The 72,089-nt window shown below is 41.9% G+C and overlaps 2 protein-coding genes across 3 annotated transcripts; one reads left to right on the top strand and one right to left on the bottom strand.

The window, feature by feature from the left end:
- Nucleotides 1–21,856: 21,856 nt before the first annotated feature.
- Nucleotides 21,857–49,825, bottom strand: PRDM4 (PR/SET domain 4). Of its 2 annotated transcripts, none has more exons than XM_059402166.1 (12): nucleotides 49,712–49,825; nucleotides 49,061–49,327; nucleotides 44,791–44,924; nucleotides 42,801–42,986; nucleotides 40,542–41,336; nucleotides 36,142–36,291; nucleotides 34,871–34,989; nucleotides 33,594–33,679; nucleotides 32,835–32,962; nucleotides 31,863–32,177; nucleotides 30,367–30,535; nucleotides 21,857–23,575 (listed from the first exon to the last, which is right to left on the bottom strand). In XM_059402166.1, exons 2-12 carry the CDS (start codon nucleotides 49,069–49,071, stop codon nucleotides 23,263–23,265), a joined length of 2,406 nt encoding a protein of 801 aa, XP_059258149.1. In that variant the 5' UTR covers nucleotides 49,072–49,327; nucleotides 49,712–49,825; the 3' UTR covers nucleotides 21,857–23,262. The 2 variants fall into 2 exon arrangements, with proteins under 2 accessions (XP_059258149.1, XP_059258148.1); XM_059402165.1 differs by lacking the exon at nucleotides 49,712–49,825 and adding an exon at nucleotides 49,524–49,705.
- Nucleotides 49,826–67,105: 17,280 nt separating this feature from the next.
- ASCL4 (achaete-scute family bHLH transcription factor 4) lies at nucleotides 67,106–70,670 on the top strand. The gene has a single exon (XM_059404621.1). It carries the CDS (start codon nucleotides 67,703–67,705, stop codon nucleotides 68,216–68,218), a length of 516 nt encoding a protein of 171 aa, XP_059260604.1. The 5' UTR covers nucleotides 67,106–67,702; the 3' UTR covers nucleotides 68,219–70,670.
- Nucleotides 70,671–72,089: the final 1,419 nt, after the last annotated feature.

Here is a 72,089-nt window from a genome sequence, read left to right as displayed (position 1 = left end):
GTGGAATAATACATGAAATAGAAACTAAAATGAATCTGAGAGCCTTTTTTTTTTTTTTTTTTAAAGAAAATTGACAAACCTTTAGTTAGACTGAGGACACAGGATGCAAAATCAAACATGAGGAAGAAGTTGTTACAACCAATAGACCACCAGAATACAAAGGATCCTAAGAGACTACTATGAACAGAGTACAACAAATCAGGCAACCTAGAGGGCATGGAAAATTCCTAAAAATATACTACCTACCAAATCTGAATCATGAAGAAATAGGAAATCTGAAGGGGCCAATTACTAGTAAGGAGATTGAATCACTCATTAAAAACATCTCAGCAGGGGCACCTGGGTGGCTCAGTGGGTGACCTGATGGGATGGGATCATGAGGTGACCTGAGCTTCTGCCTTCCGCTCAGGTCATGGCCTCAGGGTCCTGGGATCAAGCCCCGCATCAGGCTCTCTGCTCAGCAGGGAATCTGCTTCCTCCTCTCTCCCTGCCTGCCTCTCTGCCTGCTTGTGATCTCTATCAAATAAATAAATAAAATCTTTTTTAAAAAATCAAATAAAAGTTAAGGACCAAACAGCTTCACTTGTGAATTCTATAAAACATTTAAGTAATAACATCTGAATAATTTCTAACTAATCCTTCTCAAACTCTTAAAAAATTGAAGAGAAAGGAATACTTCATTTCATAAGGCCAGCATTACCCTGGTATTAAACTGGAAAAGGACACCACAAAAGAATTATAGGCCAGTATCCTGATGAACATAACTGCAAAAAGCTCTACCAAATACAAAACAAATTCAACAGTGAAAGGATCATTTATCATAAGTGGGATTTATTCCAAGGATGCAAGGATGGCTCAATACCTGGAAATCAGTCATGATGCATCTCATTAATAGAGGATAAAAATCATAAGGTCACCTTAATATAGATGAAGAAAAAACATCCAACTGAATTGAATATCCATTCTAAAAACAGTGGGTTAGCAGGAATGTACCTCAACATAATAAAGGTCATATACCACAAGTGTACAGCCAACATAGTAAAAAATTGAAAGCTTTTCCTCCTAAGATCAGAAACAAAACAAAGACGCCCACTCTCCTCACTTTTATCCACCTAGTATTAGAAGCCCTAACCACAGCAATTAGGCTTTGGGAAAGGGAAAGTCATCCAAGTCAGACTCGACCAAAATACTATTAAAAATAATAAAATTCAATAAAGTTCCAGGGTACAAAAATCAACATGCAGAAATCTGTTGTATTTCTATACACTAACAATCAACTATCAGAAATTTCTTTTTTTTTTATTAAAGATTTTTATTTATTCACTTGACAGAGAGAGAGATCACAGGTAGGCAGAGAGAGAGGGAAGCAGGCTACCTGCTGAGCAGACAGCCCAATGCGGGGCCCGATCCCAGTACCCTGAGATCACGACCCGAGCCAGAGGCAGAGGCTCTAACCCACCGAGCCACCCAGGCACCCCTATCAGAGAAATTTCTTAATCCTATTTATATTTGCATCAAAAAGAACAAAATAGGAGTTTAACCAAAGGGGAAAAACCTGTACACTGAAAACGATAAGACACTGATGAAAGAAATTGAAGGCAAATAGATGAAAAGATATTCCATGCTCTTGAAATGGAAAAATACTGCTAGGATGTCCACACTACTGCCCAAAACAATCTCCAGATTCAGTATAATCCCTATCTAAATTCCAGTGGCGTTTTTCTTAGAAATAATACCAAATTTTATGTTGGACCACTAAAGAACCCCAAATAGCCAAAGCAATCTTAAGATTTTATTTTCAAGTAATCACACACCACATGGGACTCCAACCCACAATCCAGGGTTTGAGAGCCACAAGCTCCACCAGCTAAGGCAGCCAGGCTCCCCTAGCCAAAGCGGTCTTGAGAAAGAACAACAAAGATGGAAGCATCACGCTTTTTTATTTCAAGCTATGTTACAAAGCTGCGGTAATCAAAATAATCTGGTACTGGCATAAAAACAGACACACAGATCAATGGAACCAAATAGCCCAGAAATAACTCGCATACATGGTCAACCAACAACAAAGAAACCAAGAATATAATGGATAAAGGACAGTCTCTCCATTAAATAGTGTTGCTTAAACTGGATGGCTATATGGAAAAGAATGAAACTGGACCACTGTCTCACACCATATGTAGAAACTAACTCAAAATAGATTGAGGCCTGACCATAAGAGCTAAAGCCATAAAACTCCTAGAACATCAGTGATAATCTTAACATCAGTCTTGACAATAATCTTCTATATCTGACAACAAAAGCAAAGGCAATAGCAACAAAAACTAAGTGTGATAGCATCGAACTAAGCTTCTGCACAGTGAAAGAAACTGACAAAATGAAAATGCAACTTACAGTGGCTCCTGGGTGGCTCAGTTAAATGTCTGCCTTCGGCTGGGGTCATGATCCCGGTGTCCTGGATCAAGCCCTGAATAAGGTTCCCTGCTCCGCGGGAAGCCTGCTTCTCCCACTCCCCCTGGTTATGTTCCCTCTCTCACTGTCTGTCAAAATAAATAATTAAAATCTTAAAATAAAAATGCAACTTTAAGGTGAGAGAAAATATTTGCAAATCATTTGCTTTGGGGTTAACACCCAAAATACATAGAGAACTCTTACAACTCAAAAAAAAAAAAAAAAAAAAATCTGATTAAAAATGAGCAGAACACTTATCCAAAAGAAACAAAAACAGTAACTCAAAAAGATAGCTACACTGCCATATTCATTGCAGCTTTATAACAGCCAAGATAGGGAAACAACCTACGTGTTCATCAATGGATGGAAAAGTGTGTGTGTGTGTATACATACACATATACACACAATGGAATATTATTCAGCCATAAAAAGAAAGGAAATCTTGCTATATGTAAGACATGGATGGACCTTGAGTGCATAAATTATGCTAACTGAAATAAGTCAGACAATACCATATGATCTTGCTTATATGTGTAATTTTTTTTCTAAAGATTTTTATTTATTTATTTGACAGAGAGAGATCACCAGTAGGCAGAGAGGCAGGAAGAGGAGGCAGAGAGGAGGAAGCAGGCTCCCTGCCGAGCAGAGAGCCCGATGCGGGGCTCGATCCCAGGACCCTGGGATCATGACCTGAGCCGAAGGCAGAGGCTTTAACCCACTGAGCCATCCAGGTGCCCCATGTGTAATTTTTTTTTTTTTAATCTGAACTCAGAGAACAGATGGGTGAGTAAAATGAGTGAGGTGATCAAAAGGTACAAACTTCTAGTTATAAGTCATGGGGATGTAATATACAGCGTGGTGACTATAGCTAACAATATTGTATTGTTTATTTGAAAGTTGCTAAGAGTAAATTGTAAAAGTTCGCATTACAAAGAAATTGTATGTGGATGGATATTAACTAGAGTTGTTCTGAGCAAAATCCAATCTTAGTGTCATATAACTGAAACGAATATAATGTTATATGTCAATTATATCTCAATTTTTTAAAAAGTGAATGTGAAACACAAAGTAAAGATTGCACCCTGAGGCAAAAAACAGTGTATCTTATCTTAATTGCTTCTGTCATGGCCAAAGTATATTACTTCTCCCAAATGCTCTACTTATCCCAACACTAACTTTTCTCCCCCCAAAAGGAGTTAAATATAACGAAAAAGAAATAATAATGGTTATATGAAAAGAAATTAAACAGACACGTAAAGTCGGCTTACTGGAATTTGTTTACATTGGGAGGGACTCCAAACAAAACCTGTAAGGAAATCGGGGATGCAGAAATGGGCAGAGGGAAAAGTTGAACCATTATGAAGTTTCAACAGATTTCCCTTTCAGATCTTTAGCTGTCAAGCTGAAATGACCCTCCACAAAGCCTGGAATTAAGTAAGGCACTGTGGTTTGAGACATACCCCACCTCAGCATTTGGTTCAGACTCTGCTAGAAATTAGCAGTCCTCCCAGGCAAGGCAGCTGCCATAAACTGAGAGCCATTTCCAGAGAAAACATCCGCTTCCGGGAGAAGTCAGTTGCCAGCGCCTCTGGAAAGAGCTGCTTCTTCATGGACGGGGTTCTGGGTGGTACACGCCAGCATCCGTACAGAGTTCGCCTCCTAATTCTACAAATGCTGGACTAAGAAATACAGGTCCTAGAAACCCAGAAGTCCTGAGGAATTAAATCACTGAGGAAATAGCCAGGAGAAAACAAACCAGAAAAAGAGCCTGGCATTTGGGACAATTTGTCCCCTAAGAATGAATATGTGTAGATTCCAGAAAGATGGCTAAGGGCCTGAGAAACTGAACATTTGATTTTTTTTTTTTTAAACCATGCAGTGCAAGTGGGAAACAAAACCGGTATCAAGAAGGATCAAGTAGGTGGTGCTTGAATAACTACCCAAGGCTTTGAGTTGGCTTAGAAATAATGACTACCAGAAACTTCCACAGACTGAAGGCCAGTTTTTAAATATCTGAATTATAATTCACTAATGTAATCCAGGGTTGTTGATACCCTAAGCTGTCTACCAAACACACACATCCTCCTTGGAAGAAGATAATGTCATATTGGGCCTCACATTTTTATTATAATTTTTAAAAACTTTTTAAATTTTAATTATTTACTCATTTGACAGAGAGGGTAGAGAGCATAAGCAGGGGGAATTCAGGCAGAGAGGGAGAAGCAGGCTCCCAGCTGAGCAAGGAGCCCAGAGCGGGGCTCAATCCCGGGACCCTGAGATCACCCAGGCACCCCTTTTATTATAATTTTGACATGTAAAAATCAGGGCACACAAATAACCAGGTACACAAGGAAACCAAACATAATTCAAAACTGAAAAATACCATGGAAAGGAACATACAAGATCCAAATAAAGGAGCTATCAGAAACAGATTTTGTAATAACTTATCTTTAACATGGTCAAGGGAATTTAAAAATTGAGAATCTTAGCCAAAAGTAGAAATTGAATTTAAAATGGAAAAGCTGGGGCGCCTGGGTGGCTCAGTCGGTTAATTGCCTGCCTTTGGCTCATCATGATCCCAGGGTCCTCGGATCCAGCCCTGCAATGGGCTCCCTGCAGGGAGCCTGCTTCTCCCGCTCCCGCTCCCGCTCCCGCTCCCCCGTTTGTGCTCTCAGTCTCTCTCCCCCCGCCCCCCGACAAATAAAATCTACAAAATGGAAAAGCTGGAACTGAAAGGCATCATAAGAGATAATTACAAACTTGGTAAGTGGCTTTAACAACAGATTAGCTATAACTGAAAAGAAGCAAAATGGCATATGTAATTCTCTTGAAGGAGAGAAGAAAAAGCCAATTGTATGTGTAAAATTACGGGGTAGAAAGTTTCCAGAACTAATGACATCGAACAACAGATTTGAAAGCACCACTAACCCCGTGCAGAATATGCCAGAGAAAACCACATCGAGGCACATTATGGTAAACTGCTGAAAACTAAAGCAAAGGTAAGGAGTAGCCATGGCAAGACAGGGAGGAACATATTAGCTTTAAAGGAGCCACAGTTCAACTTCCGGATGACCTAACAAAAATAGTGGAAGCTGGAAGAGAACATGTATATATTCCAAGTAAAAAATAGCCATATTAGAATACTGTACTTAGCAAAAGTATCCTTTAAGGAAAAAAGTGAAAGTTATTTTCAAATAAAATTAGAGCACTCCCTATCAGGAGGCCCATACTAGAATGAGTGGAACAGGCAAATATTAAAATATAGGAAAGAAGAAGAATTCTGTGATAAAGAGAAACCTAACCCAAAGGATGAAAATGCCCAGAAGCATACTTGGCCATGAGGTGTATCCTGATTACTATGACGTAAAGCAAGGGATCACAAATTTTCCAAAAAGCAGACATTCCATTTAGTTAGCTAACTGCATCTGTCACAACACTCAACTCTCTTGTGGCACTGAAATAGCCACAGACAATACATAAATGGACACTTGGAAGGGGAGAGAAAGAAGAGGCGTACTGTTCATTCTCAAACACGGAGTGCCTCTCCTGTGCCCCGTGCTATACGGGGCATGGGAGATCCAGTGTGAATAAGGAAAGCCTTTGCTCTCTACCCAGTGGGACAACAATATAATTACAGATTGTGAATTTTAACAATCAGTAAAAATGACCTTCTGAGATCCATTGTAACTTGGTAGAACAAAAAAGCTATCAGTCCATGAACCATTAATATCTCCTGTGTCAGTCATGAATATGACTTCAAACATTTGAGTGTGAATCCTGTGAAGTGTTGTTCCAAGTAAGACACTGGTATAAAGGCACAGTAACTTGGGTTCACCAAAATCTCTTTCTAAAACAGCAGATTAGGGGCACCTGGGTGGCTCAGTGGGTTAAAGCCTCTGCCTTTGGCTCAGGTCATGATCTCAAGGTCCTGGGATCGAGCCCCACATCGGGCTCTCTGCTCAGTGGGGAGCCTGCTTCCTCCTCTCTCTCTGTCTGCCTCTCTGCCTACTTGTGGTCTCTGTCTGTCAAGTAAATAAATAAAATCTTTAAAAAAAATAAATGAAACAGCAGATTGAAGGACAGGGTAACAATTTTGGTTTTTCTTTGTTTTGATCTGGCTTTTAATTAGATATTAAAATAAGCCCCAGACCACTAAAAATGAGTGACAGCTAGAAGGAAATCTCTGGTAGGTTTAAACTCAATGTTAATTTTATCTCAAATTTGGCGTTTTTGAATACAAAGAACAGGAAAAAAAAATGCATTTTGGGGGCGGTGCCTGGCTGGCTCAGCTGATAGAACATCCTTGATCTCAGGGTCGTGATTTCAAGCCCCACTGGCTGTTAGAGCTTACGTACTAAAAAAAAAAAAAAGAAAAGAAAAAGAAAAAAATCCTACACTTCAGTTCTCAGGAAAATAGTTATGTATAAAAAATAATTAATAATTTTCACAGTTTTATGTTGACATATAGCTCTGCCTAAACATACGTCTAACAATAAGAATGTGTATTTAATACAAAACAATTTTAAATAGTAAAATAGAGCTGACACTTCTATTTCCAACTTGGAAGTACAAGGCGTGACAAATGCCGAGCAGGGGGTGTGCTCAGAGCCAAGATCATGTGCCTGGGGAGCTCCTGGAAGGGGAGACCTGGGCCCCCGGGAGCAGAAGAACGCTGGGCCGGGCTTGTAGCCGCTGCTGAAAGCCAGTGCGGGCAGCAGGTGAGACATGTGAGCAGACACGGGGATTCAAATCCAAGTCAGGATAAGAGAGGTCAAAGGAAGCTCAACGGTGCCATACGGACGGAGAGAAGGGTCCCCTGTCACTTCCTGCCATAGGGAGGCACCACTTTTAAGTGTGAAGAGATCTGAGCCCAAAGATTTGCAGCCCCGAGAGAACGCCTGTGGCGGGGAAAGTTGGAGAACAAGATGACTGACTGTTGGTGATCGGCGTTCTCAGCAGACAGCATGTGGGGAGGCTGGGGGGTTGATCCTGTCTGTCAAAGTGAAAAATTAACACTAACTTTTTTTTTTAATTGCACTAGAAATAGGTAGGCTCTACATAATGAGATCCTGGAATTCAATTTCACTGAGACCAATTATTACACAAAGTAGAACAGCAACTTATTCTGAGGGCTGGGGAGTAACGTTATACACGTGTAACGGTAGGGCCTAAGTTGTCTGTGACAACCCCAGCTACGTTACAAAAAAGTTCTCAATAAAGGTGATTATTCAATATACTACACATTTTTTTTCCTGGTCCCAAATAAATTAATAAACAGAAAAAAAAATACCATCAGAGAAAACATCTAGAATTTGGGTTTAAAAATAACTTGTTCTATCCTTCTGTCTCAGCTCTGCCAGGTGAGCTTGTAACACTCTGCCACTAAAAAGAAAAAAGGCTGAACAAACACAAGCTACATCGATTCGAAGTCACTAGAGAGTTTCTAAGGCAACTAACACCCACGGTGCAAAGATTCTGGGAGAAAGGACATGTAGGGAAGTGATCTAGGCTAGCTGTCTTCTCGGGTATTCACGAATTTCCATGTTGTGTCAGGTGAGAAACTAAGGGAAAAAACATGCAGGCGAAGAGCGCAGCAGAGGAGTGCCTAGTGGCTTAGTGGGGTACCTGTCTGCCTTCTGCTCTCCGCCCAGCCAGGAGCCCGCTTCTCCCTCTCCCTCTGCCTGCTGCTCACGGAAGGAAGGAAGGTGGGTACAGCGAAGCATTCATTAGACTCACAACACTGGAAAAACAAAACCACCTAAGGACCTCAGGAGGGAGGCCTCTCAAAACTTCAGGCTCTCACTGTGATCCCTGAAAGGCTGCATCTAGAAACTGAGGTGTGCTAAAGGTAGTCGACTTTATCACATCTGAAGTCCAGCCAGGAAAAATACCAGTCTTGATTGGACTGAGGTGTCCCTGCTCTCGTTATTTGTCAGAGGATATTGTGAATCCTTTCTGGAAAAAGTAATTTCATCCACAGCTTCTACTGTTTTTCATATACAATCCCCAGTTTCTCATCAGAACTTACCAAACATACCAGGAAATAGAACGAAAAGAGAAACAGATCTATGGGTGCTTGGATTGGTCAGTTGGTTAAGCATCTGACTCTTGATTTTGGCTCAGGTCATGATCTCAGGGTTGTGAGACTGAGCCTTGCATCAGGCTCTACACTGAGCAGAGTCTGCTTGTCCCTCTCCCTCTGCTCCCCTTTCTCTCAAATATTTTTTTAAGATCAAATATTACAGAGAAACATACCCACACAGGGAATTCACACAATGGACTGTGACCGGACATGGACTTTGAAATAACCAAGATTGACACAGCCAATAAAATATGAACCAACAGTGAGTATTATCACCATAGAACTGGAATCTATAAAAAATCAAGTGGGAATTCTATAACAGATATATAGAGAACTTTATGTATGGGATAACTACCAACCAGACACAGGTAAAGAAAGATTAGTGAGTGTAGGTCAATAGAAACTATCCAGACTAAAGTATAAAGGAAAGGTACAGGGGGTGCCTGGGTGGCTCAGTCAGTTAAGACTCTGTCTTCAGCTCAGGTCATGATCCCAGGGTTCTGGTATTGAGCTGTGTCGGGGCCTCTGCTCAGCAGGGAGTCTGCATCTCCCTCTCCCTCTGCCTGCAGCTCCCCCTGCTTGTGCTTTCTGTGAAATAAATAAAATCTTAAGAAAAAAGAAAAGTACAAAAAACCCCATAAAACACACCAACAGACATGGTGCAAAAGTCTACATACACGTAACTGCAATCTGAGAACGGATGAGAAAGCAGCATTCAAAGAAACTATGGTTAAGAATTTTTCCAAAACTGATGAAAGGCACCAATAAAAGAAGCCCTTCGAGGGAAATGCTCAACATCAGGGAAATGCAAATTAAAACCATAATAAGTTATCTCTTCACACCCACTAGAAAAACCATAGAAAAGATACATAAAATAAAAGATACATAGAAACAAGTGCTGGGGAGGTTGTGCAGATGCTGGAACCCTAACACTAGTGATTCCTTAACCTTAACACTAAGTGATTCCTTACTAGCAGGAATGTGAAGTGATACGGCCACTGTGGAAAATAGGCACTTTAAAAATGTTTTACTTATTTATTTGACAGAGACAGACACAGGGAGAGAGGGAACGCAAGCAGGGGGAGTGGGAGAGGGAGAAGCAGGTTTCCTGCTGAGCAGGGAGCCCAACGTGGGCTCAATCCCAGGACCCCAGAATCATGACCTGAGCCAAAGGCAGACACTTAATGACTAAGCCACCCAGGCACCCCCAAAATAGGTAGTTTCTTAAGTTAAAAGATAAATTTACCTTGGGGCACCTGGGTGGCTCAGTGGCTTAAAACCTCTGCCTCCAGCTCAGGTCATGATCCCAGGGTCCTGGGATTGAGCCCTACAGCAGGGTCTCTACTTAGTGGGGAGCCTGCTTCTCCCTGCCTCTCTGCCTACTTGTGACCTCTATCTGTCAAATAAATAAAATCTTTAAAAATTAAAAAAAAAATAAATTTACCTTATGAACCCGCAATTCCACTTCTGAGTAAATGCGTAAGAGAAATGAAAACTTGTCCACACAAAGATGTGTATGCAAGTGCTCAGCAGCATTATTCATAATAGCCAAAAAGTAGAAACAATCCAAACGTTATCACCTGACAAGTGAGTAGACAAATTGTGGCATATCCACACAACAGAATTCTGTTGTGATAAAGGAGTGAACTGATACACACTGACTGGACCTTTGAAACATGCTACGTGGAAAAAGCCAGACACAAGAAACCACATATTATAGGAGTTCATATCCATTAAATTTTCAGAAAAGGCAAATCTGTAGAGACAGTGGACTACTGATTTCCTGGCACGAGCCGTGAGAATGGGAAGTGAGGGCAAAAAGGCACAAGGGATCTTTTTGGGGTGATAGAAATATTTTAAAATAGGATTGTGGTGATGCTTGTACATCTTTGAATATACTAGAAACCACTGAAATGTACAGTTTAAATGGGTGAATTTTATGATTAAGTAAACATCCTCAATAAAGCTGTTTTTTTAAAAAGATGAAACAAAGATGTTTTAAGATGCAATTGTCTTAAAACTAAGAAGATTAATTATCTTTAAACCTACAGTAAACTTATACAGAATCATAGGGCACCTGGGTTGCTCCGTCAGTCAGTTGAGCATCCAACTCTTGACCTCAGCTCAGATCTTGATCTCGGGGTTGTGACTTCAAGTCCCATGTAGTGCTCTACTGTGGTTGTGGAACCTATTTTTTTTTTTTTAATTAAACTTAGGCTGAATGAAAATGATCCCAGATGGAAACATGGAAATGAGAAAAGGGATAATGATCAATGTGGGTAAATTTAAGTAAATATTACTATATAAAACAACAACACCAATTTTGCATAGGATTTAAAATGTCTGTAAAATTAAAATGCCTGACAATAATATCAAAGGCTGGAAAGAGACAAAGAGAGTATATTATTTTGTGATACCAATGTTATTTTGGAAGGGATAAAAGTAATGGATATGGGGCATCTGGTGGCTCAGTCAATTAAGCAACCGACTCTTGATCTCAGCTCAAGTCATGATCTCAGGGTCATGAGATCAAGACCTGTGTCGGTCCCCACACTGCCCATGAAACCTGCTTAGGGTTTTCTCTCTCTTCCTCTGCCCCTCACCTCCTCCCTCTCCCTTTCAAAAAAGAAAAAAAAAAAAAAGCAATGAATACTACACTCTAATAAATCAAGGATGCATGTTGTGATTCATAGGTTAACTACTAAAAGAATAGTGAAAAAATCACAATAAGCCAAAAGGGAGGAGGAGTATAGATAATAAATATTTGATTAATCCAAAAGAAGTAAGGAGAGAAAAAGGAATACAGAATGAGTGAAATAAATATACAACAAGCAGTAAGATAGAAGAGTTAAACCCAAATATAGTCAAAAGTATATTATATGTAAATGATCTAAGTAATTAAAAAGCAGGTTATTCAAATCTGTAAAAACCAAATAAAGCAAGTATATGCTGCTTGCAGGAGCCACAATCTATAAGTATACTTAAAGATTGAAAGTAAAAGAGTGGGGGAGGCCGGCAGAGTAGGAGGACCCTAAGATTGCCTCATCTGATACAACTAGACAATACTCACATCAGCATAAATAACCCAAAAAACAACCCAAGACAAGCAGAACAAGCTAAAGGGAGAGAAGAGGTCACATTGAAGAAGGTAGGAATGATGAAGATGTAGTTTGGGAACAAAAGGGACCATGGCCATCATCCATGCTGGAGAGGAAACCGGGGTTGTGAAGGACAGGATACTAACTCTCTCATTGCGAAGCTCACACAGGGAAGACAAATCCCTGTAACATTTGGCTCTGAAAGCAACATTGGCTGAATCCTGTGAGTTCTTACAATCAGTGGGATTTAAAGCCTGGAATTTTTAAATTGGGGGGTTCAGCTTGGAGGATGTTAGGAATCTGAGTCCCCACCCTTAAACAGCCAGCAAAGAGATACAGTGTAGAAGCAGCAATTTGAAAAATGCCAGGGGCAGATGGGAGAGTTGTTTACTCATCTCAGAGCATATCCTGCAGAGACGGAGTGCAGGGAGGCCCCAACCCCAGGAACAAAGGAACTGGCATGTACCACTTTCCTCTCCCACCCTCCAGGATAAACATATGGCCACCTGCACCAACCTGCTCTGACACTGCCTAACTTGCTTACACCAAGCCCCACCCCCCATGTGCCCCTCCTAGTCATGTTTGCCTCAGTCCTGGTGCTGTGGGCCACTTCCCCCAGAACGCAGGCACAAACCCCATTAATATCTCATCTTTCGCAGGCCTTGGTTCCAGCAGCAGTGGTGGCAGCATGTCACATTTCGAAAGCAGATCAACATACACGTTGTTAAAACATCATGCCCCAACCATTGAGGGACCAAACACTGCCCACAATAGGAAAAGAAAGCTACTGCAGATAACTGGACTGAAAGAAAAAAAGGCCGGGACTCAACAGCAAGGGACATACAACACACACAGGAGACACTCCATGGAGTACCAGACCCTGGGGAACAAAAGACACTGTATGACAGGGCACTACAGGACCTCTTCATAAGCCTGTTACTTTCAAAAGCAAAAGACATCGCTAACTTTCCTAACACACAGAAGCAGAGTCAGACAAAATGAGGAGACAAAGGAATATGTCCCAAATGAAAGGACCACACCACAGCACGAGACCTAAGCAAAACAGATATAAGTAATATGTCTGACAGAGAATTTAAACTAATGATCCTAAAGATACTCACTGGACTTGAGAAAAGAGGGGCAAACATCAGTGAAACCCTTAACAAAGAGATAAAACAAGCACCAACCAGAGATGAAGACAATAAATGAAATTAAAAATACACTTGATGGGGGCACCTGGGTGACTCAGTCAGTTATGCTTCTGCCTTTGGTTCAGGTCATGATCCCAAGGTCCTGGGATCAAGCCCTGCATCAGGCTCCCTGCTCACCAGGGACTCTGCTTCTCCCTCTCCTGCTCTCACACACTCTCTCTCTCTCTCATTCTCTCTCAAATAAATAAATAAAATCTTAAAAAATATATACTTGATGGAATAAATAACAGGCTAGAGGAAGCAGAGGAATTAATTAATGTCCTGGAAGACAGAGTAATGGAAAGTAACCAAGCTGAACAAATAAAAGAGAGAAAAAAAATTATGGAAATTGAGAACAGTTTTAGGGTAATCAGTGACTGCATAAAGTATAATAACCATCACATTATAGGGATCCCAGAAGAAAAAGAGAGAGAAAGGAGGACAGAAAATTTATTTGAAGAAATAATAGCTGAAATATTTCTTATCCTGGGGAAGGAAACAAATATTCAGATCCATGAGGCACAGAGATTACCCCCAAAAAAATCAAACTAAGGAAGTTCATAACAAGACACAAAATGGCAATAAGCAGTGCTAAAGAAAACTTTTTTTTTTTTTAAAGATTTTATTTATTTATTTGACAGAGAGAGATCACAAGTAGGCAGAGAGGCAGACAGAGAGAGGGGGGGAAAGCAGGCTCCCTGCCAAGCAGAGAGCCCGATGCGGGGCTCGATCCCAGGACCCTGGGACCATGACCTGAGCTGAAGGCAGAGGCTTTAACCCACTGAGCCACCCAGGTGCCCCTAAAGAAAACTTTTTAAAAAAAGATTTTATTTATTTATTTGACCGAGAGAGAGTGAGAAGGGAACACAGCAGGGGAAGTGGGAGAGGGAGAAGCAGGTTTCCCACTGAGCAGGGAGCCTGATGTGGGGATCGATCCCAGGACCCTGCGACCCTCACCTGAGCGAAGGCAGATGCTTAATGACTGAGCCACCCAGGTGCCCTTAAAAAACTTTTTAAAGCCTCAGAAGAGGGGCGCCTGGGTGGTTTAGTCAACTAAGTATCGGCTATTGGCTCAGTCAGATCATGATCTCAGGGTCCTGGGATTGAGCCCCATAGCAGGCTTCTTGCTCAGTAGGGCTCCTACTTGTCCCTTACTCTCTGCTTGCTGCTCCCCCTGCTTGTGCTTGCTGTCAGATAAATAAATAAAATATTTTTAAAAATAATAATAGGGGTGCCTCGGTGTCTCAGTGGGATAAAGCCTCTGCCTTCGGCTCGGGTCATGATCCTGGGGTCCTGGGATCAAGCCCCGCATTGGGCTCTCTGCTCAGCAGGGAGCCTGCTTCCCTTCCTCTCTCTCTACCTGCCTCTCTACCTACTTGTGATCTGTCTGTCAAATAAATAAATAGAACCTTAAAAGAAAAAAAAAGGAGAATACTTCTTAAAAAAATAATAATAATAAAGCAGAAGACAGTTACACACAAGGGAAACTGCATAAGGCTATACGTGGATTTTTCAACAAAAACTTTACAGGACAGAAAGGAATGGCAGGATATATTCAAAGTGTTGAAAGGGGGGAAAAAAAGTGCTGAAAGAGAAAAGATTCATAGAATAAAAGGATATAAAATATGACACCAACTACCTAAAAAACACGGAAGGTGGGGGAAAAGAATAAAGAACGGGTAAACAGGGGCACCTGGAAGACTCAAGAAGTTAAGCACCTGACTCTTCAGCCGAGGTTTTGATCTCAGGGTTATGAGTTCAAACCTTGGGTTGGGCTCCGTATTGGATGTGGAGCCTACAAAAAGGGAAAAAAAAAAAAAAAAGAATGGGCTCAGAGGCACCTGGGTGGCTCAGTGGGTTAAGCCTCTGCCTCAGGGTCCTGGGATGGGGGCCCACATCAGACTCTCTGCTCAGCAGGGAGTCTGCTTCCCCTTCTGTCTCTGCCTTCCTCTCTACTTGTGATCTCGCTCTCTGTCAAATAAATGAACAAAATCTTAAAAAAAAAGAAAAAGAAAAAGAAAAAGGAATGGGCTCAAACAACCATCAACTTTGTATAGACTACGACCTGCAGAAGATATAATATACAAACCTAACCACAAATCAAAAAGCAGTAATAGGTATGTAAAGAATAAAGAGAAAGAAATCCAAATAGATCACTAAAGAAAGCCAACAAACCATGAAAGAGAGCAAGAGAAAGATCAGGAAAAAAAAAAAAACAAACAAACACTACAAAACCACCCAAACAAGTAACAAAATGGCAATAAATACATATCAAAAATTACTTTGAGGGTGCCTGGGTGGCTCAATGGGTTAAGCCTTTGCCTTTGGCTCAGGTCATGATCTCAGGGTCCTGGGATCGAGTCCCACATCAGGCTCTCTGCTTGGCAGGGAGCCTGCTTCCTCCTCTCTCTTTGCCTGCCTTTCTGCCTACTTGTGATCTCTGTCAAGTAAATAAATAAAATCTTTTAAAAAAATTACTTTGAGGGTCACCCAGTTGGCTAAGTAAGTAAAACAGGTGATTCTTAATCTTGGGGTCATGAGTTCATGCCTCATGTTGGGCATAGAGCTTACTTAAAAAAAATAGTTAAGAAATAATTACTTTGAAGGTATATGTACTAAACACTCCAATCAAAGGACACGGGGTGCCATATTGGATAAAAAGACAAGATCCAACCACATATTGCCTACAAAAGACTCATTTCAGACATAAAAACACCTGCAGATTTAAAGTGAGGAGATGAAGAAACATTTATCATGCAAATAGATGTCAAAAGAAAGCCAGGTTAGCAATACTTGTATCAGACAAAATAGACTTTAAGTTCCATTATTTAAGTAGCCACACTAAGAAAAAGAAGAGTGATTTAAAGCCAAAATGTACACAGAACGATTGAAGGTAGAATTTAATGTCATGGGAAACAAACATACAATAGAGAATGATCAAAGCAAAAAAAAAAATTGATTCTTTAGGATGCTAAAAAATTAATAAACCTATGAGCAATACTAATCACAAAAAAACACACATATTTATCAACACCAGGAACAAAAAAGGGAACACTACAGATGTTATAGACATTGATTAAATACAGAACTTTAAGTGACTAAATTTGAACATGTTTTTTCAAAATGAACAAATTCCTAGAAAAGCACAACTTACCAGAACTGTTACAAGAAAAAAAATGGAAAATCTTAACAGTGAGGCACACTTCACATTCCTATCCAACTGCCTAATAGACATATAAGCTAGTTCCGAGAACCAGGGATTATCCATGACTGTTCTGAATAATATCTTCCCTCTTGTAGCTCTTACTGATTTACAACACAGGTTGGATTCACAATTTCAACAGATTTCTTAAATGAGAATTATTATGGGGGCGGTGGTGGTGGTGGAGTAAAAACCTGAAAGGTAAAATGGTGATACTTGAGAAGATTCTAGTAACTTCAAGCACCCAAAACCCCAAAGATTTCCTTGTCAACAGTAGCAGCTCCTCCTCCCCTATCTAATGTGTTTGGCTGACTTTCTTGAATACCCTCTAATGACCACAACAAAACAGAAATTCCAGTTCTCATTTACCACTCCTACACCTCGTACTGCCTCTGACCCCTGCCTAAGCCAAACCTTCAAATTCTCTGTAATTCCAAAGTCAAACCCTGGAAAAGAAGGCTTACATATTAACAGAGTTACAAGGATTTCATAACTCTTGAGGAATATATGTTAAAAACAAAAACAAAATCCTCTGAGAATGCTAACCCAAGGGGAGACAAATGTAATTTAGATCAAGCTGAATTTATTGATAAGGGTACATTTCAATGCAATAATCAAAGGTGAAGCTCTAAACCAGGTTCCAGTATAATTCTGTGTCCCATTCTGCCCTGAAACCCAGACAGGTCATATAACTAAACTAAGATCACGTTTCCTTGAGGATTTGTTTCCTGCAATATTTCTGATATCAATTACTTGATCAGCATTTATATTCAGACGACAGAATCTCCTTGCTCTAGTTGAAGCAAAAGGAATTTATGAAGCAGCATCGTAAACTCATGGTATCACTGAAAAAGGCCTGAAATGGATTGTAGGCTGAATTCCAGGAATGACTTCCAAACCCATAATCACAGAAGTGAAATTGCAAGGCACAGCTGCTGTTTTTATGATCGAGAAGTTCCTGCCACATCAGAAAACCTCCATCCATCACAGCCATTAGCTCCAAAATCACCCTTGGTAAGAGCCAAGCCTGCATAATAATATAATAGATGCCTCAGGCCTTACTGTTCCCCCAACATAACTCAGTTCTGCATCAAAATCTCATATAAGTGCATCTGATCAGAGAACTTTGGGGGTTTTTTTGGAATCTTAGCTCTAAAGGAGTCTGGGAAGCAGGTTTTAGCTTTCCAGACTCTATAGCTCAGGAAAGTATAAAAGGGAATTGATAATCTATGGTATCTTCTTTGTATAATTCTGATTACCGTATTATGTAGATATAGGTAATGGGTCAGACAACATGCTTTTTCACTTTGTATGTTTTGGAGATAATTTCACGTTAACATACGGATTACCTCATCCTGATTGATGACAGCACTGTATTGTTCTTATGGATGTGCCATGATTTATTCAACACTGCCCTTCCGGAGGACACTTAGACTTCTTCCATCTACACTGTTAAAAACACCGATATAGTCCTCCGTCCTAACCACACAGCTATAAGAAAGGACTAGGATGCTGTACATATCTTTTTCATTATACCCTTTTCATTCTTTTTTCCTTTTTAGAAGCTTGAAGTTGGATCTCTGGGTCACAAGCCACTGCTTTTCTTTACATGTGCACGTCTCTCCCTACCACCCCTGAAGTCTAACATGTTCCTTTCCCAAAGAGAGTATATACCGAAACGCTCTTTGGGTTTTTGGAATTTCAGATGTAAAATAGCCTGGCTCGCATTCATTTCACTGAAACATATCTGGGTCAGGCATCTTGAAAAATTCCGTAATTGAGTATGATGTCATCTTCCACGCTTCTGAATAATTCATCTTTCAAAGCTGAGAGCCAGTTCTCTAAGCCAATTAAGCACAATAACCCACAAAGGTGTTCTCTGTTTATAAAAATGCATTTCTCACCCCAGGGCAAACACACAACTACTACAGGCGGCAGCGTGATGCGCCCTGAAATGAGGTGTCACATCGTCAGAGGAACATGAAAGAGAACCCAGTGCGGGGCTTGAACTCACAGCCCTGAGATGATGACCTGTGCTCAGATCAAGAGACGGATGCTGAACTGAGCCACCCAGGCACCCTGAAATATGTACAGTTCAGCAAGTCCTACCAGGCAGATCACTGATAGGAAATGTAGAAAGTCTTAATTTTCTTTCTTTTTTTTTTTTTTTTTTAAAGATTTTATTTATTTATTCGACAGAGATTGATCACAGGTAGATAGAGAGGCAGGCAGAGAGAGAGAGGAAAGCAGGCTCCCTGCTGAGCAGAGAGCCCGATGCGGGGCTCGATCCCAGGACCCTGAGATCATGAACTGAGCCGAAGGCAATGGCCCAACCCACTGAGCCACCCAGGCGCCCCGAAAGTCTTAATTTTCTGAACTTTGTTTTCACCATCTATAAAATGAGATAAAACCTACTTTCATAATGCTCTAGGACTAAACAGACATTAAACTAAAATATACTACTATTATTCTAGGATGTCTGTGCAAGTAAATGTGTCAAAAATGCAGGAGACCATGTTCTTGGCTAAGAAGGGCCAGAAGTGGTCCATTGACCAACTTTCCTACCATCACTACCTTCCTCCTTGAGTGATTTTCTCTTATTGTGGCTGTAAATGTACCTTGACGTTCATCTCCAAACAAAGCCCGTCTCCCAGCCTGGGCCTCAACAAGTCCGAAGCAGTACAGAAGGGCCAGGGATGTGCTGCCACAGAGCAGAGAACACAAAAACTAGAGCATACTCATCACGAGCTCCCTAATTCATGTCTATAAATAAGCGTTATCTAATGGAATAGCTTAGATTTTGTGATTTCCTTTGAAGATGTGTAATGGATATATGCCATGGTGAGATTCCAAATTTAATTGGGCCACTTGAAGAATCAATAAAGCCTGGCTAGCGAGGCACAGACTGCACCTCAACTAGTCAGGGAACCATCTGCCTCTTAACTCTCTGTACCTCAGCCTCTTATGATATCAAGTAAGGATAATCACAGGTCACAGGTCAACTATGCAGCTTAAATGTTATTTATAAAGCATTTAGAAGAACAACGCCTGCCACAAGTAAACTGTATCCCTGTAATTAAAAACAATCAAAAAGCAGCTATTTATTTGGTAAACCAGGTATTCTAAAATTTTTAGTCCTCTATCTTGAACACATTGCCCCATCTTTATTACGACTTAGATCCAGGCGGGTCTACCCCACTTTTCTTTACTAGTCTTCTCTTAGGACTTTTCCACTCTTGCTCCTGGATTTTAATAATACTTACACCTGCAACACTCACCATGGTCTGGCTTGCATCAGGGATAGACGTCTGCACCCCTGTCTTCCAAGGCTCCCAACAGAAGACTCGTGGACAGCTCCAGGATCAGCTGGGCCTAGGGATTCCAGCAGACTTGTCAGTAGGCCTGGGGCCGATGTGGACACCTGACATCTCTTAGCTCCTTAGGTGATCCCACTGCACAATCAGGTCTCTGCAAGATTTCGTTTCCGGAGGGTAGGGTTAGAGTCCCGGCTCCTTTTCTCTGTTCACCTATAATGCCTTAAACTGCGCCGGTACTCAGACTGTTTTTGAGAGCTTTGTCCTTGTCTGAGGACTACATGGGTCTGGGGCACTTCATGACTCTCAAGGTGTGTATACGCAAGTAAAATGAAGGAACAAAACATTGCTGAAAGGTGATTCTATCCCTTCCAGAAGCACAGGGTCTGGGACCGGACACACCACGGTGAACTGCTCCTGCCATTTACGTTGCTCACGGGGATTTGCAAAGCTGAGGTTACAGTTATCACCATGCTTCTGGAAGCTCCTCCTCATTGAGCAATCATCATAAAGATGCCACCTTCAGTTGGCCACTGTTGAGCTTGCCAGGACTGTCATAAAAAAGTACCACAGACTGGCTGACTTAACCAACAGAAATTTGTTCTCTCACAGTTCTGGAGACCAGAGGTCAGAGGTCAAGGTATCAGCAGAGTTGTTTCCTCTGAGGCCTCTTTCCTTGTTTTACAGATGAGTGATCTTCACCCGTGTCCGTTTCCTTTACCAGACCAGTGACACGGATGAAGGAACTCATTTTTAACTCAATCACTTCTTCGAAGACGTCATCTCCAAATATGCTCATACTTCTGAGGTACCAGCGGTCAGAACTTCCATATATGAACCTTGGGGTAACACAATTCAACCCCTAACACAGTAGTCACTTGTATACATGCAGATAGGCGATTTTGGAGTGTCTGGCCCTACGATGCAGCTTTGGCGATCAGATACTACAAGTTCACATACCTGATGACGGGCTGAGAGCTTCTGGTACGCTCATGTTCCTCAGGACACAGCTGAAGGTGTTTATCTCCAAGCGTGTACACAGGCCAACGTGCTGAAAAGGAGACTCTTAACTCCTGTCACCTTTGCCCTTTGATGTGCTGAGGAACTCAGCTCAGCACACACGAGAGGTTATGAACAACTCACTTTTTAAGGAAGGAAACACCGAGCCTCGTGTATTAAACTACAAGAAAACTGCAAACTAGCTTCTAGGTTTGGCCTTGAAAACTCAAATCATGAGTCTTTTACTTGTATTAAAACCTGGAGCTTCTTGGGTCACCTACAGACTAGAAATCTATGCTGGGCTAATTTAAAACTGGACGATTAGCTAATACTGTTTACCGTATGTGGGGCACCATGGTAGCCCTTTACATGTATTAACATCAAACAGCATTACAAATGGGAACACTTACTATTCTCTTTTACAGTTAACAGAGGAATAAAGAGTTCACAAAACTTGGCTAAGGATACAAACCATCATGCAGCAAAGCCCAGAGTGCAGACATTCGGCAGGGCTCCAGAGCCCACAACTCACGTCCTGCCTCTCAGTGTGACCATTACCCAACAATAGACTGACTCCAACAGCAGCAGCAGACAAGGCCACCGGCAACAGTAACAGATGGCTGAGTAAACCCTTGGCAAAAGTGCAGTTACCAATTGGTTTATTTCCTGGGAATGACTTAGAATGTGCCATAGAAGTCTAAGAGGGAAAACATGGAAAGGATAGTTGTAAATAAGCAACAGCTACATTCTTTTTTTTTTTTTTTTAAAGATTTTATTTATTTATTTGACAGAGAGAGATCACAAGTAGGCAGAGAGGCAGGCAGAGAGAGAGGAAGGGAAGCAGGCTCCCTGCTGAGCAGAGAGCCCGATGCCGGACTCGATCCCAGGACCCTGAGATCATGACCTGAGCCGAAGGCAGCGGCTTAATACACTGAGCCACCCAGGCGCCCCCAACAGCTACATTCTCAAACCACTTCCCAGGTTTCTTGTTTTCCTATCAGGTTAACAATCGTGGACAGCATCTCAACCAGTGCTGGGAAATGAAGGCAATTAACCCAGCATGAGCTAGTGAGACGGATGGAGAGCCGGAGCTGGTAGTTCAGCACCAAGTTTCCTGGAAACAGAGGTGGCCTGCCCTCAGGATGCCTTTGGCAAAAGGCTGTCTGGAGCTGCCCCAGTCCCACCAGCGCTATCGACAGAGGCTTCATGACCCAGTATCAAGTAGCCAGCTCTAACCACCACCACCTCGCCCAGTTCCTCAACTGTACACCCACCCAAGTTCTCCAAGAAGGCAGTAAAGGCACTCCCTTAGGGAGGATGAGGGCCAGACATGAGAATGGGAAACAGAGAAAGCATAGTTCATTTAGCCACCGCTATGCAGAAATACAATATTATCCCAAAGTTATGCTACTTAGAAAATACTTTCTCCACTTCTAACCATAGAAAACAAAACCAAGCTATACCTAATTTTTCCCTAAATGACTTTCTTCTTCCACAAAATGAGATTACAAGAGAAACCTGTATTTTAAAAAAGGTTTTTATTTTAATCCTTCCTAGAGGAATACAGATTTGAATGAAATACATTCATTCCATAAATACATTAGCAGCAAAACCCTCCCACCAGAGTCCGCTCTACTCCAGCCCAGAGGCTGCCCTTTAGAGCAGAAGCAGTTCCATCCACCAGCCTCTCAACGTCATCTCAACGATGTGTTTGCTTCTTGCTGAAAGCAGGTTATATGTGTGAGATCAAGTGAAAGATCAGATGGATGGATTAACTACACTGGGACCCTGAAAACACACCCATGTGGTGACCATCGAGCCTTCCATACCTTCGAAATCCGTTAACACCGGCCATGCTTAACTGATGAGACCCTTCACCACAGACAACTGAGGCCTAACCTTGCAAACGCACTAATATCTGAAATCCTTCGTCATTCTGAGTTGGCAACATTTTAATGGTGTCTTTCTTGTTCTTTCTCAAAGGATAAGGCAGATATAAAGGATCATTTCCTCCTCCTTTCCACAGTCCAAGGTACCACTTAGCCAGCTGAGTCCACACGTGCTTGTTGTCAGGAGATAATCCAACAGGTATTATATGACTCACTACACCTCCAGCTCCCCTTTGTCTAGAGGCTAGAAGCTTTACTGGAGAGAGAGAGACATGTCTAAACCTACAAAGATCTCTAAGGAACAAAAACAGGTGTCTCAAACTGGCTTCCATCAAAGCTAGTTTTTTTGGACAGTGGCCCAGATGTCTCTCCTTTTTTTTTTCTCCACCATTGCCTGTTGCCTGACTGGTTCTTTTTCATTTGCCCTTGAGGCATCTGCTGAAATTCTGGGAAGATCTACCCTAAACTCCCAAGTAGCCAAGAGAGACTAAGGCAGGTGGTACTTTAAACTTGTCAGCTTAAGTCAGATAAGCTTACACTGCTGTGTTCCAATTCATTCTGGGATGACTTAAGTCACAACAGTCTACATAAAACACAACACCAGGACCACAATCAGCAATCGGGATGACAGCGAGGCAGGGACCAAGTTTAGAGTGCTACTACATCACAGGGCCGGGAAGAAAAAGGAACAAGGGGAAGAATTTCAAATAAATCTGATCTGTCTGGGCGGAGGACAGCTTGGACTCAGGTATAAATGCATCACCTAGTTTATCAGGAAAATAAGGAACGGACGCCAGAAGCTGACACTTTCTTCCCCATACATCACTTAAAAACAGTTTAGCCTGCTCTCTTTTCCCAATCTGTTCTAGAGTGTTTTCATAAGGATACTCTTCTGTAAGTGCTTTATCCATTCCCATTCAGTCTGCTTTGACTGTTTGGCTGGAAGAAAATCAGAAACCATTTTATATAAAAACCACTGTAGTGGATAACCGGTTGCATGTTTTTCCCTTTTGCATTGTCCATCCAAAACTGTTGGCTTTTTACTTAGGTGCCGAGAGAGAGTCACCTGCTGAATACACGGCACTGTTGACCCGACAGTCTTCTGTCCCCACCGAGTCCGCTAGTTCTTCCTCCTCTGAGTCATCATCTTCCTCCTCCTCTTGTGCTGATGAACTGGAGGTGGGACCTTTGCAGGTTTTCAGGTGGCGGGTGAGATGATATTTGGTAAGATAAGCCTTTGTACATTTTTCACAGACATAATCCCGTTTTCCCTCGTGAGAATTGAGATGTTTCTTCAAGTGATTTGTTCTCAAGAACAGCTTGTCACACTTAGGACACTTGATCTGGCGTTCTCTACGAGGAACACGAGAGAAAACATTTGTTTTGGGGTTACAAATGACAAGTAAGGCACACATTTATTCTTCATAACCTCCTCAGGTCTTTGTCAGAAAAGCTCTACCATTCTATCAGATCATGCCCCCGCTCCCTTTTTTTAAAGTAGGCTCCATGCCCAGCATGGAGACCAACACCAGAGCTTGAACTCACAACCCTAAGATTAAAACCTGAGTCTAATATTTGACTTTGCCTGTTTGGGATCACACTGTATTTAACTCCTTTGTGTCTGATATGATGAAATCTATTCAAGTTGCTCCAAGTACCAGCAGTTTGCTCCCTTCCAGGGCTGTATATACGACTTACAAATACACCACAACTTATATGTGGTACCGGATTTGTCTTTTGTTTATGGATGTTTTGGTGCTTTCCAATTATTTATCTTCACAGGAAAGACCACTATGAATATTTCTATATTTGTATATTGGTCTGCATATGCATGAGTTTCTTTAGGGCACATATGGTATAATTAGATCAAAAGATATGCACATCTTCAATTTTACTGGGTAATATTAAACTTTTCCAATATGGCAGTATTTCTTCTGAAGATTTTATTTTGAAGCGGCACGTGGGTGGCTCAGTGGGTTAAAGTTTCTGCCTTCGGGCTCTCTGCTCAGTGGGGAGCCTGCTTCCCCCTCTCTCTCTGCCTGCCTCTCTACTTGTGATCTCTGTCAAATAAATAAATAAAATCTTAAAAAAAAATATATATAGTAATAATTATTTTGAAGTAATCTCTACCCCTAACATGGGGCTTGAACTTATAACCTCAAGATCAAGAGCTGCATGCTCTACCAACTGAACCTGCCAGGTGCCCCTCTAATGAGGTAGTATTAATACATTCATGCCCATCAACAGCCACTTGGGAGTTCCTGCTGCCCCACATTCTCGACTGGAAGATTCAAATTTGAACATTTTTGACAACTGCCCAATACATAATGGGATCTCACTATGGTGCTAATGGTATCCCATTTAACAAAAAATTACCCAACTCAAAATGCCAGTTGTGTCAAGGCTTGAGTAACCCTGGCTAAGACATCTTAGAGCTGGAAAAAAAAACCACCTAAGACATCATATAGACCAGGAATTCTGTAACTCTTTTTTTGAGCAGCTGAACCTTACATCCTTTTTTTTTTTTATTTTATTTATTTTTTTAAAAAGATTTTATTTATTTGACAGACAGAGATCACAAGTAGGTAGAGCAGCAAGCAAAGAGAGAGGAAGGGAAGCAGGCTCCCTGCAGAGCAGAGAGCCCAATTTGGGGCTCAATCCCAGGACCCTGGGATCATGACCTGAGCTGAAGGCAGAAGCTTTAACCCACTGAGCCACCCAGGCACCCCTGAACCCTACATCTTACAGGCTCAATATGCAAAACAGATAAAAAGGTCAAAATCCTTGAAGAAGTGGTAGGGCGCAGCGAGAAGTTCTTAAGTCTGGCTCCTTACCATTTCTACCACCTTCTCCCAGCAGAAGAGGGCACTGAGGAATTCTGCAGAGTTGCGGGATGTGGAAAGCTAAGCCCCTACTTTCTCAGAGCGTATGTTCTAATGGAGGAGTTACACCATAAACAAAAAATACATAACATCGGATCAAACAGTAAAAACTACTATGGGGGAAAAAAACAACAACAAAGCCCAGGGCAGAGTGATGGAGTTCTATTTTAGATAAGATAGTCAAGGAAGAGGGAAGGAAAAAACGAAACAAGGTGGGATCGGGAGGGAGACAAACTGTAAGAGACTCTTAATTTCACAAAACAAACTGAGGGTTGCTGGGGGCTGAGGAGGTAGGGAAAGGGTATGTGCTATGGTGAGTGCTATGAAATGTGTAAGCCTGATGATTCACAGACCTGTACCTCTGGGGCAAATAATACATTATATGTTAATAAAAATAGTTAAAAAACAAAACAAAACAAAAACGATAGTCAAGGAAGGCCATTCTGAGATGACATTTTTGAGCAATAACCTGAATGAAGTGGGGCAGGCAGACAAGCTCCTGAGCCTGAAGTGTGTTTACTGTGCCAGAGTCTCATCAAGGGTTGGCAGGGGCGGGGGAGCAATGTGGCTAAAGCAGAACATGAGTAGAAAAGTAAGTCAAGATGAAGTGGGAGAGGCAGTCTTATACCACTACATCATGAAGGGACTTTCACACTTTCTAACCTAAGTATGATGGGAAGCCGTGGGGGAATTATGAGCAGAGATAACACAGTCTGGGTTATGTTTTAAAGGGATCACTCCAGTTGTTGTGACAGAATACAGCGCCTGTATATGCATGTCTGGGAAGAACAGAAGCAGAAAGACCAGGAGCAGAGAGGCTGGCTGGAAGACTGAGCTGATCCAAACAAAAGATGCTGATGGTCCTGACTAGATAAAGCTAAATGGAGAATAGAAGACTGAGTTAAAGACAGCTCTGAGGTGTTTGGCTTAAGCCACTGGGATGAACGGGGGCACCATTTCCTGAGCTGATGATCAATGGGAGAAAACCAAGTTTGTGGGGGTAATATTAAGAGCTGAGTTTTAGACATACCAGGTTTGAGTTGCCTTAGTGGACAACTGAGAGATGCTGAGTGGATGGTTAGATATATAAGGCTGGAGATATAAATTGTAAAGATGGGGGGCGCCTGGGTGGCTCAGTGGGTTAAAGCCTCTGCCTTCGGCTCAGGTCATGATCCCAGGGTCCTGGGATCGAGCCCCGCATCGGGCTCTCTGTTTAGCAGGGAGCCTGCTTTCCCCTCCCTCTCTGCCTGCCTTTCTGCCTACTTGTGATCTCTGTCTGTCAAATAAATAAATGAATCTTTAAAAATAATAATAAATAAATAAATTGTAAAGATGGTATCTAAAAAGCCATGGGACCACGGAGATGACCAGTAGTATGCATCCCTGCTTGGGCTCTCAAGATGCTCTGAGGGAAAGGGCCAAGTCAGTCTCTGCCACATGCCTCGCACTCCCCTCAAACTGTGGGAAAGGAACTCCTCCTGCACTTGCTTTAGGGCTGTAGCTAAGATTGTTCCTAAGCAGATAAACAAAATGAATTTCAATACTGCTATATCCATTTTGAAACGTCTAAAGGTAAAAAATGCAAACATCTGAAAGTTTTACCAGTGATCTCCACAGGAAAATTTATAGTCTCATTCAAAAACATTTTGAGTGGGGGCACCTGGGTGGCTCAGTTGCTTTAGCATCCGACTCTTGATTTTGGCTCAGCTCTCATGGTCATGAGATCAAGCCCTGCATGAGGCTCCACGTTCGGCAGGGAGTCTGCCTGAGAGTCTCTCCTCTCTCTCTCTCTCTGTCCCTCCCCTATCATGTGCGCACACACGTGCGCTCTCTCTCTCTGCTTTTCTAAAATAAATAAATCTTTAAAAAAATATTTTGAGTAGTGCTTAATTATGAATGACTTACATACTAGGTTAAAGCTCTGATGACCTAAAAACTTTGTATCCCATGGGAGTTTGGCAAAGAGGGTTATTATGACAAAGAGTGAGGATCCACACTTAAAGAAAATTGTTTTCATTGGTGAATACCTGATTAAGCCAATTCTCAAACTCAATGGAGAAATAGTTACATCACTAACCTCAAAATAATTTATATTGCATTATGCTGTGAAATGGCTACAGAAAAAGCAAGTGCAAGTTTAGGCATCACCTAAAAGAAGAGAAAGTCAAAATCAAGGAAGAAAGTAATTCCATTTATTAATAAGCACAGATCACATCCAGGATATTGTCTTTACTTCTGGGTACCGAATCTGAAACCAGGTGATAAGAGGGAAAGCTGCAGAAATTAGGACTTTAAGCCTGATGAAATGAGGGTTTAAAGGGAATATGACAGCAATCATTAAGTACTAAAGTCTGTGAGTTTAAAGAGATACTAAACCTACATGCATCATTCCAGAGACATGTGTAGAGTGAATGGATAGAGGCTGACATAAGTGGATTCAAGCAAAACTTTTGCTCAGAACTAAATAAATCAGTTGTGTGGTATTCTAGAAGAAACCACAGTACCACTTGCCAGAGACACTGTGGAAACAAGCCTTTCATCTGGATGAACTCAGAAGCTCTCAACACTGGCTGGATATCAGAGTCGCTTGGGGAGGCTTTAAAAATTACCACAGCCAGGGCTCTATCCCTAACCAACTAAATTAGAATCCCTGGAGGCAGGGCCCTGGCACCAACTGTTTTTCACATCTTCCAAGTGATTATTACGAGCAGTGCTATGGGCTGAACGCTTGTGTGCCCCATCCCCCAGTAAATTCTTATGCTGCAGACCTAAACCACAATGTTATGGTATCTGGAGGTGGAAACTATGGGAGGTAATTGGATTTAGATGAGGTCATGAAGACTGGACCCCCCATGATGGGGTAAGTGTCAGAAGAAAAGACAGACAGAACAAAGCTCATCTGCTGTCTCCCATGTGAGGACCCAGCACGAAGGCAGCTATCTACAAGCCAGGAAGAAGGCTCTCATGAGAATCCAACCATACTAGCACCCTGATTATGGACTTCCAGTCTCCAGAAGGTATTCTGTTATGGGAGCTCAGGCTGACTAACATAAGCAGCTGGACTAAATGATCCCAGAGATCTCTTTCAGCTCTAATGATGTATAATTCTATATAGTATTTAATAATTCGTGTGTCTAATTTCTAAAATTTCACACTAATAATGGAGCTCCCTCATGAACACTGTTTTTAAAAAGTCATTTTGAGAATTATGAATCTAGATCCAAACTTAATTGATATTTTAGTATCTCAGGTTGCATTTTTTAAAAGATTTATTTATTTATTTGGGAGAAAAAGAGTGAGAAAGAGGCGCATACATGAGCAGGGGGAGGGGCAGAGGGAGAGCAAGAAGAGTGAAACAGACTCCCCGCTGAGTGCAGAACCCCATGTACGGCTTGATCCCACGATCCAGGAGAATATCATCTGAGTCAAAACCAAGAGTCAGATGCCCCTCAGATTGCATGATTAGGAATCAGACAAAAGAGGTGCCTGGGTGGCTCAGTGGGTTAAGCCTCTGCCTTCAGCTCAGGTCATGATCTCAGGGTCCTGGGATCGAGCCCCACAGCCAGCTCTCTGCTCAGACTGCTTCCCCCTCTCTCTCTGCCTGCCTCTCTGCCTACTTGTGATCTTTCTCTCTCTCTGTCAAATAAATAAATAAAATCTTAAAAAAAAAAAAAAAAAAAGGAATCAGACAAAAGAGCAAATATGAAAGCAAAGTAGCTAACTAAACCTCAGAATAAGAATATCAAGTCTTGGGATGCCTGAGTGGCTCAGTCGGTTAAGCACCTTTTGGCTCAAGTCGTGATCTCAGGGTCCTGGGTTCAAGCCCCATGTCAGGCTCTCTGCTCCCTCTCCCTTTGCTGCTCCCACTGCTTATGTGCTCTCTCTCAAATACATGTTTAAAAATCTTTGAAAAAAAAAATAATAATATCATGCTTCCATTGAACATGACTTTCTAAACAGTACCTCCATAATACAAACTAATGTCTTCTCCCTCTTCTAACATTTGCTAAAGGCTCAGGGTCACAAAATCTATTCTTTTCTCTTTACCACTACCGTAACTAACACAACCCGACATTTAATTACACTTGGATTCATGCAATGAAGTCTTAATGGGTCGAGCAATATTTGACCTTCTCCTTCAATCATCCTGTCCTGTTGCCAGAGTAATCTTTACAAACGGACATCTCACTATGACATCCTTTTCTTAAAGTCCTTCAACGTTTATACAGGAGTGTGAACACACTTAACATCACTGAACAGTATACTTAAAAATGGTTAAGACGGTGAGGCTCCTGGGTGGCTCTGTCATTTTAAGCATCCGACTCTTGATTTCATCTTGGGTCATGATCCTAGGGTTGTGAGATGGAGCCCTGTGTTGCTCATGGGGCCTGCTTGAGAATCTCTCTTTGCACCTCCCCCATCGAACTCTCCACCCCTGGCTAAAATAAATAAATAAATAAAATTTTTAAATGGTTAAGACAGTAACTTTTATATTTCGTGGGTTTTTTTTTTTTTAACTATAATTAAAACACACACCCAGCACAGTGCCAGCTACATGGGGAGGTAAAACCCTTCAGTGCCTCCCCATTATTTCCAGAAAGAAATTTAATTTTCCTAGTTGGATAAAAGGTTCATGACTTCACTGCTGCTTCTCTATCATTCTCGTATGTACAATACGCTCTAAGTGTAAAGAACCACGTGCATTCCAGTCCTTCTTGCATCTGTGTTTCTAAATACGTCTAGATATTCCCACCCTTTTACCCTTCTTTGCCTCTGTGAATCATTTTAACTTATCTTAATACTTAGCTCAGACTACCAGGAAGCTTTTCCAGGACACCCTCGCTGGGTCTGTGACCCTCTTTTACAGCCTCTCAGGATCTGATGCTTACTCTAACTGCAACGTGGTACGGTAATGTTTTACTGTTCTGGCTCTCTTAGTGGACTCTGAGCTCTTTAAAGACAAAGTCTGTGTCTTTCATCTCTGTATTTTTACCACTTGGCAGAATGGTGGCCATCGAGGAGGCACCTAAAAAATATTTGTTAAATGAGATTATGTGTTGAAAAAAGTAAATAGAGGAGAAAATAAGAAAAATAAAGCAAACAAGTGAAATCTTCCAGGTTAAACCCCAAAACTTAGATTTCCAACCTTCGTTTGGCTATGTGAACACAGGAAGCAGCTATCAAGGTAGGAGACAATGAGTCAGCACTTGCAAGAACTCAAATGCACCACCTAAGAAGCATGTGTGCTGTGGGGTAACTTACTGCGTGTGGATGAGCACATGCTGTTTGAGGTCCTGTCTCCGCATAAACAACTTGTCACAGTAATCACACTTGAGATTCTTCTCACCCGTGTGAATAACCATGTGGGACTCTAGGTGAGCCTTCTGGGTGAAAGACTTGTCACACAAAGTACATCTGTAGTTCTTCTGACCTGCACATTAACCCAAATTGTCACGCTGTGAATAAAACAATCACTAGCATTCTCCAGACAGACAGACACAAGTGTGGGTATGTGGCAGAGGCAGGAATGAAACAGAACTGATAACTGGAACATCACTCTCTAGGGCTATCTACCTAGAACCAGTCAGAGAAAATGAATTTATATTCTGCAAAAGGCCAGCGAAGCTAATAAATCTGACCTCCTTCTAGGACCACTTACCTGATTATTATATGTATTTTATTTTTAACTATTTATAGCTGACACATATGAAATCTGGAAAGAAATTACTTATAATTCTAGCAACCAACCTAACCCAATGATGTTTAAAAAAACCTCATGAATTGTAACATCTGTGAATAGACAAACATACTTTTGCAACCTACAGTTTTCTTTATTAAAACATATGACCTCATAAACTAGAGGTGAAATAAAATCCTTCTAAAAATGCAGAAATAAGGGGCGCTTGGGTGGCTCAATGGGTTAAAGCCTCTGCCTTTGGCTCAGGTCAAGGTCCGAGGGTCCTGGGATCGAGCCCTGCATTGGGCTCTCTGCTCAGCGGGGAGACTGTTTCCTCCTCTCTCTCTCTCTCTGCCTGCCTCTCTTCCTATGTGTGATCTCTGTCAAATAAATAAAATCTTTAAAAAAAAAAAAAGAATGCAGAAATAAGATTACTATAAGTCAGGGATTGGCCAACCTTTTGTAAAGTTTAGTCTGTATCTGGAGCTTTGTGGGTCATATAGTCTCCATCATGACCACACAGTCTTAAATGCAAAAGGACAAGGCAGAATTTTACTTTCAAAGATTTGGGGAACCAATGACCCAGCCAAGAAAACCAAGATGTCATCAGTTATTTTGTTGTATTTAAAAAATCTGTGCTAAAAGAAAGGGGTTGGTTTACCTGGAGTTTAGTGAATGGAAACTCAAAATGCAAAATTTGGCAGTGTTGACTAGACAATATTCACAGGAAAAAAAACTGGCTCTGGCCACTGACTAGGAATAAGGTCTATGCAAGGCTCAGAGTGTTTCTACAGAATTCCCTTTGCTTTCAGTCCAAACATGCATCAACTTCCTGATGAAGTCCATTTTCCCAGTCACCTTCAAACTATGGTGGGGGCACTTGGAAGGTGAAATATCGTTAATAATGGGAGCTAACATTGAGGAAGCACAATTATCCCACCAAGATCTATCACCCAATGAAGTCCTGCTGTCAGCCACACTCTTACGTGTTAACTGTACCTACAAGACTAGCTAGCTGCAATTTACTACCCCAATTTCTAATTGTTGTGAAATTCCATTTTGATGGTCTAATATAACTTACCTGTATGTATCTTGAGGTGAGTCCGCAGGTTGCTGGGATCACTAAAAGCCTTGCTACAGAAATCACACTTGTGGGGCTTCATACCCATGTGACCCATAAAGTGGACATGAAGTTTGGAAGGAGAGATAAAAGCCTGGGGGCACATTGAGCACTTCCACTTCCTTTCTTTGCTGTGGCTTGGCCCATGGCTGCTGCTGTGGCCCTGGCTATGAAGATGGTTATGGATGTGGCTGGTAAGGTGAGCTTTGAACTCTGTATAGGAATTGCACTCCTTGCCACAGTTACAGAGGTGCACATCTGGGTGTTCAGGAACACCTTCAAAAAAAAAATTACTCAATGTCTCCTCGTACTTAAATTTTAAAACTCGTTCTTGATATTAATAATGTTGCTTACAATTTTCCATTCTACCAAAATTTCCATCTTGCCCACTACTTGTAAAACCGAATGCCTTGTTTAATACTCTATTCCCAGCATCATCTCATATAGCGTGCTGGGCACAAATGAAGCACTTGTACATAACAGATTATAATACATCTTTCCTAGGCAAAAAAACTTTCATTAAAAATTTTTGTAGTATAAACTCTAATAAAACATTGCTTGTCATCATGACACAGTGCAAAGAAAAAGACTATGAAGGTTAAATCAGTTAAAGGACCTTCTTTTCTTTATTAACTTAAGTTACAATGATACTGGCCTCAAAAAAGCAGCCTCAGGAACTTCAAATACCCCAAATCAAAACCTTAACACAGAAGTTCCTTTCATACAAATACTGCTGGATTGATAACATTCAGCTTGTGAAGAACCTCACAGATTTTAACACTTCTAACATAGGGGTAATACCCTGCTTTTATATATACAAACGTATGTGATTTGCTTCAGCTAACATATAAATCATTACCAAAACTACTTCTGGTCCTTGGTGGTGTTTTTATTATGCTAAATTCAGGAGAAACAAGTCTTATAGTAACTTACCCATCTGCTGAGCATAATCCCGGCTATAGTAAAAAAGCAGTTCATTTTCAGGAGGGATATCTTGTGAGGTGCAGAAATAGATTTTTCCGTCATGGGGATAAGCCACCAAATTCTGCTCTTCCCGGTTCCTAAGTTATCACATTTAATAGATCAAGCATACTAATTTTGGAATATATAATAAACATATCATATCCCTAAGCAAAATTCTTTATGAAAACCTGGAACTATTTTCTTTGGATCATTTTTCTAATTCCCTATTCTATCAGGAGGGACACAGAAAACAGAATTCTTACTTCTGTCCATCAACTGATTGCCCTTTATAGTCAGAAACACCTACAGTGTTTCTGCAGTAAGAAAATTAAATAAAATTACGTTTTAAAAGAGCAACAGCACAAAGACACAGAGAGAGCTAGCTGAACGAAGAGTTCACTGCAACAACAGCCGAGGGTTGACTAACGGCAGATATAAAGAGCAGGTACCTACTTGCAAATTCAGGATGACTGTATTATTCCTTACTGTGCTGGTAGGTTGAATAAACTATTTCATTTAAAAAAAGGATAGCTTCTTCTGTTTGGGTTGATTATATAATCACTATTAGTTAACAACTACTGAAGTGAAGAAGGTAAAAAGCCTTAGTCCTGAACATATGTTTAGACATCAGTATAATCTGGAATTTGGGGCTCTTCCCTATTCTATGCAAAGCTTCCCACTGAAAAACATCCAAATCTTAACCATCTCTTCATCCCAGACTACTCTTACCTGGCTTTGCGCACAAACATCATCCAATTACATTCATTTTCGTCAGTTGTAATGATGCAGAATTCTAGGACACCGTTGTGGTAGATCTGCCAACAGAAGGCAAATACATGTCAAAGGAACTGACAAGCAACACAAAGTGCTACTGAATTTCGGCTACAACAATCCCATTTACTCTGCAGTAGGCCTCTGCTTTCCTCATCAGGGTGGAACTCGACGGCTACCGTCTGAAAGGCGTGCTCCCTGTCATTTCACCAGGCCCCCATCTCCAGCAAGGTAATAAAGACCACTGGAGACCACTAGGGAGTGCTCAAGGTATAGATACAATGACCTTGCTGTTCATTATTCACACTTTGGCTGGACTGGAAAAAACAAACAAAAACAACCTATTTGACTTCATCACCTACCGCATGGTGACAAGGAGCTGACTAAACAGACATTAAGGTCATAGAACCATCTCTTCTCAGTCTTTTTCCAGTGGACCTAGTGTTCTTCTGTATTCTTTTTCGATACCAAAATTAATGTCCCCAATGCTGGCAGCACCTTACCTTTCCAATGTTCGCAAGACCCACTTTCCTCTCATTTCAGTTTTGCAGGTATTGTTCCCAATCTATTGACTACAAGTGACTCTATAACTATGTTAAAGGAGTATCTGTTTACATCAAAACCCTGCATTTCCAGGATTCCAGTAGAAAATGAAAGAAATGATCCAGGGCTCCTAGGTGGCTCAGTTAGTCAAGCATCTGCTTTCAGCTCAGGTCATGATCCCAAGGACCTGGGATATAGCCCCAAATCTGGCTCCCCGCTCAGCAGGGAATCTGGTTCTCCCTCTCCCTGACTGCAATCACTTGCTCTCTCAAAAATAAATGAAATCATTAAAAGAAAAGAAAACTAGAGAAATGCTCTTAGCTTCCAATTCTAGAACTGTTTCCCAAGCTAACTATTTGAGGGATGTTTTAGTTGATTACAAAGTAAGACTTTCATCATATAAACAAATTCCATGCCCTCAGCTGCCTCAAGTAATTAAAATGAAGAATCACTGGATTATCTAACAACAGGAGGACTATAAACAGTTTATTTTCTAAATTCCATAGCTGGTGTTTTGCTAAATATTATAATTTGGCTACAAAGAACAGAAAGGATGGAACATTAAATAAGTGCCTGACAGGTGAATTGTGGCACCATACTTGTCTTGGCAAATTTTGCTTTTACATCACTTTTAACTACCTCACTATAGTAAAAACATCCAAAAGTCACAGAAAAGCTTCATGAACACTGACCTTCCAGATATGGTTGACTGCCTTGTCTGTCCATTCCGCTACTTCCATGGAGTGGCTCTGTTGGCCAATGAGAGGCCCAAAGCAAGTCCGCACAGGAATGGTTTCTCCAGTCCACACACCTATCAGTGAAAAGATACCAACTGCCCAATCAATGATTTCAGCATCTAACAAGATACATAAGAGAGAGTGGCTTAGTTCATGTAAAGAATGTTATCTTTAGGGAACAACTCCAGATACTCCAGCACTCCTGTAAGGTAGCTAAGTCTTATGGGTTCTATCCTATAAATATGGAAAATGTAATGAGCAGATTAAATGTGGCTCAGAAGAAATATGCAGAGTAAGAAGCAGTATCAGAAATCCCTAAACCCCCAGTGTTATACACAAGGAACCAAACCAAGTCCCTGCAAGTGTTACTTTGGAATTAATACATAAAAAAAGACTAGAGGACATTACTCAATTATAAAAACATAAAGCAATTACTACAAAATGAATCAAACTTATAAAATGATCTGTGCTTAAAGCACTGCTCGATGTTATCTAAGCTGTTTTAACATTTTCAACTGACTCAAGCCCAAACTACAGCTAAAAAAATGAACCTAGCTTGATACTTTCGAAGAAATGGACAGTAATTCAAAAACTATTTTTTAGATTTATTTTTATTTGACAGAGAGAGACAGGCAGAGAGATAATAAAGCAGGGGGAACGAGAGAGGGAAAAGGGAGCCTGATGCAGGGCTAATCCCACGACCCAAGGGCCACGACCCAAGCCAAAGGCAGATGCCTAACAACTGAGCCACCCAGGCACCCCTCAAAAACCATTTTAAATTCAAATATGGGTAACGAAACTCTGGCAGTCTGTATTTCTTATTCCTTTTTCCTAAGGAATATTAGACAATCTTTGAACATTCAATCTGACAGAAAGTTATCAGTGATGAATTTACCATGTTTTATAAAAGAAACTTAAGTATTAAGGAATGTTTTGTCACAATTGTTAAAGAATGATACAGCCAAGAATAAAAGTCTTCAGACTCAGGCCACAATTCTTTCCTGTATTCAATTCTGGTTCTAAGAAAGAGGAACTTTCTCAAGAAACTTTCAACTTGATTTACTGTTATCACTGGACAAACATTCCTAGAAAGAAAAATCTTAAGAAGTCAAGTAAATCGACTTCCAAATCAACCAAATAATGACGAAATTATACATATCCACTTTTACAACCCTATCCTACAAAAGAAGAGAACTGACATGGTTTTATGGTTCCCAGATTCTTACCAACTTCTGCTCCCACAACTGATTGGCGGAGAACAAGCTGCTTGGGGAGAGAAAGCCTTGCTCTGCTCTCTATTGGAGTGTCAGGAACAAAAGTCACTGGTCCGTGATCAGGGCAGTCTGAGGGATAAGCTCGGTCACAGAGAGTGCACCCTATGGTTAGGAAATTTGAAAGACAAAAATGGGGTTATTTCAAGCAGACTGGTACCACCTACTTTCTTATTTAAATGCTAATTACTAAACTATAACCAGTAAAAAGCAAAGGTCTAGTAAAAATACTCTGATGGGGCATCTGGGTAGCTCAGTTGGTTAAGCATCTGCATTCAGCTCAGGTCATGATCCTGGGGTCCCCACATGAGGCTCCATACTCAGCCGGAAGTCTGCCTCTCCCTCTGCTCCTCCTCCTCATTCTCTCTAATAAATAAATGAAATCTTAAAAAAATACTCTGATCAAACAATCATTTTCTTACACCAAGCTACATATCCCACTCTTACATCTCTCTCCAGTAAGATCTGATTTTTTTTTTTTTAATCTCATAGGACAATTTTACTATTTAGTCCATAGAGACTAAAAGGAAACACTACATTAATTTAAGATAAAAGTACATTGTTTCTTACCTAAAGTAGACACATTAGATAGATAATATCTTTAGATCTGATATCTAAAGTCCCAGGATTCTAATTCTACCAAACTATGTGAGGAAACTGGAGTTGAAATGCCATCACGCAAAGCCACAACATAGATGATAACATAGATCAACGGAGGCAGAGACACTGTTTGCTTTTGCTTCACTATAAACAAACTGGTCACCCAGGTTTTGAGGAGATTCTTGGGACCAGAAAAAAAACCCAAACCAAAACAAAACAAAACAAAAAAACACCCCAACCAAAAAAATGCTCTTAGGGACAGTAGGTAGAATCACATTCTTGCAGACATGTTTGCTTAAATTTCTTACTGTATGTTCTTTTTGCACTGTCAGAAAGGGTGCTGCTCTCTACGGTTACTGTTAACTTCACTTTTCCAAGCTCATGAGTGTCTTTCTCCATAAATCTTGTGCTCTATCACTGCTAAGGAACAGTACACGTGACCTATCAGTCACTGGTTATGCACAGACTTTCCAAATTAGTCCACAAAATAGTTGTGAGTACATCAACCGCAGAACCACAGCCATCTAAGTATTTTTCCCCCTAAGCAATTGTTAAACATTTCTCCTTAAATGACATAAAATAGCAGTTTTCATATTTAGGCAAAGCAGAAATAATACATTACTTCAACTATTGACTAAAAATTCTTTGAAGATCAGATTAGAGATCACCTATACTTGGTGAGAGCTGATTCTCCAGTGCTCTTAACAAGAAACCCGGCTAAATCTCCAAAGGAGATTCAGGTTTCATAGTGCAAAAAAAAAAAAATACTTGGAGGTTTCTCTGAAAATACACAAATGGTCAATGAGAATATGTAGAGGTTTGACATCATTGTCACTGGGGAAATGCTAACACCATGAGATGCTACTTCCCACCCACTCCACGGCCAATAAGACAGCTATAACAGAAAGTGTTCAGAAGATGTGGAGAAACTGGAAAACACACACACTGATGCTGGGAATTCAAAATGATCCAACTACTTCAGAAAACAGTCTGGCAGTTCCTCAAAAAGTTAAACACGGAGCAATTCCACTCCTAAATATACATCTAAGAGACTTAAAAACATATTCATACAAAAACTTGTAAATGAACGTTCATGGCAGCATTATTCATGATAGGCACCAGGAGAAACAACCAAACGTTCATGAATGAAAGGTGGATAAACAAAATGTGGTCCAGTCACATGACAGACTATTATTCAACCCGAAAGAGGAACGAAGGACTGATACCTGCCATGACATGCATGAGCAGAACAACATTATGCTAAGGGAAGGAAGGCACACAAAGCCACATGCCGTATGCTTCCATTATATGAAGTGTCCAGAATAGGTGAATCTATATAAAGTCGATTAGTGGTTACTGAGGATGGTTGTAGGGAGGGAGGGGGTTAGAAGGGTGGGAATGACGAACAGCTCCAAGCAGAGCATACTTACCGGGTGATGAAAACATTTTGGAGTTAGGCAGTGGTGCTGCTTGCACAATCTTGTCAATATACTAAAAACCACTAAGTTGTATAATTTAAAATGTATATGGGAATTATATTTCATTTCCTCGTTTTTAAGATTTATGTATTTGAGAGAGACAGGGAGCGAGCATGAGCAGAGAGAGGGAGAAGCAGACTCCCTACTGAGGAGGAAGCACAATGCGGGGCTCGATCCCGGAACCCCAAGATCATGACCTGAGCTGAAGGCAGATGCTTAACTGACTGAGCCACCAGGCAAACCAGCATAGCTCATTTTTAAAGAAACGCACAAAGGAGCAAGAGGTTCCACATGCCCACTTAAAAAAGAATCAATAGACTTATTTAGGACACCTCATCTGCTAAGAGAAAGAGCCTACATTAATCACATTCCCAAATTATGATATTTTAAAATTATAATTTCTAATAATCTTTCAAAGATTAGCACAGTTTTCCTCATTGCTTGGCTCCTGAGGCACCACAAGCTTTGTCCTACTCCTCTGACCCTCCTGTTCAGTCTACATTGGAAGTTCTTCCTCCACCACTGTCTTGGCATCCCCAGCCTTCCTACATTCCACTCCCACTAGGAGATCATTCCACCCCACATCCATGGCTGTAAGTAATGTTTTATTTATTAACATTTCTTTGTTTGAGAGAGAGAGAGTGTGAGAAATAGCACGAGAAGGGAGAAGGTCAGAGGGAGAAGCAGCCTCCCCATGGAGCTGGGAGCCCCATGCGGGACTCGATCTCGGGACTCCAGGATCATGACCTGAGCTAAAGGCAGTTGCTTAACCAGCTGAGCCACCCAGGAGCCCATAAATAACGTTTTAATACTCAGGATCCCTGAATATTTGCAGACAGATCTCTGTGCTCCATATTAAAATCTCAATAAACATCTCTCCTGGGTATTTTATACACTGAAATCAGTATGTCGGAAACCAGACTCAACATCACTCCTCAAAAACAAAAAAAAGGCGGTCCTCCTCCACCATTATCCTAAGGAGTGGTACCACTATCCACCTAGTTTCCCATGCCAGAAACCAGGGTTATCTCCTTAAGCAATCTCTCCCCCAACTTCAACCCATCGGCAAGCTCTACGAAGTTCTTCGTAAATATTCCCCACTTTCCTCATCATCATTACCTCTACTCTAGGTTAGAAAATCACCTTTCACTGAAATTACGGCATCCTATTCCTTACCTGTCTACTCGCCTCATGCTGCAGAGAGCCCCCATCCCAAATCTCAGTCCTTAAGACCCTTGACTGGTCTTAGAAGACCCTTTGTATTCTGGCTCCTACTTCTTTCTCATCACCCCCATATTATGCTTCAGCAATTTTGAACCACACAAAATTCTTTTAGTTCTAGGCACTTACGGGTGCCAGCTCCTGTCTGGGACACTGTTCTTGATACTCAGCTGCCAACATCTTTCCTGCCCTTCAGGTCTGTGCTAACACATGCACAGCCTCCCCTAGTAAGTCTTCTCTAGTCCCTCCATGGCCTGGTCGGATGCCCCCCCCCGCCCCGGGCTCTTTGAGACCTCGCACTTAATCCCCTCTTCCCACTTACCAGACTAGATTGCAACAGCTTGTTTACCAGCCTATGCTTCCCATCAGACTATAATCTCTTTAAAGGCATGTGTTGTCTCTTACACACTGTTTTCCACACTGCATCTAGCACAGAGGCTGGCACAGAGTAAGCCCTCCACACTTTTCCTGCACCAATGAAGCATGTAGTGACACCAACAAATGAACAGTTTTTACACTGCTTTCTGTTATTGTTGTCCCACGGAGAAAAACTTCTACGTGCCCAACTACAGTAATTTATATGCATTCTGAACAAAAATAAAAATTGCATTTGTATCTTCCTACATTTTTCCATGGGAATAAAAAAAGTACACATGATCTAATAAATTTGTCTTACATTGGAAAAAACACATAGCATGACACATAGACAATATCTCACTGAAGTTTACTTCTATAATAACTAAAGTTATTATATCTACTTCTGAAACCCAGGGAAATATCTTGAATACTATTGGGCTAACCTTATCTGTAAAATACAGAAGGAAACGACTATGGTTTCCTTACTTCAGAATACTGTAAGAACCAACAAAATGCTTATATGTCATTTGGCTTATCTGAGGAAAAGGCACATTAATATAAAGAACAATACACAAAGAAAAATTCCAATATCTAGTCACTTTCTATACTCCCTTAATGTCTGACTTTGTGTTTAAATCTGTTAGAGACGTTGGCCCTATGTACCAATATTTCCAAAAGAAAAAGGCTAAACACACTCACAAATTGTAAACAAGGTTGCCATATTTTCCTTGTTTGAATTGGAGTCTTCCATTTGCAGTGAAGGTGGTACAAAAGAAAGACTGTCTGAAGATACATCTACATGACCTGTCCCCATAGCAACCTCCTGGGTGATGGAGGAGACAGCCACAGGTTCTAGGCTTAGGCCAACTTCGTGAAGGGAAACAGATTCTAGGGAGGCGAGGTTGTGTGAGGTAGAGAGTGCCACGCTTACAGAGTTGGTGCTCATGGCCACGGTGTGAATGGAGTCACTGAGGGCACTGTCAGACATCCCGTTGACCCGACTTGCAATATGGTCTGTCTCCATGACCACAGGGAGCTCTAGGCCATTCCCATGAATGGGTATCACACCACCATGTCCTACAGTGTCTGCTGCAAGGTTGTTGCTCACAGAATCTACAGACAGAGGTTCGTGACTTCTGGAGCCATTTGGGATTTGGGAATGCTCGCCTGCGACACCATCCATTGTAAGTTCTTCTGCCATTCCATCTGTAGAGATTGGGCTGGTAACCCTAGAGACGTTCTCCATAGTGATTGTTGTGTCCAAGGCCACCTCATGGCCATCACTGGGGTGAAGACTTTGGGCACCATGTGTGTTCACAGAGCGAGAGTCTATTGAAACAATCCCTGGTTCTAATCCAACATTTCCATTGGACTGATAGGGATCTAGAGCTGAAGCGTTATTGGCAATAGATAATGCTGTATTACCATCAACATTTATAGAGTTAGGGTGGATATACTGAGGAGGTGGTCTGTCAGCTAAATAAGACAAAATGCCTGAGAAAAGGAGAAGATGAGATATCACTTGTTAGTACATCGTTAAATATAAGGAATTCCAAATGCTAGAAACCATATTCCTTACAAATTTAACTAAATCTCTTAACTACTTTGTTGGTTTAACTGATATACTTTATAAAAATAGCAACATAAGTAGACCATAAAATAATCTTCTAGCTCCTTATTTGGTTAAACTGATATATATATACTTTATAAATAGCAACATACATATATAATTCAAGTTTTCCCTGTGAAACTGAGAAACTGCAAAAGATTAACTATGTTCCTTTGAAGTCACTGGAAATTAAGCATTTAAATGATGCCTTTAAAATACACATAGTTGGAATTCCTGAGACCCAAGGAGCTATATTTGTTCTATCAAAGTTAAAAAGTAAAATGATTTAAAAGCAGGTCTTCCACATGAAAAATTTAATTAAGAAAATTTAAATATAACCTAGTTTTAAGTTATTAAACTATCATAGCACATTAGATTCTATTCAAAACAAAAGTCACAACTGAATCTGCTTTATTAAAACCAAAAGAAATGGATGAACACATGGGCTTATCAGGATGTGGTGAAATGGTACTTGCTGCATTGCCAGTAGGAGTGTAAGTTACTAAAACCTCTTTGGAACGCATATGTATAAAGAATTCCAAAAATACTCATATGCTCTTGTACAAGAAATTCCACTTAGGATAATCCTGCCTAAATGCATTTTATAGATATTATATACAAAGTCATTCCTACAATAGTAACAAGAACCTAGAAAAACCAAAGTGTCCAACAAGAAAGATTGATATATAAATAAACCATGGCACATCCAATCAGTAGAATGTAATGCAGCAGTAAAAAGAGTAATTATGGAAACCATGCAGCAGTTATGGAAAATAACTACATAAAAATATGAAGTGGAGAAAGGTAAAGATATAAAATCATATAGATAGTATAGTCTTAATTATGAAAAATAGTAAAAATTCTATACACCAAGATAAAAGGCAGGAAGGACGTACACCAAAAAGATAGATGAAGGGACTATGAGTGGTTCTCTATTTGCTAAATTTTGTAAAATAAATATACACTTAGAATAAAAAGTCAGTAAGCTTAAAAAAAAAAAAAAAAACTTTAATTTATAATAAACAATGACACTAGCAGGACATGTGGTTGACAAGAATTACAACTGCAGAATTATAAAAATTGAACCTAGGAAATACTGGAAGAAAAAGGAGAAAAAAAATTTCTTTATGTGCCATTAAGAAATTAAGTCTAGTCAAACTGCTATATTAATAATGTGTTATCTGTACATTCTAAGAGGAAAGGTACAAAAATCTATGTATTTTTACCCACCTAGAGATTAATATCCAATACTGACAAACAGAAAAAAGTGTTATTCAAGTCTTCAAGTAGGAAGGTTAAGAGGAGGCTCTATTCTTTCTTCTAATGGCCCAAATAACCATAATACTTACCAGGTAGAATAGTTCTGAAGTAACTGCTCTCCAGGTGGGGGTAAGGTGGCGGAGGTAGGGTGTAGTTTCTTTCAGGCAACCCGCACATCACCCCTCGATCCCCGATACCCATTGGGAGCATCAGAGATAAAGCAGAAGGTAAAGAGCTCAGGGAGGGACCCAGGTTTGGAATTGCCACTGGCAGACCTACAAAATATTTTTTTCTCAATTAAAAGAAGGTAAGTACTTAAAAACTCTCTCTATAATCACTAAACTCTTAGGAAGGTTTCTGCATAGGGGGGAAAAAAATCTAACTGAATAGCCCTTTATATCCCCAGACAGTATTATGCAGACATCCACAAATATGTCTTTTTTTTTTTAAGATTTTATTGATTTATTTGACAGACAGAGATCACAAGTAGGCAGAGAGGCAGGCAGAGAGAGAGAGAGGGAAGCAGACTTCCTGCTGAGCAGAGAGCCCAATGCGGGGCTCAATCCCAGAACCCTGGGATCATGACCTGAGCCGAAGGCAGAGGCCTTAATCCAGCCACCCAGGAGCCCTGATATTGTGAATTTTTTTTACTTTTTTACATTTACCATTTTATATGGTGAGAATGTTTTACTTTTTAAAAATTCATAGATATGTTTATACTTAGAAGTTAAATCCAAAACTGTATAAATATACTTTCACACAGTCTTTTGTACATGTCTTGTATTTTGTGATTAAAAAAATTTAAACTTTAGATTACATCTACCTTGGATTATACGTGCAAGGTGTAGAAGTGACTCTTACCATGCCTAAGAATAATGAAGACGACTCACTAACTTAAGCAGTGTTGATCTGCATTATTTTTGCCTGTGGCACTTTTTTAAATATGCTTTTCCTCCATAATAGGAGTGTTCACTAAAACGAATGCCTAAGATTCCTTTTGATTAATGCCTCATTAATCGAGTAAGTTAAATATTAATAAATTTTTTAAAAATTTCTTTTATGGACACTGAAAGGAATATGGAGACCTAGTTTAGATGAATTTATTTAGCGCTGCATTTAGCAATTAAGCAGGTAGTTCCCTACAGAGAACTATTTAAACAACTTAAAGATTTAAAATACACTTAAACATTTTTTTTTAATTTTATTCTTAAGTAACCTCTACAAACTTACAGCTCTGAAATCAAGAGTCACATGTTCCACTGACTGAACCAGCCAGATGTCTGCATTAACTCTAATTTTGATTTTAAAAAGCCCAATACAAGGGCACCAGGGTGGCTCAGTTGTTAAGCGTCTGCCTTCTGTTCAGGTCATGGTCCCAGGGTCCTGGGATTGAGCCCTACCTCCGGCTCCCTGCTCAGTGGAAAGCCTGCTTCTCCTTCTCACACACCTCCTGCTTGTGCCTCTCTGTCAAATAAATAAATAAAATCTTCAAAAGAAAAAGAAAACAAATAAAAAGGCTTTACAAGTAAAAAAAAAAAAAAAAAAAAAAAAAAAGGCTTTACAAGTATAACAATGGGGGAAAATGAGTTTTTTCTACAGTATTCCTCTGAGTACTGAGGCTCATGGGAGTTTCATGTAGGAGCTCCATCTCTGGTATCACCTCTTTGAATTCTAAGCCTGGGGCATTTGCAGTTGTATAATAAAAAAATAAAGCTCAATTTCTCTTAATTTCTGGGAAGAGTGAGTGGAGTAACTTTCATTCCCTTCTATTAACCCGGGGACAGAGTACCAAGGGTATGAACCAGATGAATTGATAAACCTAGATAAAATGTGAAGTCAACTACATCTCTAGATAAAGGCCACCAACCCCACAAGAGAACTAATCAGAAAAAACTGCTACTCCTCTCCACTAGAACTCCAGAAACATTTCTTCCATGATGGTGCCACATGTGGAACTGATGTTCAGACCTGCTTGGCTTCTCCTTTACACTCTTAAAGGGGCTCTCTCCCCCTTCAGGACCCACTGAGAACAATTATGCAATTAAGTGTGGAAATTCAGTTGCTCTCCCTTACTCTCACCTGGAGCAGGGATGGCATTGTGAGTGGGTGAAGCAGCCAACCCTAGATGACTCCCTGAGACGGGCAAGGCATTGCTCACAGAGGATGAAGTCAGCTGCTCCATCCCCACTGGGCTCAGGTTCATTTCATTCATCCTAAGGAAGAGCACACACAACCAGTTAGGCAAAATCTTACCTCAGTGATTCCATTTAAGTTCCGGAAGAACCTGAAACGATGCGGGTAAGGAAATGAGAGCTGACCAACTACTACTGCATTCTTATGCTTACAGTTCTCTGACATGGAGGGTCTTATTCTTTCTACTGATAAGGAAACTGGGATTCAGAGTCATTAACTCAATGTCACAAAGCAGAAACGGGATTTAACTCAAACCCTATGCACACTGACTGAAGCAGACTCCAATCCTTAGAGCACACGGCAGTAAGAGTTTGGTTTTTTATTCAAACACTAAGTTTTTCCTTTTACAATATTTTCTTTAGATGGCCTATTTGTTACTTCAAACGAGACTTTTGTAGAGTTTGTTTTAACTCACTCAAAAGGTAATTTTTTTTTTTTTTACTAAGAGTTACAGTGATACAGAATCTGAATTAGATTATTAACTGTGTGAAGAAGCACCGTACTTCCACCATGGATTAGATTTTATTAAAATTCCACACAAAAACCTTAATAATATCTGCCATATAGCGAGGTTCATTATGTAAGCTTTGCTATGCTACATACTTTATAAAAATTTACTTCATATTCTTTCACCAATTCGTCATAATAAATGAGGAAACCAGTCTCAAAGAGGACATGTCATATGCACCAAATCCTAGCAATTAAGTAGAAGAGCACAGATGATGCTGCAAAACATTGCCAAAAAATTTCTTACTATATCAAACCTTTTTTTTTTTCAAATCTACAGACCATTTTTGTCAAGCGAAAAAATCTGAAAATCACCTTTTCTTTGCAACCTATCTTACATTATCTTTTTTTAATTTTTAATTTTTTATTAACATATATTTTTATCCCCAGGGGTACAGGTCTGTGAATCACCAGGTTTACACACTTCACAGCACTATCTTACATTATCTTTAACAGTATTATCAGAATACACTGGTTTGGGGCGCCTGGGTGGCTCAGTGGGTTAAAGCCTCTGCCTTCGGCTCAGGTCATGATCTCAGGGTCCTGGGATCAAGCCCCACATCAGGCTCTCTGCTCAGCGGGGAGCCTGCTTTCTCTTCTCTCTTTGCCTACTTGTGATCTCTCTCTGTCAAATAAATAAATAAAATCTTAAAAAAAAATACACTTGTTTGAGCAAGTTGCTTGCTCTTGGAGGCTATCAAGAACTATTAGTTCCTATGTCAGAATTAGAGACTGCCATATTATAAACATTATAATTTCAATAAGCTAGCCAACAGGTTATCCAAAGGTTACTAAAGTCCTCCAATCCCAGACCACCTGGGTGGCTCAGTCAGTTAAGTGCCTTTGGCTCAGGTAATGATCTCAGGGTCCTGGGATAGAGCCCTACAGTGCTGAGTCGGGCTCCCTGCTCAGTGGGGAGTCTGCTTCTCCCTCTACCCTTCCCCACTGCTTGTAATCTCTAACTCTCAAATAAAATCTTTACCAAAAAAAAAGAAAAATCTCCAATTCTATATTGAGAGTAAGCACAGGGCACAGTAATGCAAGCTCTTCTGCGTCTATCCCATGGGAGGAGTAAAGAAAGGAGGAATCAAATGGATCTACATATTCCTTAGCAGTGAACGCAAACCTAAATAGGTTTTAATCTGAAAAATGGCAGTATCAGCTATCAATAAACCTGAAAATAATAGCTCACACTTACTACTCCCTTACTGACCTAAGTGATTTACATGTAATTTACATGTAATTATTTCACCTAATCCTTATAACTGCTGTGAGGTAGGTATTATTCTTGATCCCATTTTAGAGATGAGAAAACGGACTCAGAGAGGCTAAGAAACTTAACCCAAGATTATATAACAAGTGACAGCTGGAATTGAAATCCAGGTCTCCCAATTTAAGAAATCTAAGCCAAATCAGTATGTTGTGCACTTAAGACCAATATAACATTGTATGTCAACACCTGAAATTAATACAATATTGTATGTCAACTACAATAAGAAAAAATTTTTTAAGACTTTATTATTTATTTATTTGAGGGGGCGGGGGACACCGTTCAGAGGGGGAGGGTGAAGCAGGTTCTCAGCTGAGCAGGGAGCCTGATGCAGGGCTGGATCCCAGGACCCTGAGTTCATAACCTGAGCCGAAGCAGATGCTTAACCGACTGAGCCACCCAGGGGACCCTACAATAAAAAGAAGTTTTAAAAAGAAACTCAAGAAACTCAAGCTGTTAACTACAATTAGACAATGATACTAAAAGAACCATTTGCCTTTTACACAGTTCCAATAATTAGGATCTGTGTATTTATATTACGGGTTGTGTTTAAAGTCCCAGGTAGATCTGTTCCTGCATTATTCTACATCCAGAGGCTTTAATCTTACCCCAGGCCACGTAGCTCATTAAACTAAACTCTCAGACATTAATAAAATGAACAAGGCTCACAGTGGAGAACAGGCACTCTGAAATATTTGATATGGATGGAGCAATGCATTTTCATCGCCACTAGAAAGGCAACTAGAAGTACATGACAAATGAGGTACACCTTACAAAGGAGAGCACATTAATAACAGTATTTAATTGTGCTATAAAGAGTGCAAAAAAAATCTTTATAGCCTAAAGAAACAATAGCTACCTTAATTTTCCAAGTTTCTAGGCGTGGGTTGGTTTAAAACGGACTTTTCCTGTAACTTTTTATAGCTACAAATATAACTAAAACTCTACAACCACTGGAGCAGGGGGTTACAACAAATGGGTTACAATAATTTTTTAAAGTACACTTAAAAGTCTACAGCTTAAAATCCCATTCTAAAAATTCCTGAATATTAATCTGTGTACCTAATCTCCAGATAAAAATCAAAATGGTGTTTCTAGGTTGACTCCTAGGCCTTCTCTTAAACCAGTTCAAACCAGAGTTTAATGTGAGAACCTCAGCAGATTTCTTCTTCGTTGTGAGTCACTAAAACGTGATGACCTCAGCAGCCATAAACCAAAGGTAACTAGTATCTCACAGAGGGAAAGCAGATGAAGGGAGGAATTTCAATATGATCCTCCTAAGACTCTCTCTCTGAAGTGCAATTCTATTCTACCTACCTTTCTCACAGGAGTTTCTGGGAAGCAATCTGGGAAGAAGGGCCCAAATCATACCAACCTCTCTTCTTCCTACTCACTCCTGGTAAAATCATTTCTTTCACACTTCTACATTTTATGTGTGTGTTTCTAACTGACCCAGGAATAAATCATTTGCCAGTTGCTAATGACTTTTTCTTAGAATCTTACGCCGTTTTCTTAGAATGACATATAAGAAGGTAAATGAGGGGTGCCTGGGTGGCTCAGATGTTAAGCGTCTGCCTTTGGCTCAGGTCATGATCCCGGGGTCCTGGGATAGAGCCCCACATGGGGATCCCTCCTGGGCAGGGAGGCTGCTTCTCTCTCCCCCATTCCCACTGCTGTGCTCTCTCTCACTGTCTCTCTCCCTGTTAAATAAATAAAATCTTAAAAAAAAAAAAAATTAGTCATGTTAAAAAAAAAAGCTAACTGAAATGCAGGCACTTTGCAAAATGCAAGGGGCAGTTTCAGCAACTTCAGTGAATTTGTTTTATATTCCTCCATCCTAAACATACATCCTATGAAAGGGTCCCAAAAGAATAGCCAAACATAACTATATCCGGCATATTTCTGTACTGACATGGTATGATTAAATACTTCAAACATTAGCACGAAATCTGCAAAACTAATCATTTCTACCTGCAAAATTAAGAACTTAATTTCTCCACATTACCGTCCAAGTCAAAGGATAACCAGCAAAATTCAAGGGGAAGCATGGTGAAAAGCTAAAAACACACTCTGGAATTCAAATCAAGATATAAAAAGCTCAAGTAACTCAAAGGCATAGGGAAAATGTCAATGAACCAACAATCCATGTGTGGCTATCTGGAACTATTCACATTTGGAGTAAATCTGGTTGAATCAGAGTATATTCAACCCAATTCTGGCTTCTGGATTTCTCGATCCTTTTGGGACATACATCCATCTTCAAATAGCACCTGTAACCCTCCCCCGCGGCATCAAAAACCAAAGAAAGGCACTCTAAACTCTCCTTTGCCAAATGTTTTCCACGGACGTCACCAGCGCGGAGCCCACCAAGCCACTCACCTGTGATGCATCTGCTTGGGGCCAAGTGTCAGAGAAAATAACACACGGGTGGCGGGGAACCGGCATCAGGGACTGCGTTCCAGGGTCACGTGCTACCGCATCTTGCTTACAACCGCTGCACAAACGCGGCCACTCGGCCCCGCGGCCGCCCAGGGCCGCTCAACTTCTCCCGAGGGCCGGCGGCCGCGCTCCCCGCCGCGAGATGGGGCATGCCGAGGGACACCCGGGGCTCTTCCTCCAGAAGCTTCGGGAGGGAGGCTGCCCAACCTGGGGAAGGGGAGGACAAGGGCGGTCACCCAAACGGGGGAGGGGGATGCAGGCCCCGTCCCCACGCCACCGGAGAGCCCAGGCGCTGCGGACGCCGCCTCCCAGGGGCGGACGGCTGACTCGCCCGCTCGCCGGCGTGGGGCCCGCAGGCCCCGCCGCCCTCGCCCCGCCCCGGCCGGGCCCGTGCGCAGCCCACCTGCCGGTCGCGCGAGGGGCGCGCGCGCCTGCCCCACCGCTTTGTTCCTCATCCGGGCAGAGCTCGCCTCGGGCCCTCCCCGCCCGCTCGACCCCCGCGCCCCGGGGGCCGCCGGCCTAACGTTTCCCGCCCGGCCTGGCCCGGCCCGGCCCAGCCCAGCCTAGCCCGCCGTCTCCTCGGGGCCGCACCCTCCGAAGCGCGTTTCCGGCTCCTCAGCCACTCGGGGCGCCTGCCGCTCCGCCCCTCGTGCGTGCGCCCCTCCCCGCCTTGGCCCGCTAGCGGCGCCGGCGTTCCGGCGTCCCTCCCCCAACCGAACCCCTTCTGCGCGTGCGCACTGCGGGGACCCAGGCCCGAGGGTGCCTGGCTGCGAGAGGCTCCGCCGGGAGCGCCGCGTCTCCGGCGGGCTGGATTGCATCGAGCGCCGAGCTATCGACCCACAGTTGCTAGGCAACCAGAGCTAATGCGCAGGTAGCAAAGGGGTTCTGAGTCCCCTAAATCCTCAGATTCAAGGTTTTAGTCTTCTTGCCATTCTCCTCCTGGGGAAGCGTGGGTCCACGCAAGCCCCAAAGATTCGAAGTAAGGGACTTAAGCCCAAAGATGTTGGCGCTGTTGCCCAGGAGGAATTGGGAATCCGTCTTGAATAGCTTTCACCCTATGTACACCTGAAGATGCCCAGTTTCCCTGCTTCAAGTCATAAATGGGGGAGTGGGATTTGTATAGATTTTCTTCCCCTCATCTCTGCCCTTCTCTCCTGTACGCCAAACCCCGTGCTAAGCTCTAGGAATACGGAGATGGGATCATTTTTCTCTAATGTCAAGTTTGTGAGGACTGGACATTTAAACTACAACAAACTGCCTCGTACCTTCCAGCAAAGGTACTTCCTAGTACCTACCAGCAAAACCGCGGAGACCCAGGAATTCCTCCTTTCCTTCACAAATCAATTACTGAATGACATCTCAAACATAGAAATACAAAACAAGATACAGGTCTTGACCTTGAATAGCTTGTTGTCTAGTTAAGACAGGTGAGTTTTGCAAATTCAATCCCAGGTAAAGGGGCAAAGAGGCACGCACAATGTTTTGAATGAGAGGTGAGCGTGGTGTTTCCCTTCCCTTCTCATGAAAAGAAAGCACAGTTCCAGATGAGGGAACTAATCACTGAACCCTGACAGGTCACATTGGTTTGCTCTCTTGTTGACAACAAATAGAAGTCTAAGTCAGGAAAGTCATCATCTCACAAGTAAATGAGAGACAATATTCCCTAAAATACCAAATTCAAACCTGGGGTCTAGAGAGTAATGGTGCGTTTTATAAAAGGCTGAATAATTTTACTCCAGTTTTCCACGCCTATTCTTTTCAAACGTTATTAATTTCAGAGATGTAAAAATCATGATTATGTAGAATCACGTAAGACCTAAAACTAATAGTTACAGAAGAAAATGGAGGAGAAAATCTTTGTAACTGTAATGGGACATGAAAGTCAAGAACCACTAAAAAAATGGAAAATTGAACTTCATCAAAATTAAAACTTTTTTAAAAGATTTTATTTATTTATTTAACAGAGAGAGTGATCACAAGTAGGCAGAGAGCCTGATGCGGGGCTCGATCCCAGGACCAAGGGATCATGACCTGAGCTGAAGGCAGAGGCTTAACTCACTGAGCCACCCAGGCGCCCCCTCAAATTAAAATTTTTTGTCTTGAAAAGACTCTGTTGGCAAAATGAAGTCAAGCCAGAAGTGGGTGTAAAATATTTGCAAAACCGGGCACCTAGGAGTCTCAGTCTGTTAAGCATCTGCCTTCAACTCAGGTCATGATCCCAGGGTCCTGAGACCCAGTCCAGCATCAGGCTCCCTGCCCAGCAGGAAGTCTGCTCCTCCTTCTCCCTCTCCCTCTTCCTCTACCCTTGCCCTAGGTTGTGCACTCTCTCTCTCTCTCAAATAAATAAATAAATAAATATCTTTTTAAAAATATTTGCAAAACAAATATCTAACAAAGAACTTTTATCTGAAATATATAAAGAAGCCCTTAAATTCAATAATAAGGAGGTAAACAAACCAACTCTTTTTTTTTTAAAGATTTTATTTATTTATTTGAGAGAGAGACAGTGAGAGAGAGCATGAGCGAGGAGAAGGTCAGAGAGCGAAGCAGACTCCCCATGGAGCTGGGAGCCTGATGTGGGACTCGATCCCGGGACTCCGGGATCATGACCTGAGCTGAAGGCAGTAGTCCAACCAACTGAGCCACCCAGGCATCCCAAAACCAACTCTTTTTAATGGGCAAAATATCTGAACTGCCACTTTACCAAATAAGATATATGGATGGCAGTTAAACACACACACACAAAATGAACAACATAAATAGTTATTAGTGAAATGCAAATCAAAACACAATAAGGTAACATTACACACCTACTAGACGGGGCAAAGTTTATTTGTTTTTAAGATTTTATTAACTTATTTGACAGACAGAGATCACAAGTAGGTAGAGAGGAAGGCAGAAAGAGAGAGGGGAAAGTAGGCTCCCGGCCAAGCAGAGAGCCCATTGCAGGGCTCAATCCCAGGACCCCAGGATCATGACCTGAGCCAAAGTCAGAGGCTTAACCCACTAAGCCACCCAGGCAACCCAGGGGCAAAGTTTAAAAGGCTAACTATAACAAGTGTTGCTACAGACACAAAACAACTAGGACCCTCACACTTTGCTGGTGGGAATGAAAAATGCTACAGCCACTTTAGAAAACAACTTAGTAATTTTTTTGAAGATATTATTTATTTATTTGACAGAGAGAGAGATCACAAGTAGGCAGAGAAGCAGGCAGAGGGAAGCAGGCTCCCCGCTGAGCAGAGAGCTCGATGTGGGGCTCAATCCCAGGACCCTGAGATCATGACCTGAGCCCAAGGCAGTGGCTTAACCCACTGAACCACCCAGGCACCCCCAATTTAGTAATTTCTTATACCATACAATTCAGTAGTTACATTCATAGGTATCTACCCAAGAGAAAATAAAAACATATATACAAAAACTTGTACAAAATGTTCATAGAAACTTTATTTGTAATAGTGCTAAACTATAAACAGCCCAACTGCTGAGTGCATAAGCAAATGGGAGTATATCTACACAGTGGAATACTATTCAGCAACAAAAAGGAGCAAGACATTGATATGTGGATAAAGCGCATCTTTCATACACAAAAGACTATACATATCATGTGCACCCGCTTATATAAAATGCTAAAAAGGCAAAATTGTAGTCATAGGAAGCAGATAAATGATTGTCAGGAGTTGGGGATGAATGGGAGGTATGAGACTGCCTATAAAGGGGCACAAGGAAGCTTTGAAGGCTGATGAAAGTTATCTTGATTGTCGTAGTGGTTACACAACTGTATACATTTGTCAAAATTCATCAGGCAGTACACTGAAATTGGTGAATTTTATTGTATGTAAAAATCATCAGAAAGTCTATTTAGTGTAGGTCACCGTATGCTTTCATCATTCTTTTTTTTTTTTTTAAAGATTTTATTCATTTATTTGACAGAGAGAGAGAGAGACAGCGAGAGCAGGAACATGGGCAGGGGGAGTGAGAGAGGGAAAGCAGGCTTCCCGCCAAGCAGGGAGCCTGATGCAGGACTCAGTCCCAAGACCCCAGGATCATGATCTGAGCTGAAGGCAGACCTCCAATGACTGAGCCACCCAGGCACCCCTCTCTCATCATTCTTAATTTTATTGTAATTAATTGTTTAATTTTCTGTCTTCCCAAGTAGATTTTAAGTTTTGGGAACAAGATCCATGTCTATCTGATTTAATGCTATATGAGATAGCACAATACCTGACATATACTGGGAGCTCAATAAATATTTGATTAATAAATGAAAATTAGGGGCACCTGGGTGGCTCAGTTGGTTAAGCGCCTGCCTTCGGCTCAGGTCAAGATCCCAGAGTCCCAGGATCAAGCCCCACATCGGATTCCCTGCTCAGCAAGGAGTCCACTTCTTCCTTTGACCCTTCCCCATCTCGTGCTCTCTCTCTCTCTCTCTCTCCCTCTCTCAAATAAATAAATACATCTTTACAAATAAATACATACATTAAATTTAAACTGGCATAACTGTATACTATGCTTATTAACTCACATATCGCTTTCCTTGGAGACTTACAGAAAAATGAATGCTTCAAAGGTTTCCTACGGAGCTGATTTAGGATGACTTGCCACTTTAGGGAGACACCAAGGAGCCAGTAAAACAATCAAAATAATGGGAGAACTACTGACCAATCAGACAAATAGAAACAAAGAGTGTAACCGTTCTTTTAGAACCTAAGTATTGAAGTGACTGAAACAGAGATGCTGGTTTGCACCCAAAGGCTGAAACTTAGAGATAAGTGTATATGAGACCAACCAGATCACAACCATTCACATTTTTGCTGGATGGAAAATTATCTTCCAGCATTAAAGACATAGGAAGAATGGGTAAATGGGGGCTTAGTCTGGGCTGCTCAGGATATCCCTTTTTTTATTTGACTCTAATTAAGGTACAAAATCCTGCTTTTGATCTCTCCTGTTAGGAAGAGTCTGGAAATATCACTTTTTGTGGATAAACCTGTTCTTCAGCCTTCTTGAGATTCTCTCCCTAAGCCTGAAACAATTACAATTTATTACATCAGATTCTGACACTTTTCTTTATATAATATTTGCAGAAAGGCATGGGAAAGCTAGAATTTATCCAACAAATATTTGTTGAGTAGCTACTATATGCCAAGCATTGCCCTGGGTACTAGGGATACAGCAGTGAATTAAATGGGCAAAAAAAATGCCAGTCCTTATGGAGCTTACATTATAGTGAAGGAATACAGATAATAAACAAGTAACTAATTAAAATTTATAACATTCCAGATGGCAATAAATACCATGAAAAATTATGGGAGGGAAGAAAATGCTCGGAGGTAAGGGCTGCAATTTTTCAAATAGGATAGACAAATCATCACTGAAAGGTGAAATCTGTACCAAAGGAGGTGAGAGAGTGATCCATATGCACATCTGAAGAAGAGGGTTTCGGTCAGAGGTAAGGGAAAGTGCAAAGGCCCTGAGGTAGAAGAACATCTGACAGGTTTAAAGAATTGCAAGGAGGCCAATGAGAGTAGAATTGCACACTCCAACATGGTGGCCATCAACCACATGTGGTTATTGTGAACCTCTAAAATGTACCTACTTCAAATTGTGACTTTACAGCTCATTCCAGTATCACCTAGAGTCCTTTTCTTCTGTCCCTTGATTCTGAGTTGGCCATACTAGACTCTACTAGAACTCAGCCTCAATCATTGCCCTTCAGGCTCAAGAACTAAATAAATAGTTCTTGCCTTAAGTGACTGAGTCTTGGGGTAATGTCCTTGGTGCCCACTCTGAAGGAGGCTGCCTTCATTTTCTTGGATACTACTGATTTTCTGCTCAGAGCTTTGGAAATGTTACATGGGTATGAAAGATTAAGCACTAGTATTTGCAACAGTATTTCTTTAGAGTTAATGTCCAAGAACAGGCATACCTCCTTTTACGGCACTTTGCTTGCCTGGGTTTTGTTTTTGGTTTTGTTTTAAGAATTTTATTTATTTATTTGACAGAGAGAGATCACAAGTAGGCAGAGAGGCAGGCAGAGAGAGGAAGGGAAGCAGGCCCCTGCTGAGCAGAGAGCCCGATGTGGGACTCGATCCCAGGACCCTGAGATCATGACCTGAGCCGAAGGCAGTGGCTTAACCCACTGAGCCACCCAGGCACCCTACGGCACTTTGCTGATAGCACATTTTTTACAGATCGAAGGTGTGTGGCAACCGTGTGTCAATCAGTCACTTGGTGCCATTTTTCCAACAGCATTTGCTCACTTTATGTCTCTGTGTCACATTTTGGTAATACTCCCAATATTTCAAAAGTTTTCATTATTGGTGCACCTGGGTGGCTCAGTCAACTGAGCATCTGATTCTTGATTTCCACTTGGGTCATGATCTCAGGGTTGTGAGATGGAGCCCGTGTTACACTCTGTGCTGGGCTTGGAGCCTGCTTAAGACTCTCCCTCTCATTCTGCCCCTCCCCACCCCCTGTGCTCGCTTGCTCTCTCTCTCAAAACAAAAAACCAATAATAATACAAATTTATAAGTTTTCAGTATTATTATATTTATTATGGTGATCTGTGATTTTTTTTTTTTTTTAAGTAGGCTACAGGGGCACCTGGGTGGCTCAGTCATTAAGCGTCTGCCTTCAGCTCAGGTCATGATCCCAGGGTCCTGGGATGGAGCCCTGCATCAGGCTCCTTGCTCAGCAGGGAGCTTTCTTCTCCCACTCCCTCTGCTTGTGTTCCCCTCTCTTGCTGACTCTCTCTCTCTCTGCCAAATAAGTAAGTAAATAAAATCTTTTAAAAATAAATAAATAAAGTAGGCTGTATGCCCAGCATGGAGCCCAGCATGGGGCCTGAACTCACAACTCTGAGATCAAGACCTGGGTGGAAATCTTAAGAGTCAGACACTTAACTGACCAAGCCACCCATGTGCCCTGATCGGAGATCTTTGATGTTACTATTGTAGGTTTTCTTGGTGTCACAAACCTCACCCGTATACAACAGTGAACTTCCTCGATAAATGTTGTGTGTGTTCTCACTGCTCCACCACCGGGCTGTTCCCCCTTCTCTCTCCCTGTCCTTGGGCCTCCTTATTCCCCAAGACACAACAATGTTGAAATTAGACCAATTAATAACCTGTAAGTGTTCAAGTGAAAGGTTGAGTTGCACGTTCTCTCGCTTTAAATCCAAAGCTAGAAATGACGAAGCTTAGTGAGGAAGCATGTCAAAAGCTGAGACAGGCTGAAAGCCAGGCCTCTTGAGCCAAAGAGTTAGCCAGGCTGTGAAGGGGGAGGGAAAGTTTTGGAAGGAAAGTGAAAGTGCGACGCTAGTGAACACACGAAGGATAAGAAAGTGGAACAGCCTTATTGCTGATCTGGAGAACGTCTGAGTGGTATGGATTGAAGATCAAACCAGCCACAACGTTCCCTTAAGACAAAGATGAACCCAGAGCAAGGCCCTAAGTCTCTTCAATTCTTTGAAGGCTCAGAGAGGGAAGGAATCTGCAGAAGAAAAGTTTGAGGCTAGAAGGGGTTCATTTATGAAGTTCAAGGAGAGAACCCATCTCCATAATATACAAGTGCAAGGTGAACCAGCAAGAGCTGATGGAGAAGCTGCAGCGAGGGACCCAGAAGCTGGAGCTGAGATCATTAAGGTGGCTGCACTAAGCAACAGATTTCAGTATAGATAAAACAGCTTTCTGTGGGAAGAAGATGTCGTCTAAGACTTTCAGAGCTGGAGGGGAGGAGTCAGCACCTGGCCTCAAAGCTTCAAAGGGCACATTGACTGTCTTGCTAGGGGTTAAAACTGCTGATGACTTTAAGTTGAAGCCAACATTCATTTGTTATTCCAAAAATCCTAGGGCCCTTAAGAATTATGCTAAATATGGGCACCTGGATGGCTCAGTGGGTTAAAGCCTCTGCCTTCAGGTCAGGTCATGATCTCAGGGTCCTGAAATTGAGCCCCACATTGGGCTCTCTGATCAGCAGGGAGCCTGCTTCCCCCTCTCTCTCTGCCTGCCTCTCTGCTTACGTGTGGTCTCTGTCAAATAAGTAAGTAAAATCTTTTAAAAATATATTTTAAAAAAAGAATTATACTAAATCCGCTCTGCCTGTGTTCTACCAAGGGAGCAACAAAGCCCAATGACAACACATCTGTTACATCTGTTTATGGAATATATTAAGCCCACTGTTGAGAACTACTGCTCAGGAAAAAAGACTCCTTTCAAAATACTACTTGTTGACAACACATCTGGTCACCCAGGAGCTCCAATGGAGATGGACAACCAGATAATTTGTTTTCGTGCCTGCCAACACAACATCCATTCTCTAGCCAGTGGGTCAGGGAGTAATTTCAATGTTCAAGTCTTACTATTTAAGAAGTACATTTTGGGAATGCCTTGGTGGCTCAGCCGGTTATGCGTCTTGATTCTTTTTTTTTTTTTTTTAAGATTTTGTTTATTTATTTGACAGAGAGAGACACAGCGAGAAAGGGAGCACAAGCAGGGGGAGAGAGAGAGGGGGAAGCAGGCTTACCACTGAGCAGAGAGCCTGATGCGGGGCTCGATCCCAGGACCCTGGGACCATGACCGGAGCTGAAAGCAGACGCTTAATGACTGAACCACCCAGGTACCCCAAGCGTCTGATTCTTGATCTCACCCCAGGTCTTGATCTCAGGGTCATGAATTCAAGCCCCTTCCCCTGAGGAGCCTATTAAAAATTTAAAAAAGAATATATTTCCTAAGGCAATAGCTACCATGAGCAGTCATTCCTCTGACGGATCTGGAAAAAGTCAGCTGAAACCTTCTGGAAGGGTTCCACCATTCTAGATGCCATTCAGAACATTCATGATTAATTAGAAGACGTCGAAATATCAATATGAACAGGGGTTTGGAAGAAGTTGATTCCAACCCTCACAGGTGACTTGGCAAGGTTCAAGACTTAAGAAATTGCCGCAGCCACCCCACGCTTCAGCAATCACTGCCTGACCAGTCAGCAGCCAACAACATGAAGACAAGATGCTCGACCAGCAAAAAGGTGATAACGCGCCGAAAGCTCAGGTGATGGTTAGCATTTTTTAGCAATCACATATATTTTTTTAAGATTTTGTTTATTTTAGAGAGAGAGCACAGCAGGGGGCGGGGGAGAGGGAGAGAAAGAATCTCAAGCAGGATTCACACTGAATGTGGAGCCTGACACCGGGCTCGATCTCACGACCCTGAAATCATGACTGGAGCAGAAATCAAGAGTCGGACACTCAACAGACTGCTAAGTCACCTGGGTGCCCTGGGAATAATGTATTTTTAAATTTAAAAAATATATATTTTATTTATTGGGGCGCCTGGCTGGCTCAGTGGGTTAAAGCCTCTGCCTTCGGCTCAGGTCATGATCCCAGGATCCTGGGATCGAGCCCCGCATTGGGCTCTCTGCTCAGCAAGGAGCCCGCTTCCTCTCTCTGCCTGCTTCTCTGCCTACTTGTGATCTCCGTGTGTCAAATAAATAAATAAAATCTTTTAAAAAAAATTGGAAAACAAAGAAAATAATTTTTAAAAAATATTTTATTTATTTATTTGAGAGAGAGAGTGAGAGCATGAGCTGGGAGAGGGCCAGAGGGACAGAGAGAAGCAGACTTCCCACTGGCCAGACAGCCTGATGTGGGGCTTGATCCCAGGACTCTGGGATCATGACCTGAGTTGAAGGCAGATGCTTAACTGATTGAGCCACCCAGGTGTCCCAATAACATATGTAGGTTGTTTTTTGTTTGTTTGTTTTTTGTTTTTTGTTTTTAGACACAATGCTGTTTACTGCATGCATAAGAGACTGTAGTGTAGAATAAATGTAACATTTATATGCACTGGGAAAAAAAACATTTGACTCGCTTCACTGTGATGTTTACTTTATTGTGGTGGCCTGGAACTCCACCAGCAAAATATCTCAGGGGTGTGTCTGGACTTGGTCCCACTCCTTTAAGCAGTGCGGAAGGGCTTATTTTCTAAATGTTGGGGATACAGGACTGGAGCTGACATAATTCTGTGTGTTCTGTTCACTGTTGAACCTCAGAAGCAGAACACATGCATCACTGAACGAGTTCAATCTCTTAGACTTGACAGAGCTATGCTAATTTCAGGATCCCCCAGGCTGTGACTAAGGAAGGAATCCCAACTCTGCTCAGGCTTTGGACTAAGAGCCTCCTGGTTCAGCCTGAGTGGAATAAGAAACTGGGAGGAATGATCAGTGGAGTCTAACCAAAGGCATTTTCAGGTTACCTTCAAATGTGAACTTCTAAGCTAAGGTTTTTTAAACTTTGGGTTTTAATTAACACAATTTGAAAATGGGAGGCATATTTTAAAATTTTCAATATTCTTTCTTGATGATTATTTGATTACATAACCTCCAGTCAACTATAATGGAATGGTCTTCCTTAGAGAAAGGAAAAGAATCAGGAAGGAGTTTTTAACCCTAGCCCACCATGTTCTGGGGTTCATGTAACTAAAGTATTATTCTGATCCATTTTAGAGATTTTTATGGGGCAAAAAATAGACTGGGATTCTAGGATGACACACAAAGGAGGAGGAGTTGCCGTTGAAGGCGGGTGGAAATGGGGGGAGGGTGTTGGTCAGAACATTATTAATGGTCCCCAAAAATTCCAACAGGAGAGATAAAATAAATTTTAAAAGTAACTAAAATTTAGGGGCACCTGGGTGGCTCAGTGGGTAAAAGCCTCTGCCTTCGGCTCGGGTCATGATCTCAGGGTCCTGGGATGGAGCCCCACATCAGGCTCTCTGCTCAGTAGGGAGCCTGCTTCCTCTCTCTCTCTGCCTGCCTCTCTGCCTACTTGTGATCTCTGTCAAATAAATAAATAAAATCTTTTAAAAAATAAATAAATAAAGTAACTGAAAATTTAGCTCTAAAGTTCCATGTGGTTTTTTCTTTTTTTTTTTTTAAGATTTTATTTATTTATTTGACAGACAGAGATCACAGGTAGGCAGAGAGGCAAGCAGAGAGAGAGGAGGAAGCAGGCTCCCCGCTGAGCAGAGAGCCCGATGCAGGGCTCCATCCCAGGACCCTGGGATCATGACCTGAACCGAAGGCAGAGGCTTTAACCCACTGAGCCACCCAGGCGCCCCTCCATGTGGTTTTTAGGATGGTTTTTACCAAGTCTTCAAGGAATAGGTAATTTCTACCTTCTACAAATGGTTCCAGAGCCTAGAAAGAGACAGATAGCTACTGAGCTGATTTTTAAGAGTCTGAAATAATCCTAATACCAGAAAAGAAGAGTATAAGAAAATAAAACTAGGAACCAATACAAATTGGAACTCTAGAGAGAAAACTTCTAAATGAAATGTTAACAAATTGAACCCAGCAGTGTACTAAAAGAAACATGACTCTGTAAGGTTGAATCCCAAGAATGCAAGACAGCGCAACTGTAGGAGATCTATTATCACAATTCACTACAATGCTAAATTAGAGAAGAAAATATGCATGATTATTTTCATAGATGCATCTGATAAAATTTAATAGCCACTAAATACTAATAATACTCTTAGCAAACTAAGAGTGGAAGAAAACGTCCTTAATTTGATAAAAAAAATTATCTCCTACATGGTAGAACATTAGAAATTTTCCCATATAGGGATGCCTGGGTGGCTCAGTCGGCTGAGCCGCTTCTTTTGACTCAGGTCACGATCCCAGGATCCTGGGATCGAGTCCTGCATCAGGCTCCTTGCTAGGAAGGGAGCCTGTTTCTTTCTCCGCCTCTGCCTGCCATTCTGCCTGCTTGTGCACGCACTCTCTCTCTCTCCCTGACAAATAAATAAATAAATAAATAAATAAAATCATAAAAAAAAAAGATGTTTTCCCATATAAAAATGCGAAGATGCTAGCTACTACTACGACAATTAGCATTGGACTGGAAGTTCTTAGGCATTGAAATTTAATAAGAAAAATAAATGAGTTACATTGAAAGGAAGAAACAAAACTATCATTGTTAGTAGACAATATGATTGTAGTTTAAGAAATCCTAGAAAATAGGGTGTCTTGGTGGCTCAGGCAGTTAAGTGTCTGCCTTTGACTCGGGTCATGACCCCAGAGTCCTGGAATCAAGTCTCCATCGGGCTCCTTGCTCAGCAGGGAGTCTGCTTCTCTCTCTCCCTCTGTCAAATAAATGAATTAAATCTTTAAAAAAATTCTAGAAAATAATTTTTAGAAAATAACTATTAGAATTATCTTGAGTGGGGCATTATTTCACAAGTGTGCACATTTATCAGCATTCACTGAATTGTATTTTTTTTTAAGATTTTATTTATTTATTTGACAGAGATCAGAAGTAGACAGAGAGAGAGGAAGGGAAGCAGGCTCCCTGCTGAGCAGAGAGCCCGATATGGGGCTCAATTCCAGGACCCTGAGATCATGACCTGAGCCGAAGGCAGAGGCTTAACCCACTGAGCCACCCAGGTGCCCCAAATTGTATGTTTAATATAGTACATTTCACTGAATGTAGATTTTCTGTCAGTTAAAAGCTGATAGAACTAGTCAGTGAAATGAGTGGATTAAAGATTAACATGTGCTAAATCATTAGCTTCAAAAACTAGAATAAAATTCTGTTCACAATAGCAACCAGGCCTATGAGACGTCTTGAGATAAATGTAATAAGAAACACATAAGACTGACACTAAGAAATCTGTGAAACTTCCTTAGAGGGCAAAAAAAGAAGACCTGGATGAATGAATTCTACTGTGTTCTTACAGGAGAGATTCAGTGTTTCAAAAAGTCAACCTCTCTCCAAATCCATCCATATATTTGACACGATCCCAATTAGAATCCCAAATTTTGTTTGTATCTTTACAGAAATAAAAAGTGCATGTTACCTTCCCAGCAGTTCTCCAGATCTAGACATCCTTGTTCAAGAACTGTCCCTCCAAATGACTTGTGCAGTCAGCCATCCAGTCTCCAAGACTTGGGTTTGGTTTCTTTTTCTAACTCACACCGAGGTGCCAGACACCGGCAAGGAAAAGGCCATGCAAAATTTGTGGCAGGAAAAGACAGCCTTAAAGAAGAGAGAAAAGACAAAAAGCCATAAGGAAAGGATGAATATATTTAACTACAGCAAAATTTTACATTGTTGTATGATAAAAGACTGCAGAGAAAAGCCTAGCATGCAAATACTGTTGGAGAAGGACAGAAAAGCTAGTAATAAATTGTACCTAAATATTTGCGGGTCTTTAAATCTTGCTGTAAATTATCTTCAAAATAGAACGGAATGATGCAGGTGAAGGAGTCATGAAGGTTTCACCCTTCTGCGTGACAATCTGACCTTCAGTTAACTTTCTGTTTTCTGGTCCTCTGAAACCTGATAAAGATAGAATGTCAACTATGTCATTAGGCAACCTTACTTGTATGAAAACAAACTGTAGGTTTTAGAGGGGCAGAGGAGGGGAAGGGGGAGCCTGGTGACGGGTATTAAGGAGGGTGCGGATTGCATGGAGCCCTGGGTGTGATACGCAAACAATGAATCATGGAACTCTACGTCAAAAACTAATGATATCCTGTATGGTGACTAACATAAGACAATAAAAATTGAAAAAAAAAACCAAAACACTAAAAAAAAAAATTAGTATTCAAAGTTAAAAAATAAATAAATTAAGCAATGGCGTCCTAAGGGGTCTGAAGGGCATGAAACTGGCTCATGAGGGGAAGGAGACCTTTAAGCTGGGAGAGCTACCACACGGGGCTGATGTGAGTGTTGCTTCTACATACCTGAGCTGTCACTTGGCTACAGGGGACTTGGGAGACACACCTGTGCGGATTGCCATGCAGTCTTACAAGGACTCCCAGGGAGGTCGAATGCGGAGCTCAGCCCTGCTGCACGCATTGTTTTGTTTTGTTTTTTAAGATTTTATTTTTTTATTTGAAAGACAGAGATCACAAGTAGCAGAGAGGCAGGCAGAGAGAGAGAGGAGGAAGCAGGCTCCCCGCTGAGCAGAGAGCCCGATGTGGGGCTCAATCCCAAGACCCTGTGATCATGACCTGAGCCGAAGGCAGGGGCTTAACCCACTGAGCCACCCAAGCACCCCGCCACACATTGTTCTTCTTTTTTTTTTTTAATATTTTTTATTTATTTGACAGACAGAGATCACAAGTACGCAGAGAGGCAGGCAGAGAGAGAGAGAGAGGAAGCAGGCTCCCCGCTGAGCAGAGAGCCCGATGTGGGGCTCGATCCCAGGACCCTGGGATCATGACCTGAGCCGAAGGCAGAGGCTTTAACCCGCTGAGCCACCCAGGTGCCCCCCTCACATTGTTCTTGATCTATATCCTTGCCACTGAATCTGACACCAAATATGGCCCTGGAGAGTCTTACTGAGTCTCAGTATTTAGTTGTACCCCAAGGCCCCCCGGGAGATGTTGCACATGAAAATATAGAGAGCTCACTCCCGAGCTAGGTAGAAAAGGACTAACTGAATAGAACAGAATCGTATGATCTATTCAGCTTGTGATTTAGTTAGCTACACCTGTGAGAAATCTTTCTACCATGAGGTCGTAACATGGGTCTTCCTGTTTCTCCTTGTGGCAGCTGATGCAAACAGCAAGTGTGGGGACAGCCAGGTATGTACCCCTCTGTGCCACCAGCCTAGGAAACCAAAATCTACGTGACATCAATCACTCTGGAAGAAGAGCCAATCTCAAGTCTTCAGCTCAGATATTTAAAGCAGCTGACAAGGGACCTGTCTGAGTTTTAGAGATGGAAGTCCTCCATAGCCTCCGAGAGATCTTTGAATCTACTGTGCCCAGTCTTTAGTGAATCCCCATGTCCCCTTTTTACAAGCAGATCCTGAAAAGGACAACTAAACCTAGTCCGAAGCATCCTTGAAGGTTTGGCGTATCTGTCATATATTCTAGATGTATCTGCAACATATGTAGACCTGATCCAGCCAGGAGACACCTTTAAAGTTGGCGAGAACATCTGTTTGGATCAAAACGGACGGAGAGATCAGGAGTCAGAACCTCCTCTTTTGATTTCTTATGTGACAATAACGGCCCCTCCCCCCTTCACATTATGTAACAAAACAATGCTCCTACTCAAGAGGCTACTTATTTCTAATGCCCTTGCACCTTCAGAAAGCATAAGATTAACAATATCCTTTGTGACCATGTAGATATCTCATAACGTTACCTGGACTCAATAAAAAGATAACTAGAGAATCAGGATACAACCATTTCTGATGCGGTTTTAGTATAAACAAAAGTCTTATAGATATTTATTCCTCAGAGACAGAATTTATAAGAAGCCAGAAAACTTGGCCCAAGATGTTTACATTATAATGATAAATCTGTTGGTTTGGGTCCGATCAGGTTATCATTTGAGTTTTCTGCATATTTTGTCTTATTTATTATAAGACATTTATCTATTTTTACTTTTATTTATTATAATAATGCATTATTATTGTTTATTAATGTTTAATGTCTTAAACATTATTTATCTTATTACTTTAAAAAGATTTTTTTAAAGATTTTATTCATTTATTTGACAGACAGAGATCACGAGTAGACAGAGAGGCAGGCAGAGAGAGAGGAGGAAGCAGGCTCCCCGCTGAGCAGAGAACCTGATGCGGGGCTCCATCCCAGAACCCGGGACCTGAGCCTAAGGCAGAGGCTTTAACCCGCTGAGCTACCCAGGTGCCCCTGTCTTATTATTTTAAAAAATATTTAAACTAGACTTAAAAAATACAAAAGTAATACATGCCTTTTGTAACAAATTAAGCAATAGAGAGATCTATAAAGAAAAGGAACAACACCTCTTCTCCCCAGAGCCACCTTTTTAAGGCAACCAATGATAGAAATTTACTGTGTGTGTTTCTCCTTCCTTCCCTGTGCTCACATTAACACATATAAAGACTTATGTATCATGTAGAAGAGTTTGTTTTAAATTCACACTGCAGGGGCTCAGTGGGTTAAAGCCTCTGCCTTCAGCTCAGGTCATGATCCCAGGGTCCTGGGATCGAGCCCCGCATTGGGCTCTCTGCTCAGCAGGGAGCCTGCTTCCTCCTCTCTCTCTGCCTGCCTCTCTGCCTACTTGTGATCTCTGTCAAATAAATAAATAAAATCTTTAAAAAAAAATAAATTCACACTGCATATATTCCTCGTTAGTTTGCTTTTTTCACTCACCACATTATGTACAGTTCTGCAAGTACTTACATGTAGCTCTAACTCATTATTTTTAGTAATAATATAATATTCTCAAAGTATTAGCCCTCCCTCTATTGATGGACATTCAGACTGTCCCCTTTTTCTCCTTTTAAAAATCATTATGGGGCGCCTGGGTCAGTGGGTTAAGCCTCTGCCTTTGGCTTGGGTCAAGATCTCGGGGTCCTGGGATTGAGCCCCGCATCGGGTTCTCTGCTCAGCGGGAAGCCTACTTCCTCATCTCTCTCTGCCTGCCTCTCTGCCTACTCATGATCTCTCTGTCAAATAAATAAATAAAATAAATCTTTAAAAATAATAAAAATCACTACAAACAATGCTGCAGTAGATAACATTGTACATATAAATTTCCGCTGATGCATTTATCTATGCAGGATCTCTGGGTCAGAGGACATGTGATGTACACTATTAATTTTAAGTCACTTTCCCAAAAGCTTATAGCAATTTATGCTTCTGCCCTTTCCCCAAATTCTTGCCTGCCCTGGGTATTAGCCATTTTTAGATTTTCCAGTCTGAGGATGAAATATGGTACCTCTTATCCTTCTCGCTTCCCCACATCTCCAGTCTACTCACCAGTCTGCAGACACAGTAATGTTCTTGACAAACACAATCTCACTACATCACCTTTCTGCTTAAAGCACCTCATTTACTTCCCATCACTCTTAGAACAAAGGCCAAAATCCTTAACATGGCCCAAAGCACCTTGTGGTCCAGTAGTCTTTCTACCTCTCTGGGGGGTTTGTCTCGCAACCGGAAGAGCTTTCCCTGGATTGTTCTCAACTCTACTGAGAAATCAAGGTGACACATTAGGTTGTTTGCTGGTACATGCCTCATAGGGAGTTTTTAAAATGTGACTAACTTATGCCTAAAAGGAATAATTATTTCTATTTTATTTGCCTTGATGGAGGTGTTTTTCCAGTTGCTTCAGGCAAAAATCATTTAGGATAAACAGGTAAGCATAGCACTTGTCAAAAAAACATGTCAGGGCTACACCCTGGCTCCTGAGGAATAGGCAGAAAGTCTGATCATAAATGTCGGGGGGTTTTGCTTCTCGTTTTTAAGTTGGACTTTTAAAAGTAGAAGCTGCCTTTAATGTGCTGGGTTTGCAGAACAAGAAATCTGATTTTCAGTGTGATAACACACTTTTTGACATTAACCAGCACTGTTGGGTTTTTAATGACACTTTCATCTTCAAAGCCTTTCACCAACATGGATGGATTAATTATTCTTTTTTTTTTTTTTTTTTGGTGGTATGTTAAAAAGACAAGTCTTCAAAGCCATCATCCTTTATCCCTGGAACTGGGGCTCTTCACCTGCCCCCAAGGGAGAAAATAAATTGCATCTTTGTTTTTAAGACAAAAAGAAGAATACAATAGAAATACACTTTTTGCACTATGGAAAAATGGTCTTATATCCTGGGTGGGATTAGAAGAGCTCGGGAAGCAGGGTTGAACCTGTGTTTACAGTAAGCACCGTGAGAATAACTGACTAAAAGTGTTTGTTACTGTTCAACCTTTTGATGTGCTCTTAAAAAGTAACACACACAGGGGAAAAAAAAAAAAAAAAGTCCTGCGTTCCACGCAAGCAGGATCGTAATACTCGGACACTTACCTTCGTCGCTAAGGTATGTTCCCTCCCTCCTCTCTTCGAAAAATGTCAAACTGGGATTTTTAAAAGATTGGGTTTTGGAGAAAAACCCTCAAGCATCCCCCGAGGTCCCCCTTTGCTTGACACATCTTTTAACCACAAGGGAGCAGTCTTTCCTTTGATGAGGTCTTCCCTCCACCTCCACAGAAATGGAAGAACCAGGGCAAGTTTGCAAACAGTCTGAAAAGCTCTTTCCATTAGCCCTGGACGCCGGAAACCGCAAAGGGCAGTCAAGTTTTGATTTTCAAGGAGAAAGCTTCTGGTAGACTTTCGCTCAGCCGCCACCTCTGTGGGCTCCTGGGAGGGGCTTTTTTTGAAAGCGGGAAGATTCCTACGCTCTTGAAGACCCAGAGCGGGTGGATTACAGTAATTGAAAAGCTTGGGTGATTTTTGGAAGATTACTCTGTTTGGTCTACGCTCCCATTCCCAGGCGAAGGGACCGAGCAGAAGCATCCCTTTTGTTATCTGTTGAAATAAAAGAAGATCAGAGGGGAAGACAGGGTTTGAAGTGTGCATTAGGGGGGTCCTAAATCTTTGCCTGTCCCCTCCGTCTGGATCTTTATAAATGATCGAGGAGTGCGATGAATTTAGGAAAGCTTCCTGTCCTGGAACCAGAAACTTCTTTAGAGGCAGATCGGCCGTGCCGGGCTGTCTGAATGGACCAGCATCTTCGCCTCGAAGATTTATTTGAGTCTCAGCTTGTCAGCGATTAGTCCCTCGGGAGATCTGTTGGCTTTTCGGCGAGGGATGGAGAAGCGTAAGCCGGCCGGACTGCCGCCCTTGCCCTACCACCTCCGCACCGTGCCCTTGGACCTGCCGGGGACCCCGCCCCGCCTCCCTCTCAGGGACCCCCCCAGGGTCTCCCGTCCCGACGCCGCGTGCTGGGCGCGGGGGCCCGGGGGCTGCGCCGCGAGGCCGCCGTGCCGGCCGCTGCCGCTGGAGTGCGCCTTCGAGCCCGCCTTCCTCCGGCGGCGCAACGAGCGCGAGCGGCAGCGGGTGCGCTGCGTCAACGAGGGCTACGCGCGCCTGCGAGCCCACCTGCCCCGCGAGCTGGCGGAGCGGCGGCTCAGCAAGGTCGAGACGCTCCGCGCCGCCATCGGCTACATCAGGCACCTCCAGGAGCTGCTGGAGCGCCACGCGCGGGGGCCGGAAGGTCCCGCCGGCGCCCGCGCCCCGCGCCCGGCCGAGTGCAACAGCGACGGCGAGTCCAAGGCCTCGTCGGCGCCTTCGCCCTGCAGCGAGCCCGAGGAGGCGGGCAGCTAGGGAGCGCCGGACGCCCGGCCCGGTCCCCCCGCGCGCCCCCCGCGGCCCGGGAGTCTGGCCGAAGAGTCTCGCCCGGGATGGTTTGCATTTCTAATGCGGTTTTTCCCTCCACGACTAAATCTTAGGAACGAGAAATGCGTGTTTTGCGGAGGAAAAGTGTATTTTGACATTCTGGTTGCCCCCCCCCCCCACCTCCTTACGGGTCATGCGCTTGCAAGCTTAAAGGTGCTCATGACGGAAACTCTTCCACGGTACTTCTCAAAGGCACACGGAGCCGGATTCTGAGCACCGGATTCTAAAAACGAGTATTCTAAAAACTCAGAGGGCGGCGACAATGGGAAATATGTCCCACAGCCCGCGGGGTGGGGTACGTTAGGTACACGAATATCGAATCAAATTCAACCCAACCAAAGAACTTTCCAAATAAATAAATAAATAAATCACAGCCCTTAGGGCAAGAGGAACGTTTTCCTGCATGCTTTCCTTTGGGAATTGTATTTGAAATATAACTGACACCGTCCGTTTGGGTGAAGGTGACTCTAAGTTGACGCTTGAGCCAACACGCATTTGCGTGCACGTGGTGCTGGAGAAGACCGGGGCCATCGTTTGATACTACCAGCTTTATCTTATCCAGAAGTGGCCATCTGGAAACTTCATTAACATTCAGGAAGGAACATGTTACTGTACATGATCTCGTTGAAAGAGAACTCAGATTTGTTTGAAAACTTCTCAGTTGTTTCTGCCCACTGGTTTTCCTTTTCTTTCTATCCTCTGTAGTTCTCACTTCATCTAACCGTTGGTTAAACTAAAGTGACATCCCTGATTTAAAAAAAAAAAAAAAGAAAAAAGAAAAAAAGGAACTGCGTAGATGGTTGAACAAGGTGGACTGAAACTGGTATGTTCTCAAAATCTCATCACCATGAGAGCCTCTGGGTATATTGAAATTGTCTAGTGACTTTGGCTTAGTTCCTGGTCTTTGAAAAACATTTAATTGGGGTCCATTTTGTCTTAAGGACAATTATGAAATTCAGCAGATAAGTAAAATGCTTGCTGACCTATGAAGATAAACTTCCTCTCTCTAAAGTTGTTTTCTAGTATCTTGAATTGACCTTTTCATATCAGGCAGGCCTGATATGGGGGTGGGAGCCAGGCCAGGACATGGGCAAGGAGAGAAAGCTACTCCTGGTGAGCCCTTACAGGGCATGGTTTAATCCCCACAGGGGCCTCATGAGCTAGGTTTTTTAGTACCTCCACTTTATAGCTGTGTCAACTGAGGGAAGCCAATATGCAATGAATATCTTTTATCAGCCAGAAATTCTGTCGTGTGCTTTTTACATGTTGCCCTAGTTCATTCTCATTGGTCTGCGAGGTGAGTATTACACATGCGATGTGGTTAAAAAACGGGGCCTTGCCCAGGTTTGTGTTGCTGTGGTTAGTTGAGCTGAGATTCCATCCAGAGTTTGACCCTAAAGCCCAGACTTGCTGGGTCTGGTTCCCTGTCCTCCCTTGGGCATTTGTTTGCTAGTGGAGTGACACAGCAAACTTCTTAATCGTGCAGCAACTCCGTTTCCTCATCTGTACTGTTTCACAGGAGAAATTTAGATGAAAGACCATGGTAATCTGCAAGGTACTATCCAAAGGTAAATTAGTCGTGTTATCATCCTTTGGAGAAAACACTCTTACTTGTACTCGTACAAAATACTATTACCTATATACTATGGGAAGGGGAGCCTGATTGAAAATGATCTCTAGGTGGAGTTAGTGTGATTTCTTCAGTGTGTTAGAAGGAAGACAGAGTAACCCCATGGTATTAGCATTTTGCCTTCTATTGTAAATTTTCAGGGGACATGACTTGACCTGTGGAAGCTGCATCCCTGTTAAGCCGTATAATTACTAATATTTGTAACAATGAGTTCTAATGGATTCTGTGTTTCTGGAGACACAGATAAATGCTTTGCAGTGATTCACAACAAATCTTTACATTTTCTTAAGAACGTGGCAGAGATGTTGGGTTTGAAGGAGTAAGATGGAAGCTTGCCCTTGCCCATTCCTTGGTTACAGCCTTACGGACATCTGTCATGAATCCATTTTGGTCTTCAGGCAGGTGGTTATTCCTTGTAGAGGTTTCAGTGAAGCAAGCCTCCCTGAGATGTATTTATTGTTGGGGGCGGTGTGGAAAGGAAAACACCCATCTTACCTCCCTGGCTGAGCTGGAGGTCTCAGAGGGTAATGCACCAAGTTGTTCAGAACCTTGAGAAACTTTTTAAGGGTCTAACATAAGGGCTAATGACGCTCTCCGTTCCTTCATTCTGCTTCAGCCATGGCCGGCACCTGGATGTTCTCTTTTCTACCGTAGGAGTAATAACAATGAAAGAGTACATTTTGTTTATATACTGTGGTTGCTTTTAAATACAGGAAAATGAAATAAAGATTTCTTTTCTTTATTTACTTCTCTAAAATAAATGCACAAAATGGGTGAATAAATACAATATACCTTGTGGAGATGAGTGGTTTATAAAGAAAAGCCAATTTTATTTTATTTTATTTTAAAAGGCAATTTTATTTTATTTTTTTTTTAAAGATTTTATTTATTTGACAGGAAGAGAGGCAGGCAGAGAGAGAGAGGAGGAAGCAGGCTCCGCATGGAGCAGAGAGCCCGATGTGGGGCTCGATCCCAGGACACTGGGATCATGACCGGAGCTGAAGGCAGTGGCTTTAACCCACTGAGCCACCCAGGTGCCCCGACAAAGGCAATTTTATTTTTTTATTTTTTATTTTATTTTTTTTTAAAGATTTTATTTATTTGACAGAAATCACAAGTAGATGGAGAGGCAGGCAGAGAGAGAGAGAGGGAAGCAGGCTCCCTGCTGAGCAGAGAGCCCGATGCGGGACTCGATCCCAGGACCCTGAGATCATGACCTGAGATGAAGGCAGCGGCTTAACCCACTGAGCCACCCAGGCGCCCCAAAGGCAATTTTAAAAGAGAATTTTATTCCAGGGGCGCCTGGGCAACTCAGTCGGTTAAATGTCCGACTCTTTATTTTGGCTCCGGTCATGATCTCAGGGTCATGAGATCAAGCCGAGACTTGGGCTCCATGCTCAGCATGGAGTCTGCTTAGGATTCTCTCTCCTTCTTCCTCCACCCCTCCCCCCAAAATAAATAAATAGAATTAAAAAAAAAAAAGAATTTTACTCTGGTTAAAAATGCCTTGAGAGATTTTTTTAAAAAGATTTTATTTATTTGGGGTGCCAGGGTGGCTCAGTGGGTTAAGCCTCTGCCTTTGGCTCAGGTCATGATCCCAGGGACCTGGGATCGATTCCCGCATCGGGCTCTCTGCTCAGCAGGGAGCTTGCTTCCTTCTCTCTCTCTCTCTGCCTGCCTCTCTGCCTACTTGTGATCTCTCTCTCTGTCAAATAAATAAATAAAATCGTTTTTTTTTAATGTTTTATTTTATTTGACAGACAGAGATCACAAGTAGGCAGAGAGGCAGGCAGAGAGAGAGACAGAGAGAGAGAGAGGAGGAAGCAGGCTCCCCGCTGAGCAGAGAGCCCGATGCGGGACTCGATCCCAGGACCCTGGGATCATGACCTGAACCGAAGGCAGCGGCCCAACCCACTGAGCCACCCAGGCGCCCCATAAAATCTTTAAAAAAAAAGAAAAGATTTTATTTATTGGACAGAGAGAGACACAGCAAGAGTGGGAACACAAGCAGGGCGAGTGGGAGAGGGAGAAGCAGGTTTTCCGCCCAGCAGGGAGTCCCATGTGAGGCTCAATCCCAGGACCCCAGCATCATGACCTGACCTGAAGGCAGACGCTTAACGCCTGGGCCACCCAGGCACCCTGCCTTGAGAGATTTTTCATGTGGTTTTG

The sequence above is a fragment of the Mustela nigripes genome, chromosome 6, assembly GCF_022355385.1.
Source record: "Mustela nigripes isolate SB6536 chromosome 6, MUSNIG.SB6536, whole genome shotgun sequence".
Classification (NCBI taxonomy): Eukaryota; Metazoa; Chordata; class Mammalia; order Carnivora; family Mustelidae; genus Mustela; species Mustela nigripes.
This window is presented reverse-complemented; position numbering and strand designations above follow the sequence as displayed.

Bases quoted from the DNA above. Each gene is read 5' to 3' on its own strand.
- PRDM4 (XM_059402166.1), bottom strand. The intron at 36,292-40,541 runs GTGAGTGTGTTT...TCCTAACCATAG, and splicing joins GGCAACCTTGTTTACAATTT to GGTGCACTCTCTGTGACCGA. The intron at 32,963-33,593 runs GTAAGAGTAGTC...GTGATAACTTAG, and splicing joins ATGTTTGTGCGCAAAGCCAG to GAACCGGGAAGAGCAGAATT.
- ASCL4 (XM_059404621.1), top strand. From the start codon at position 67,703: ATGGAGAAGCGTAAGCCGGCCGGACTGCCGCCCTTGCCCTACCACCTC.